Source organism: Mytilus trossulus, chromosome 8 (assembly GCF_036588685.1).
Source record: "Mytilus trossulus isolate FHL-02 chromosome 8, PNRI_Mtr1.1.1.hap1, whole genome shotgun sequence".
In the NCBI taxonomy this organism is placed as follows: Eukaryota; Metazoa; Mollusca; class Bivalvia; order Mytilida; family Mytilidae; genus Mytilus; species Mytilus trossulus.
Window position 1 is genome coordinate 66,505,946 of NC_086380.1, and position 51,043 is coordinate 66,556,988.

Here is a 51,043-nt window from a genome sequence, read left to right on the forward strand (position 1 = left end):
AGTTGAATAATTGATATTAAAATGGACATTTAATTTAGACGAAGAGATTTCATAGAGAGTTCATATCATATTATAATTGCGTTGTAATTCAATTTTAAATGAACGTTCGTAAAATCATGTTGCAATGACAAAGCATTTGAAACGAAATATTAAAATTTAATGGTAATTTTGATACTGAAATGAGTAGAAAATATAATATATTAGAAGAGAAGATCATGTGAGAGACTCGGATATTTTCATTTGATGATATTTGTGCGTTTGTCGATTCTGATGTTGCATGTGGTTATATATTCGTCTTTAACAGGAAAAGTTTTCTCGGACGAAATTTATTTATCAAAACGGGAACATCGAAAAAAATAAGTGTGAATAATTTCCTTTCATTAATTACACACTCAGATATATATATACAATTAGTCAAACTGAGGAAAAGTTTCAAGGATGTTTGAAAAAGTAATAATAAATGTAGGTGGACAAACGTTTGTAACTAAAAGGAGCACTCTTCAACGGTACCCGGACACCAAGTTGGCGAACATCTCTGAAACCTGCGAGCATTTTGATAAAACTACTGAAGTGTATTACTTTGATAGGAATCCATTGATATTCCAATCGGTACTAGACTATTATCGAACTGGAAAACTTCATTTTCTTTCTAACATCTGCGTCGAGCAAATCCGGGATGAGCTTGAATTTTGGGAAATATCAACCACTGATCTAGGCCCATGTTGTTGGAAATATTTCTATACCGTTGATAGTGACTTGAAAACCTGCGATGTTATTGACAAACATTTTTTTCAAAGACAGTGTTTTCGGTACAGTTCGAAAAGCTATCTTACAAATGTGAAAAGCAAAATATTGAATGTGCTAGAAAATCCAAGGTCATCAACATTTGCATTAGTAAGTATTTATTGGAGCATGGTTATATAGGAGTAGGGACATTAACATGATTAAAGCTTCGATTTGGCCCCAAAAAATAAATCTTTGATATCAATTATAAAATGGCACATAATTTTTAGAAATGAATAGGTTCAAGAAATCTAAAAGAAAAACATAGAGATTATTACCTGACGATGTCAAACTGACGTCATAATATGTACTATTTTTAACAAATGATGAAAAACATAGATTTATGCAGTTTTATATCTTTACTTTTGTTATGGAAAAATCCTGCGCAGGCAAGAAACAGCAAAATAATTTAAGAGAAGCTTTATTATTACTATTGACATGCTCACACCAAATATAAACTTGTTTCTTGGGTGCGCTCATACTTTTTCAATCTAAAATATACATAAAATATGGTGAAAAACAAGGAAAATCACGCAATTTTACCAAATATGCATGTTACACTTTTTGAATTTTGAAAGAAAAACAGGAACTGGAAACTTTATTAAATAATACATGTAATACTATTTGAAATTTTTCAAGTATTCATTCAGGATACCTTTATAAAGTGCTAATTTCTGCACCGGCCAAACGACAAACCAAAAGTCCGATTTTGTCTACACACATATTTTCAAAATATGTTCAGTTTTCATTGTACAATTAATAACACACGATACTGTGGGTCTTGGTGTTTTGCTATTATTCATTTTTCAGTCATTTTCTTTTCCGTAAATTTTAATTGAAAAAAAAGACGCTTTCGAATTTAGTTTTCCTAATTTTTTACTTAACATGTTTAATTTGAACAATGTTGATATAACTGTATTTAAACTCTAATATCATCAAGATATCAAAACAAATTCCCATTTTTCAATTCTTTGAGTAACACTTCATGTTCATATTCAAAAATATTAAAAACTGTTCATGCAGGTAACGTCAACAAATCTTGTTTAAAAATTAATTTAATAGAAATCTGAGCAAATATTAATTTGCAGGAAATATGTGCAAAAACACGAAAATTAACTATTATCAAGTTTATGATATTTCCATAAAAACATGACTTTAATGTCGAGTAAACCTTCCTTATTGGGTATATCCTATAATTAAAAAAAAGTAAAATCACAAAAATACTTAGCTCCGGGGAAAATTCAAAAACGGAAAGTCTCTAATCAAATGGAAAAATGTAAGGATGAAACACATCAAATGAAGGGACAACAAATGTCATATTTCTGACTTGGTACAGGCATTTTAAAATGGTGGATTGAACATGGTTTTATAGCGGGAAACCTCTCACTTTTATGACCCGATCCGTACATACTCGGTAAAATAGTCAAAATATGGTTACAATTGTCATCACTGTGTTACAATCTCTAGACAAGCAAGCATATTTCTGGTGAAATGATTTCAATTTGATAAGAAAACGGTTGTGAAATAAAAAAAAAAAAAAAAAAAAAAACACACACACACAAAACACACAAAACAACATAATGCAATGTTGCATACAAAAATAAATCATCATTAATTCAAATTTGTTTCATTTTGGTTTTTTTTACTTGCAAGTTGAGCTTTTATATCTCCACCAATGCTAAAAATTATGAGTTTCATATCGATCATGGTTTTAGAAAGAAATTGCTATAATGTCAAGTATTTGAAGTAATATTTGAAATGTATTTTTTTATTCTAATCATTTGTAATGTACGAAATTGTTGAAATATGCAATAAAGACGCTAAATTTGAAGACACCATATGAAAATTACATAATATGTCAATCACAGCACACCATTACGACGTTTTTTCTATGATTTAGATTACTTAATTTGAAAATGATTTTTTTAATTATTATTTCTTTTGATAACTGATAAACAACCACTATATTATTGCATATACATATGTTATACAACAGTATTAATAGTATATACAAATAGCAAAAATATTATCATTCAAACTTTTTAGCTCCATTGTAAATTCAACGATTAGAAACGTTTTTATCTAAATGTCATTAAATGCATGCAGGTCATTTAAAGTAAATAATTTAAAATTTTTATTTTTACTTGATATCTTTCATTTTTTTTTTTTTTTACTTGCAAGTTGAGCTTTTATATCTCCACCAATGCTAAACATTATGAGTTTCATATCGATCATGGTTTTAGAAAGAAATTGCTATAATGTCAAGTATTTGAAGTAATATTTGAAATGTATTTTTTTATTCTAATCATTTGTAATGTACGAAATTGTTGAAATATGCAATAAAGACGCTAAATTTGAAGACACCATATGAAAATTACATAATATGTCAATCACAGCACACCATTACGACGTTTTTCTATGATTTAGATTACTTAATTTGAAAATGATTTTTTTAATTATTATTTCTTTTGATAACTGATAAACAACCACTATATTATTGCATATACATATGTTATACAACAGTATTAATAGTATATACAAATAGCAAAAATATTATCATTCAAACTTTTTAGCTCCATTGTTAATTCAACGATTAGAAACGTTTTTATCTAAATGTCATTAAATGCATGCAGGTCATTTAAAGTAAATAATTTAAAATTTTTATTTTTACTTGATATCTTCAGTACACATTTATTTGAAATTGAAAAAAAAAACAACATTTAAGATTGTTTCAATGGTTGTGTATTTGTCTACTAAATGACTTTACCCGATCGTCTTATTTTTTATTTTATAATTTCTATCAGTATAAAGGCAACAGTAGTATACCTCTGTCCAAAACTCATAAATCCATGGACAAAAAACAAAACCGGAGTAACAAACTAAAACTGAGTATAATTGACATTATGTTTTCAGGTATGGCAGCTATTTTACCTGAGTGTTGTGTGCCTAGCCATTATTGTGTCAGTAATACAATCGTTCGAACTTACCAGAGAAAACAAGAAGGAAATTAAAAACGTGACGTCAGAAGAAGATGCCAAAGAACGTCTTACTGATCACGATAATTGGATTGACGTTGTAACTCACGTATGCAACGTCATTTTCACATTAGAAACGTCGTTACGTTTTGTAACAAGTCCATGTAAATTCGATTTTTTCCGAAGTTTTTTAAACGTTGTGGATATTGTATCCGTAGTCGGATGTTTTGCACATTTTATAGTTGGTGCATTTCCTGATTCGAATGACGCATTATTCACTTTTACGTATGGTTTGGTCATTTTACAGGGATTCAGATTTTTCCGTTTGGAGCGTTTCATAGAAGGATTACGAATAATGCTCCTGTCAATAAAACAAAGTATAAAGATGCTTTGTTTGCTTATCTTGATTTTGCTTATTTCATCCATTATTTTTGGAATCACTATGCACATTCTAGAAATGAATGGAGATTTCACTGACCCAACTAGCAGTTTTTATTGGGCAATTATCACCATGACAACAATCGGCTACGGGGATGTTTACCCAAAAACAAAATGTGGACAGATTTTAGCTTCAGTGTGCGCAACCTTTGGCGTGTTCCTGTTGAGCATGCCCATAGCGGTGGTTGCCAATACTTTCACTGATTTACACAAAAGATATTGTGAACATCAATGTCATTTTCATCAACAGAAGACGAGAACCTTGTGTAAAAATGACAAAACAGACTTGATTCCGATCAAGTACTGAAGCAGAATATTGAAAATGTATTTCAGATTCAACTTCTTGCTTGTTTAAATTTAGAAATTGTTTTGTTGTTATATAAAATTTATAAAATCAGCCAAATATCAACTATTTTTCTAATTTTTCAATCTCATGAAATAAAACATATAAAATACACTTAGATTTTCTTGATAAGATTTATAAAGGGGATTACTGCGGGTTTATTAAGTTAAGCTTGTTTCATTGTAGATGATCAATATTATGAAAGTAAAGAAATTCTAACAACGAAATGCTGTCAGTGCATACGTTGCTTTGTTTAGGAAAATGAAAGATGATATACTATGTAAGGGTTTTAACAGAAATTTATTGATTTTTATTCCAAGCAACCCAACTTGTCAATTTTTTTATAATGCTCAGTATTTTATTTTTATATCTGTTTGATTTCCTCATAATTCGTTCTCGAGCGTTGCGAATGAAAAAACAAAAAAAGCAAAAACAGTAGTATTGTGCTGTTCAATAGTTGTCAGTCGATTAAGCAAAAACAGATCATAGTTACAAACTATATCCAAGAGAAACACATCCCCTAAAAGAAGAAAACAACGGAACAACAGAAACACTGAACGGCATGAAAAAACGAATGCCATCATTCATATAAACGGACAATATGATCACAACTTCATATTCCTGACTCGATACAGAGCAGTTTAAAAAAAATGGTTGGTTGAACCTTTTATTATGGTTAGAAAAACCTCCTGCCTATACGGAAATGTTTGTGACGAAAAGTTCCGTTTATACAACTAAACTTAAGTGTGTATCCGTGTGTTTATGTTGTGTTGTTGGTTGTTTAATTTTCAATTCGTGTCTTTCACTCGTACACGGACGACAAAAGCCAAGTATACTCTTTAACAGGGTTACCCTAGAAGTCTACTGGAAGCGTGATTAAGGGAATCCTGGTCACATGAATTAATAAATGGATTCTGGTGTAGCCTGAAAGAAGTCTTGCGAGTGAACATAAACACAAAAACGATTAACAGTTCAATACTTTATTATTCAAATTCCAAAGTAACAGTTACACAATTTACAACATCTAAGGCTAAAAAATACGGTAGCATTATCTTAAATCTCTTACGTACACATCTCTTGTACCAATAACGTATCTATCTACAGATATTTCTCCCTTTTATGCCACTCAAACAACCTGATTACAATATGGTTAAATGGATCCAAACAAACAAAAAATAATCAACTGGAGCTGAATTACAGGAATTCGGAGCACGGATCATGGAGCAAATGTCAGCCGGAACTGAGGTCAACTGGGGCACCTGTATAAACATAGCAACGGGGCACCAGCTGAATAATATGGCATTGATTGATTTGACATTTATAATTAACCAGTACAATCTTATTGAAGAGGATAACAATATATTGTAATGAATTATCACTGAACTGTAAATAAGAATAAGAAATCTGATTATACAATGATAATAAAACCCACTGGTGCATGTAATGAATGCCAAATGCTACACGTTAAATGTTAAAAATTACGTGACAGAAATGAAGTAAAGACAGACAAGAATATTTTCAGAAAAATTCATAAATAATAACATTTATGATTATTGATATGGTATGAGTGGAACAGTAAGATTATTGTCCCCAAAGGTGCATGTATTGCCTTGATGCGTAGCCGAGGGCAGTTGTAGTTTGAGAGGGGACAAGAGGTTTAATATTTAAGTAATATTTAGTCAGTGAGTGTTTAATCATACCAAAAGAGACTCAAGACAATACATGTCGGGGCGAAATCAGCTATCGTAACACAAAAAGCGGAACACAACCATAATATTTAACGATTACTTCATATACTAGTATATTCTAGATTTTAAGGTAACGTTTTGCACTGACGTCAACCCTTAATACAATAGGTAAAAGTTGACGCCTTATCTCACGCTGTGTTTTCAATATCTTTCAATCCCGTAGATGCATTTAACACTTCACGATGTATGACGACGCTTGCGGTCAAATAGTTTCATTGAGGTCCAATAGTAGGAAATTATTGACCGGTTGAATATTTCAACGCGTGCAATTTGAAAAATAGTAAATATTGTGTTCTTTTTTTATTTAGAAAATGATAACTGAGGTATCATAAAAATAGAATCTACATCACAACATGTAAAGCACAGAATAACAACGTATACCTCCCATGAATTTACGACAGCCCACCTGATTATTTCATAACTTTTTATTTTTAACTTTTTATTTCAGTATTTTTGACATATAGCTCTTCAACGGTGTCGGTACTTATACATCTTCGGATTTCAAATATTTGGCTTTGAACGTTCTTGATGAAGGTAAATTCAGAAAAGCGCTTCGGACGCAATAAATTATTAAATTGGTTTTTTTTTAATGTTAACATTGTCAGATGTAAATGCAGGAAACCGAAGAAAAAGTCTGCCAAAAATATAAAAAAAGGGACATTTGAGTCCCAACTAGACATGCAAAATTCACACTTTACGAAGAACCTTCCTTTAACAATAATTTGCACTAAAAAAGTTGTTTAATAAAAGAATCGCAATTTTTCTTCCCAGCATGGTGAACTTTTTCAAGGTATTGAAACAGTACATCCCCGTAATGTTTTTTGTTCGTTGTTTATGTATTTTTTGTGTTTTTGGAAGATTTGTGATATGCATACTGTTGTCAGGTCATTAAGGATTACATTAATATCGATTCACTCATGTCTTTGCATCGGAAATAAACATATTTATTCTTAAACCAGTTGTTGGCCTGATACGGGTTATGTTCCATATTAATTTTAAGGTATTATACTAAACCACAAACGGAAGGGATTGTATTTTCATATGATGATGACCTACTGATTCAATCAATCTAATTGAGGGTTGGAACTGGCATGTCAGTAACTGCTAGTAGTCATTGGTTAATTTATGTATCATTGTCGTTTTGATTAGTTTCTTTTGTTACCTATTTTGACATCTGAGTTTTACTGTGCGTATTGCGTATCCTACATTGGCTAGAAGTAGAATAAGACGGTTGATATCTAACAAAGCATGTTTAACCCCGCCGGTTTTTGCGCCTGACCATAGTCAAGAGCGCCTGGGCTTTGTAAGTCTGGTATTTTTCTAATTTAAGTTAATTCATATGTGTTGGAGTTTAGTGTGACGTCGATTTTAACTGAACTAGTACACAATTTTATTTAAGGGCCAGCTAAAGACCTCCTTTGGATGCGGAATTTTCTCGCTGTGTTGAAGACCCATTGGTACCCTGGTTTGTGTCTGCTCTTTATTCGAGTTGTTGTCTTTTTGACATATTCCCGATTTCCATTCTCAATTTAAAACTATTATTTTTTTCTTACACAGCATGTTTAACCCCGCCGGATTTTTGCGCCCGTCCATAGTCAAAAGCGCCTGGGCTTAGTAAGTCTGGTATTTTTTTTAAAATAAAGTTAATTCATATGTGTTGGAGTTTATTGTGACGTCCATTTTAACTGAACTAGTACACAATTTTATTTAGGGGCCAGCTAAAGACCTCCTCTGGATGCGGAATTTTGTCGCTGTGTTGAAGACCCATTGGTACCCTGGTTTGTGTCTGCTCTTTATTCGAGTTGTTGTCTTTTTGACATATTCCCCATTTCCATTCTCAAATTAATACTATTATTTTTTTCTAACAACGATTTCAAATTAAAACATGATTAAAAAATACAATTATATTAAACTTTTTTTCTCAATAAAATCTTCGTGATCTTTGATGAATTTTCTTCAAATCGATTTACATGAACCAATATATTATATTAGTACTATTGGATCAATTGGCAAACTCTTTATTTTCCATTGTATATTTAGGTTTCAAGTATTGCCAGTATTGTCAATATTTTGGCCCTCGAATACCACGGGTTTTAATGATATCTTATAACAAACATTGTTGCGCTTTAAGAATGAGTAAAAGATATATTAAACAAAACGAAATACAGCGTTTGAGATCTTTTATGTGTTATATATATCCAAGAAATAAAATGGACCAGATCAGCAGTTCACGTAATACGTGTCATTTGCAATGTTAATATGTTAATTGGGTTTTCTGTAAATCATTATATTGGAACCTTCAAAATGTTAAGAAACTGGAAATGATGATATATTTTATCAAACTCGTGTAAACGGACATGCTTGATTTATAACGAAAACGAAAAAGTTTAAACTTTTAAGGCAAAAAATTCGAACCCTTAATGTTTTATATTCAATGCAACGATAGCAAATATATCATCAGTAAGCCTAGTTATTATAAACAATGTATACTTATTGACTGGGTATGAGTGGAATAGTAGGTTTATTGTCACGAGGCGTAGCCGAGGGCAATAGTTGTATCAGAGGAACAATAGACTTACTATTCCAGGAATATCCAGTCAATAAGAGTTTTTATTATATATTGAAAAGACAACAGACAATAAATTGCGGTGATAAAATAATCAACAATCGTAATATTAAAGAGAAGAAACCAAACAATAACGTTTACTTCATAGATATGTTCAAATGCTTAGGCTACGTCTTGCACATACGTCAACCATATACTAGATGCAATAGGTAAAACACGACGTCGTTATTCCCGCGTTAGTTTCAAAATCCCCCAATCGCGTAGCTGCATTTAAAATTCCGCGAAACATAATGACGCTTGCGGTCAAATAGTTTTACCCAGGTCCAAAAGTTGGGAATTTTTGACCGGTCCAATAGTTCAAAGCTTGTAATTTGAAAAATAGTGAAAATATTGTGTACTTATTTTCTATAGAAAATGATAACTGAGGTTTAATAATGTCAAATATAATATGTCTCATTGGCACTCATACCACATCTTCCTATATCTATGTAACCATATAATCGTTCATGTAGAAAATTAGCTCTAAATAATTCACTAAGTTAATGCGTTCATCGTGCAAATAGACATTGTTCATTTAAACCCTCATTGGAAGAAGATATTATTAAATTGGTAAAATATACTTTTGAGAAGAGTGTTAAATGAACCGAAAAAAAATCGAAAAAAAATTTGTTCAATATTTCAAGAATCAGTTTATCATCATGATCATTTCAAATATACAAAGTTTATTTTTCTTTTTTATATTGAACATTGAATCCTCCATCCTTATCGAGACATTGAAAAAAATACTCTTGACAAAAATAAATTGGTTCTAACATATGACGTTTATTTAAGCTAATAAAGTTAAAGCTCTTTGATGCATAAGTGAATGCTTCAGTTGTTATGACACACTGTGAATATGTAAATAACACATTGATTCAAATAGAACAATGAACTAATACAATGCTTTTTCAGAATTATAAAAGAAGGTTTGTCGAGGATTGAGTACTTTACAATAATTTGATTTCTATGAATAAAAACAGTGCAAACGAAAAAAATATATGTTTTATTTTACTTGTCATCTTAATCAGAAAATAAAATATAAAAAAACGTGTTTGAGATATTAAAATTGTTTCGATCGGGTTAATTTGAGCCGTGATAATTAAAAAAAAAAAGAAAGAAAGTGAAAAAACCAGCGCCGTGTACATTTGAACATATAATTGAGCTTTCCAGTACTCTAATTAATGTCCTGTTCTCAGTTACCTAAACTCGGTGTTGTGTTAGAAAAAGTCACCCTTTACCTACACACAGTTACGTTCCTATTGATGATACTCCATGTTTTCATGTAGTTTAAATCAGGTTTTGTCTACACAAAGTCGATAATCAATGTAGGCCTTGTTTATTGTACACAAAAGTAGGTATTTAGAACATGAATTTTACATTATGTTAAAATCATTTTTATTTTTTTTGTTTAAACTTGATATATTGCTTAGTTATAAAAATAGTAAACTCATAGCTAGTATCTTAGTTCCGGTTAAATGCACAATTAGAAAGACATGTCAATATTATAAATATCTCGTAATATTTCGTTTGTAACTTGTATTTTTTCCATGGAACCTTTATTGACAGAGGCTAACTAATTCTTAGTCTTGTAAAGAATTGATCATTTATATTGTCAGTATACTTGATATTTTATCTGCTTTGAATACTATTATTTGTCTCTTATTACTTTCTCAAGAAACACATATAAATGCGTAAATAGAAAATCAAAAGATAACAAATATAAAACGAATTATAATAATTGTGCACTAAATCTATTTGGCAGTGTTAACTGTAATATAACTGTAACGGTTTTCATCCTTCTCTAGGTGTAATACCACCATTGATTTTTCCCTATAAGTCTTTTTTTAATTACACAGTATTTACCTTTATTTCAACCTAAGAAATACTTTGCATGTATAAGGTTTAATCCTTTCCAGTGATACAGTGAAAATTTCACACTACATTTCATTGCATATAAGAAAGTACGTACCAACACCGGAAGTAAACAACCCAATTTTTACACTGTTATTTGCTGGTTACCTGCTTTGGTAACTTTGTAACCTTAACGTTCCAAAATATTTTATAAGACCATCAAATAAAAAAAGAATGATGCTTTCAGACTTCCAACATACATATTTACGACTCAGAAAAATTTAACTGCAATGAAATGCAGGGTTCATTTTCTACAGCTGTCAAATTCAAGGAAATATTTTTTTAGACCTACTTTCGTATGCAACCGGATGCAACGTACCATGATTTGGTGGTATTACACCTCTATGGGGGTACACATTGAAATTTGGAAAGAACGCAGTTCCATTATTTTGCTTTTGTCAAATTTAAGTTATATTTTAAAACTACACTTTGAAAATTGTTTTAACTCTTTAACTTTTATATAGATATAGGAAGATGTGGTGTGAGTGCCAATGAGACAACTCTCCATCCAAATAACAATTTAAAAAGTAAACCATTATAGGTTAAAGTACGGCCTTCAACACGGAGCCTTGGCTCACACCGAACAACAAGCTATAAAGGGCCCCAAAATTACTAGTGTAAAACCATTCAAACGGGAAAACCAACGGTCTAATCTATATAAACAAAACGAGAAACGAGAAACACGTATATATTACATAAACAAACGACAACTACTGTACATCAGATTGCTGACTTAGGACAGGTGCAAACATTTGCAGCGGGATTAAACGTTTTAATGGATTCCAACCTTCTCCCTTTTTCTGAAACAATAGCATAACATCACAACATAGAAAAACATACGATAAAATATCAATTGGCAGACTTAACTCAATAAAAAAAACGTATGATTAAACATTGAACGAATAAATTTGATCTGCGATATCTGAATACAAATGCACAGTTAACTAAATATTAGAGACAAACATTCATGACCAAAAAGCTGACAAACAAATTCAAACACACTGAGAAATATTTAACCAATCAATGTTCACTTTAGAAAAAAACGGTTTTTTATAATCTTGAAGTTCATACAAATGTTGTAAGAATAAGTGAAAAATTTCTATTAAAACTTATTTTACATAAAATGTCCATATCAATTAAAAGATTGATTTTTCGTTTTTTTTTTATACAATATATTCACGTATGCAGGGAATATGATTTATATGTTTAGATTGGTTTTAAGTAACACTTTATAATCATGGTAATATAAGACATAAATAGCTATATAGGTGTAGAATAAAAACATGTATTGATAAAAGATTGATTTTTCGTTTTTTTTATATAATATATTCAAGAATGCAGGGAAGATGAATTTTAGGTTTAGATTCGTTTTATTATTCACTTTATAATCACGGTAATGTAAGACATAAATAGATGAAGAATACAAATTGTATTGATACTTGTAACACAGTTTGAATTCGGTGCTGTATTATTGGATTTAGAATTTCGATTGAAGTTTTAACGACACAGTATATATAATCGAACGTAACGTAGCTGGAAAGGTATTTTTTCTAATTTAACTCGATTTATTTTTTTCAAGACGAGTGTGTGATGATTTTTATTAAATCAATGTTTGGTTTGTTTGAAATCGGTTTTCCATTGGTCAAAATTCGATTAGGATTTCTAATATCTTGCTTTCCTCTTGATGACGTCATACAAAAAGTGACTGTTTATAGTAACTTTTGATTTTGTTAGTTGATTAAAGTTAAATGGTATTTGTTTTACTCTACCGGACAATGATGAACTACTGAGTGTAGCACCATATAGACAGTGAATCAAAGTAAGACCACTGCTTATCTGGACTTACTGATTTTTTCAACAGTTAAAGAACAGACTGTGTCTTGCAGTAGAATGTTTCATGTTCCTCTGCAGCTGTTTTAAGTTGATGTATTTTAGTATTTTTTTAGTGTTATGTATACAGTTGTCTTTTTTCGTTACTTCTGCTTTAAACCATGTTTTGATAAGCCTAAATTCGAATTTGGATTAATTAACCTGTATTTCCCGCCTCCATTTTCTAAATAATGAGATATTTAGATGACAATGCTGAAATTGTTTCGTGTCTTAGAATATTTGACTTTGCTTTATGTCGTTTGGGGGTTCAACAGCACTTCAACAATTATAAGTTTTGGTAATTTGCTCATTGTTTAAGGTCATACGCATGAACCAGTGATCTCTCAGTGATATGTCTCTCTCTCTCTCTCTCTCTCTCTCTCTATTTTAAAAGATAAATCAGCTATTGATATAAACATATCTGATGTTAATCTTCCAGGTAAATATGACTATGTCAATATTTACCAAATAACACTTGTTCTTTTCCTTTTATTAATTTCTTTTTTTAATTAATTTCAAAACAGCATGCGTAAAATATACATGTTATAGCATTTTGTCACGAGGAAATTCCCAGAAAAATTAAAATTTATTGGAATTTTCAGCAGTTTTACGTCAGATATTGATATAGAGTTATAAAAATGAAATACAAACTTTCAATCAAAAAATGATTGAACAGATTTTTCGGATTTCTAAATGTGTTTCATTTGATAATCGGCAGGATGTGATATATTGTTGGATGTTGCTAATGGGAATATATAACGGACAATTGATTAGTTTTACAAGACTGTCAAGTAGGGATGTGCTGGATTACCATATATAACATTTAGTCTTTAGAGATAGCATTAAAACACAATATTTAATATAAAAATGGAAATGTAGATTTTGATAAGGCGATAAGACACGTTGAAATATTAAATAATTGCTTTTGAACCGACATTTATTTATATTCTTGTTTGTTACTAACAACATGGAATACACAGCTATTTAAATTGATTTGAATTTTAATATTGAAATGTAGAGAGAATATAACTTCTGCAGACTGTATGACCAATAGACAAACCATATGTATTGCACTTTGCACAAACATTGAGTAAAACATTGTTTATGTAAGTTCGAAGTCGCATGTGGTTAAAAAAAAATGCTTAAAAAAACCTGGTTACACTGATTTTATAACTTTAAATTTTTCGGGCATCGGAAAAAAAGATTTTAAAGAAAGTCTGATAGTGTTTGATTAGGAATTTCATTTTCAACATTCATAAACCGATAGCAAGGAAAGAGACATGTTTGAAAAAGTAATAATTGATATCGGTGGACAAACGTTTGTTACTAAACGGAGTACTCTCCAACGTTATCCAGACACCAAGTTGGCGAACATTTCAGAAACATGCGAACATTTTGATAAAACTACTGAAGTGTACTACTTTGATAGGAATCCATTGATATTCCAATCGGTACTAGACTATTACCGAACTGGAAAACTGCATTTTCTGTCCAACATGTGCGCAGAACAAATTCGTGATGAGCTTCAATTTTGGGAAATATCTACTGCTGATCTCGGCCCATGCTGCTGGAAATATTTCTATGCAGTTGATAGCGATTTGAAGACCTGTAAAGTTATCGACACACACTTCTTCCATAGAAACTGTGTGATATACAGTTCCACAAGCTCTTTATCAAAAGTCAAGAGCAGAATATGGAATTTACTGGAAAGTCCCGGTTCATCAAAAATTGCATTCGTAAGTTTTAAGCTATAAAATACAACAGTTGAAATATTTCTGTATTATTTTTAGTCTGATAAGATTTGTTCAATATCATATGAAACTTATTAAAGTTGCCAGCGATTAAAATACAAATCAGATAATTATTTATTTTGTTTTTTATTTCTATTAAGCAATACGAAATGTAAATTGAAAGTAGTATACGTTCTTCTTGTTTCGAACCTGAAAAAATAAACATAAACACTAGTACTTTATCTAGGTCTTTATTGAGAAATTTGTTTTACTATAAACGCACAATATTAACAAAAATGAACTCATTACACAAATACTGCTGCATTGCAGTTTTGAAAGGAAATAGTTACATCGTCTCTATATGCTCTATCGCTAAATAACTTTAAAAAAACCGGAACCATTAAATGGTTGACAGATAAGTTGTGTCAGTGTTTCACCTTATTACAGTCACATTTCTTCGGTCCTGAAGTTTTTTTATTCCAATATAGTTGTCTTATCTTTACTGAGTTTTGATTGTGCATGGCGAAGTTTACGTTTTTTTCTAATGTTGAGCTGTGAAACCCCTGTGCTAGGTTAATTGGATAGTTTAGACCTCGTGTATATGTTTAACCCCGCAAAGTCCTTTATAAGTTGTCCCTTGTAAAACCTTTTATTCATAAGTTATCGTTAGTTGCTGTATGTCTTTTGTCGGTGATTGTTAGCTTCGGCGTTTGAATTGTATCTCATTTTTTCATGTTCAAGTTTCTGAACCGTCAACCTTCTTATATTCATACCATAACAAACGTTTTTATTTAAATGTCATTCTTTCACTAATAAGGATAGTTCACCTCATATCATAACTGTACATAGAAGTTAGTGTTCGGCGATCTCTTTTTTACAAGAGAAATGATTCAAATTTGGACAGGTAACATATGCATTCTTATACAAAGCAATATATCATACGCAATTGCATTTAATATAAATTTCTCTCAATAAATAAAAATATTTCAGAGCTTACATTTGCTATCATAATGTCTTTGATATCTGGTTTCTTCTGATTAGAAAATTATTGAAGAAAAGGTTTCTAGAGGTACAGATAAAACTGTTCTTTTCACAGATTTGTGACCGTTATGATTTAGTTCACCGTCATGAAATATCAGATGTATATGTATATGTTCAAATTTTCGTTCCCATAATAACGCCCTTTTGTCCGCCATTGTAAGATCAACTCATTAATTCTACATGTTGTCAAATATTTACTAAACATGATTTACAGGAAGGCTGCAACATATTTAACAGGATTTACTAACACTTCCATGAAACCTGAGATCTATCGGTTTCCTGGTGAGAGTCGTATTGCTTATTTTTTTTATTGTCTATGCAGACCCGTTAGTGGCCTTCAGCTGTTGTCTGCTTTTTGTTGGGTTGTTGTCTCTTTGACATATTCACCATTTCCATTCTCAATTTTATTTTAATGACTATTATTTGCACTTTTAAGTCTTTGCTTTGTTCATGTTTTTTTCATTTATTGAAAGGAATGGTGTTGCTGGCCTCTGACTTTTGAAATTTTATTGTCCCTTTGGCTTCCTAAACATTGTTGTCCACCTTTCTCATCCTTTTATTTTTATCTAATTATTTTTTTCAGGTATGGCAGATATTTTACCTGTGTGTTGTGTGCATAGCCATATTTTTATCAATAATCCAATCCTTTGAGTTGTCAAGAACGGAGATCAGGGGAGATTATAACGAGACATCAGATGAAGGTATAAACAAACGTCTTTGTAACCACGGTAACTGGATTGGCATCGTTTCTAATGTTTGCATCATTATTTTTACTTTAGAAACATCGTTACGTTTAGCATCTTGTCCGTGTAAATCAGCTTTTTTTCGAAGTTTTTTAAATATTGTAGATATCGTATCCGTAGTCGGATGTTTTGCACACTTTATAGTTGGCGCATTTCCTGATTCGAATGAAGCATTATTTACTTTTACGTATGCTTTGGTAATTTTACAAGGATTCAGATTTTTCCGTTTAGAGCGTTTCATAGAAGGATTGAGAATAATGCTCCTGTCGATAAAACAAAGTATAAAGATGCTTTGTTTGCTTATTTTAATTTTACTAATTTCGTCCATTATTTTTGGAATGACAATGCATATTGTGGAAATGAATGGCGATTTCGCAGATGCAATCAGTAGTTTTTATTGGGCTATAATCACTATGACAACCATAGGTTACGGCGATATTTACCCAAAAACAAAATGCGGACAAATAATAGCATCTGTTTGTGCCACTTTCGGCTTGTTCCTGTTGAGCATGCCTATAGCGGTCGTTGCCAACAATTTCACCGACTTATACAAAAGATATTGTGAACATCAGTGTCATCTTCATCAGCAGAAAACGAGAAACTTGTGTAAAAATGACAAAACAGAGTTAATTCCGATCAAATACTAATTCAGAAGTCGGATTGAAGGTTATACTTCTTACTTATTCTTTTACAACTTACTTTGTTAGATAAAACATTTATATCAGTAAAGTTTCCAATATTTAGAAGTTATCTATACTACCAAAGGAAAAGACCGATTTCATTTCGCCGCAACTCATCTGAAACCATGCAAAATCAGAAATATTTGTGATATGACGTATAAATGTAGTGTTTTGTACGTCTTCACTTTGTCTTTGAAACAATCTAATTTGCACACTTTATAGTTAATGCATTTCCCGATTCAAATGACGTTTTTTCATTTTTGCGTATTCGTTAGTCATTTTACAAGGATTCAGATTTTTACTTTTGGAGCGTTTCATAGAAGGATTGCGAATAATTCTCCTATCGATAAAAAAAATAGTATATAGATGCTTCGTTTGCTTATTTTAATTTTGCTTAGTTCGTCCATTATTTTTGGGATGACCATACATATTGTGGAAATGCAATCAGTAGCTTTTATCGGGCTATTATCACTATGAAAAAAAAAGGTTATGGCGATATCTACCACAAAACAAAATGTGGGCAAATTATAGCATCTGTTTGCTCGACTCTCGGCCTGTTTTTGTTAATCGTGCCAATAGCAGTTATTGCCAACAATTTTTACTGACGTATACAAGAGACATTGTGAACACCAATGTCATCTCCGTCGACAGAAGATCCGCAGCTTGTGTAGAAATTATAAAACATGGTTTGTTTCTGATAAAAAAAGATGATGCAAAAGTCTGACTGTAGGTTATACTTGCTTATTCTCTAAACATTGCTTTGTGGTTACAAAACAAAATCTTAATCAGGAAATTATAAAAATTTAGAAATATTGTTTTTGAGATAACTTTGCAAACATCGAAATATTCAAAAAGACAGTCAACTCATATAGATTCCACAAGTAAATCATAGTCATTACTGTTTCGTCTGAAAATCAAAAAATAGAAAATGTATCGCCTTTTAAATGGGCAAATAAATAAAATCCTGTCTTTTTATTTTGTACTGATATACAGATATGGAATCAGTGCAAGCTGTCTAAATATTTTGTCTTTCGGTCTTTGTTCTTAGAAGCTAATCCTGAAGATGTGGTATGATTGCAAATGAGACAAGTGTCCCCAAGAGATCAAAATGACACATTCATTAACAACTAGAGGTCACCGTACGGCTGTCAACAATGAGCAAAACGCATACAATTTCTAAATGATTTCCACTGTTTGATCTTATGCTGTGCTGTTACACCACTGTTGCAAGTTAGTTGTTAGATTTAGCATTTACAAAATGTTTAACCCACAACTTATCTGCAATTGCCTATCTTAAGTGAAATACACACAAAACTTTTGACGTTATTAGCGCCGCCTACATTTCAAAAGACAAGATATATTTTCTGTTCGTACTGACATATTTGATATGTTGTCTAGGAGGAATGTGTTTTAACAGTGTAAGGCTAATGATACAGATAAAAAATAATCGGAAAAAATTCATTAGCGCTTAAATTGGTGTCGCATCAGAGCCGGACCTGTCCGCCATTGGTTCGAGGATAGTATTTGAATTATTTTTTATGTGTAATTATTTATGAACTGATGTTTGCTGTTTCAGCTTTTTAACTTTAGTAATACGTTTTTTTTTATATTCAGAAGTTTTGAATTCAAAGGTATGGAACCGCTATTTCGGAAAGGAAATACAACAAAAAAGTCCATATTTTAAACAAAACAGTATCTTTTTCAATAGATGATATATTTGAGTAGTTTTGGTATCAAATGAAAGTTTGTTCACTTGATATCACTGTAGAACCCTTATTAAAAGATGCTTTTGAATATTAAAAAAACTTTATACAATTATGAGGGCACATTTGCGTATCAGATCAGAAGTACATGTTTTTGTACTACTAAACTTCCAGGAACCAGTTCGCTCTAGTATGCATAGCACAAGTCAGGGTAATATATAGTGATGATGTGAAATGACGACCACTTTATTTGACCGTAGGACAAATTAGCCATCTCTGAATTTCTTTGTAGAAACACGTGACGTCCTTACTTTAATTGATATACTGTAAAAGTTTTAATTTTTAAATCTTTGTTGTTTTTGCTTATTTATCGATTACGTTTTATTCGCATTTTAAAAAAATGATGCATTTGAAATGCAAAAATAATTTAAAAAAAATCTAAACCGAAACCATAACCACAATTGAGATCACCCTTAGTTTTTGGTGGGGTTCGTGTTGTTTATTCATTAGTTTTCTATGTTGTGTCGTACATGTACTATTGTTTTTCTGTTTGTCCTTTTCATTTTTAGCCATGGCGTTGTCAGTTTATTTTCGATTTATGAGTTTGACTTCCCCTCTGGTATCCTTCGTCCCTCTTTTACAATAATAATCAGTACAACACATAAGATCTATCTTTACATTAGAAACAAATCCATATCCACTCAGTCAAATTACAGACAGGCCTATGTTCTAAATTTTATTTTCATGTAATCTTAAATTAATATCGTTATAAACGTGCAAATTATAGATTAAACCTTTGTTCTGTTTCCAACGATGCTTTGTTTAAAGGATGATTACCATTACCTTACCATTTCTAGCTGTGTTTGATTAAAAACGTATTGATGACAAAGAATGCAGACTTACAGAATAGCCAAGTTTTTTATATCCCGCAATTCATTTGAAAGGAGTGTTGACATCCGTTCATCGATAGATAAATCAAAGTTTTCCGACATCTACATTGGTATATTGTTACATAACCATTTCCTTTCAGCATGCTTAAAACGATTTGGATATTTGCTACTCATACCATCGTGCGTATTGTCTAAGACATAATTGTTGACAATCGTAGATGTATAGCATAATCACTTTCCAGATTTGTAATACTTTTACTATTTCTATTTACCAATACTTTGAATGAGGATCTATCAAATATCTGACATTAATATTTGGCATTTTGAGTTTCGCTGTGCTAAAACTCGATCACTAGATAGTCCAAAAAAAGTAAAAACAAAACAAAAAGATTTATAGAAATTCTCTTTTCAAATTATAATATCGAAGGTTCAAAAACATCATACAAAAGGAAAACAATATTTCTGACTTAATGAAGGCATTTCCTTATGTAGACAATGTTATATGAAACTTAGTTAAATAGATAGCTAAACCTCTCCACCAAATGGTTGTCTGATGATATGTCGCCAAAGCTCACTAAAGATGATTACCGAATTTTGATATTTTTAATAAATGTATCAAGTAGTCATAACAAATTACATTCAACAAAGGGTTCTTAAGACTTGTAACTATACTTAGTAGTCCGTCGAAGATTCATACATTTATTGTAAAATGTATCCCTCCCATAATCGTAATTTATAAGATTGTCATCATAGGTAATCATTCCACATATCCGATAGTACAGAGTAAGACAAGTTATACTTACAAATCTGTAAAGATAAAAATGAATTAAACAAAGGTGTTTTAGCAGGTGTTATACGACGGACATAACTAGTGTAGCAATATCTACTAACAAATCCGACACACTTCGGGTCATTCAGAGGATGTTTGTCCTGGTCTTGTGGTAACTCTCAAAAATCTTTCAAAAGGCAAAATAAAGTACGAGGTTAAAGAGCATAAAGACCCCAAACTCTTAAAGGTTCACAAACACACTACGATAATCTATTACTATGGGGTCGAAAATCTGAAACGTCGAGCAGTTAAGTTTATTCATATGCGGATAAACTACGCCCATATTTTTTTTTGAATTATCGAATATTTGGTGGTAACAGGACTAGTAAGAGTGTTTTCAATAAACAAATCATGATATATGAAACTGGACCGTCAACTTGCACACATTTCAAACAGAGCTAGACTGACTATATAATTTTGACATTGTCGCAAAGCTTGACGTTTGGTCAGTCATAAAATCAGGTTCAACCCACCATTTGTTTCTTGAAATGTCCTGTTCTAAATTAGGCATATGTCAGTTGCTATCAAATAGTTTGTTTTTGATGCACTTAGTGTCTCTATTTTTATTTTGGTTTAGTTCCCTCTATTTGAGTTTTAAAGCCGGATTTGTTTTCTCTCAAGCGATTTATGACTGTTGAACACTGGTATACTACTGTTGCCTTTATGTATGTTGTGTCGCCTTATATGAATGTATAGCCAGTCATGCAAATATCTTTTATCAAATCAATGGAGGAATATACGTCATGGCATCACAACAGGAAAAAGGAAACACTCGGTTTAATTTACACATCAAACAATTATAACGTGATTTACAGATCTGAGACCGCGTAAATATGCAGCATGTAAGATAATACACATGCACATTGTATTTACCCGCGAATTTGTAGCACGATTATGTAAACATAATGATTTGTAATGTTTATCTTATTCTTAAGAAGTTGCTTGCCCTTTTTCTATCATCGTTTGTAGAACAAAATACTTTTATCTTTAGTGACTTCGTTTTATAGACGCGTGAGTATTTTATGTCTTTTGTGGTTTAGGATTTTAATATTGCTGATTGATTTTAAATTCTTCAAAGAAGTTATAGAAAAAAAAAAGAACACCGGGGATTTCAAAAAATTCATATCCATTTAATTTCTTTATTTATAGTAAATTTGTGAACATAAATTCTTTGATCTTCGCTTTTAATGTTCAAATCAATTCTACAAACAAACAAAAACTTTATTTATCAACAGAGAACAGAATTTACGTTATGTGTTTAAACGTCAGCACATCCGTACGTCATTTGCAACTGCACATGATAAAACTTATTGCTTCCCTAGACAAACAAATTTCTCAATATTAGATATAAAAATGAAATATAGACAATCTAAAGTTGATAATCTATTTATGTTCAAGTTTTTGAAAGTGTTGAGAAACGAATAAGAATAGCAAAGATAACAATATAAGTTTAACCGGAGTAAAAGAAATCATAAACCCTTTGTCCAATGTAAGTCAGATATATATTGCTGAAACTTGAACCTTGAACCTAGATATTAAAGATCACACGGAATACGGGTCAATACTAAAAACATTCTTAGTTTAAACTTATTTTAATTGCTGAATTAAATCAAAATGGATTAGAAACAAGTAAATCACAATTTATAAAATTACAATTATAATAGTATAATATAATGGACATGCATATAACATGTATAACGCACCCAGTTTCTAGAATAAAATACTAGTAATCATATGTATAAAGAAGAGATTGGGGAAAAAAGAAAGTTTGAAAAGTCATATAATTATGTGACGATGACGTGTATGTTGATGATGATGAGTGATCGTAGAGATATGGAGATTGTATATCTTAGACCTCGAGAATACATTACTTTTTTAATATATTAAATCAGTTCAATTAATTAATAAAGAAAAGTATGATCATAGCAGAACTCGATTTATCGGCGATTTTGTTACTTTTTATGTATACGTATTTCCTGTTATAAATAGGCGAACAGATCTCAATTGTCATTTGTCATTTTCTATGCTTATAAATGGCCTCTTTAAATGTATAAAGTCTGGAATATGCATTTCATATTTGCCACTGGAAATATAGCAAGCATTAATCAACCAATTATCATATATTTTTATCAAGTATAATGAGTGGTAGTAATTTCCAAAACCTTGATATGTAGCTATTAAATGCATAGTATACCTACACAAACTTTTGCAGTTTATATTACATATTATTGCAAAACATCTAGTACTCCCGATAAAAAGAGGCACATTCAAACACATAGATCGAAAATAAACTGACAACGCCGTGGCTAAAATAGAAAAATAAAACAGACAAATAGTAGTACAAGACACAAGACACAACATAGATGAATAAAGAGTGTGCAACACGAACACCACCAACAACTGGTCGTAATCTCAGGTGCTCCGAAAGGGTAAGCATATCCTGCTCCAGATGTTTATAACATACCCACATAAAGCTATGCAGAATGAAATATTATGGCAAAAAAGTATTCAGGACAAAATCTGAGTTGTAGGAACATTGAAATATAAGGCATGTTTAATACAATAGTACTCATAGCAATAATTATTGATTGTTCTATTTGCATTTTCTCTTTAATTTTTTCATAAAAGTGAGCTCGACAATCTCGGTTTTAAACACCATTACTGGTTGCTGCTTAATTGCATAATTTGAATGATTAAATGTTCAATTATACATTATAATGATGCGATAAAAAATTGAAACAATGCATTATAAATTTGAGGCGACTGAAGCGCTTTTCTCGAATAATAATCATCAAAATGCTTTTTCTAGTGTGACTGGGAATAGTTATTTTGATCAATGAAATACTGATTAGTCATTACTAATATGTTTGTCTAAACCAAATTTTAAAAAAAAAATCTTCTTGTTAACGAAATGAAATTAAAGCGATAGGGCAAGATGCAGTAGACCCTTTTTATTGGTTTTGTTCACGCATCATTGTTAACTTCATGGAATTTGATACGACTGTCATACAATGAGAGGTAACGCAAGCTTTAAATCCAGAAAAAGAAAATGAATAAACCAAGTCAGGAAAATGACAGTTGATATCCATTCGTTTGATGTGTTTGAGCTTTTGCTTTTGCCATTTGATTATGAAATTTCCGTTGCGAATTTTCCTCGGAGCTCAGTATTATTGTGATTTTACTCTTTTTTTTACAATATAACACCGGTATCATGGTCATGCGGGTCTTTCAAAACTTTGTTTTGAATTTCCAAGCATAAATAATAAATATAAATAATTGATCAGGAACACGAAAAAAAAATATATCAAGAAATATTTATTACGGGTTGATATTTTTGTCAGCAAAGGAGTACGTTCAGTAAGACCCCTTTTTGGCCCCAAAATATAGCAGTTTTACAAAATCGTGAAAATGTAATCTTTTAGCTATTTCCTGGAAAGAAGAATGCTTCTGATACATGAATATGGGTTGTTTCGGCAATAAAATGCACATATATCGGGTACTAGCATCATTAAGTGATGCAAAATTACTGAAATCTTCACAATTTAGCATTTAAGTTAAATTTCAGACGGTTTCCGTCTTAAATTAAAGTGGCCGCATTCGTGTTCATTAATAGCATTGAAATGGAAGTTGTATTTCATGATAATACATAACATATATTTAGGTTTAGGATGAACACGGATGCGGCCATATTCAGTTTTGTCAAAAACCATCTGAAAATAGACGTTGTTTTGGCATATTTGATAGATTTTTCATATTTAAGCTTGAATCGGAGCGTTTTTGATTACTACATCAATTAAATCTATCATACACACTAATTGAATCAATTGCAATAGACACTTAAGTGTTTAAAAAGTGTCAAAATCTTTCGTAAGATGAACCTAAAATTTGAGGCCAAAATCGGCCCTTACCAGACCTACTCCTTTACTGCATAAAGAGACAGTGTTAAAAAGTCAAAACTAAGTTTGAGTGTCGGATGTCCGCCGGAAAAACATACTTCGTGTAAATTTACAGTGTCACAAGCATCGGCTGGTTGTTATTCAACTGACGAATTATTCTATATGGCAATTTTAGGAGCTTTGTTGCTTGTAATTTTTATTACTTTGAATACTATTGATATCGGTTTAAGCGTGAATTGGCATTCATTTGGAAGTAAAAAGTATATGTTTATTGAACACAAGTTAAATTGGTTTGATGCGCAGACTGTGTGTCAGACAATGGGAGGTAGATTGGCACATGTTATGAGTGCAAATGAAAACAGTTTCTTAATCTCTATTACAAACAGTAAGTAAGTTTTCTAGATAACGTACATACGTTACAATATAAAAGTTTGAAAAAAGATGTAGCTATATTCTTTTACAACATAAATCGAATTTTCTACTGTAACAATACGTTATACATGTTATTTCCATAACGTTTATGCATACATGTACTTTTCAATGAGTTGATATTCGAAATAAAAAATTCATACAGGCTGTAGCCGATTAAAAATGTGTTTCACTCGATCCTATAAAAAATAAGATGTGGTATGATTACCAACAAGGTCTATGAAGCATGTGGTAACAGTTAGCATGCCATTTTCAATTCCTTTTGATTAATGCAAGTTACGTACCATTTGTATATAACTAGGTTTTTCAACTTTTCTGAGAAAAATATATTGGTGTTTTTTTGTCATGCTATGTGTATAATTTTGTGTTTTGGTATAAAATATCATACAGTCTATAAGATTTTGAAACTGACCCTGTTTAACCGAACACTTTTCTGTGTAAGAGTTTTCTCCCCGAACACTGTTTTCTTGTTATAAGACCTGATTCGCTACTGTAAAAAAGCAACAAATTTATTTTTCCAAAATATCTATTATATCGAAAGGAAGTTACTTTTTTTTTTACCGCAGCTATCCAGAGACTCCATATGAGAGTTATTTCCCCTTCTGTATTTAAAAAATCAGTGAAATATAATGATTAAATGCATGGGCTGTTTTCTGTATGACAGTCTAAATTTTCATATCCAAACCTAGCATTTGTCCGGCATTATTGTATAGTATTTCCCCCAAATTTTACGAAAAAGGAGGCCAAAGACACCCATTCTTTATTTCATCATGTGGTAAATTCATCATGTTAATTGCAATGGTTTCAGGAAAGGTATCATTCAAAGGCATTAAATTTCTAGTTTGACAAAATTTTGGGGGAATAAGTGACATTTTAACCCCCTTTTTCAAAATTTTATGGTAAATAAATGCAGAAATTTGCCATGGATACACACAAAAGGACTTAAATTTCAGCATATTGAAGTTTGAAAATCAAATCTATGGAATATACCGACGACATACATATGCACATGTATGACACAAACAGTTTGCTTAATGTACAAGAAAACCAGGAATAGCAGATGATTAAACATTTAGTGGTTCAATTTCAATTTCATTTTCTAACTGTGGAGTGCTATTTTAGGCGGTATAGGCGACAACTGTACGTCATTCTGTTTTTGTGGTTAGGTACTGTTGAAATGATACAAGTTTATTTGTACACGAAAAAAACGACGAAATGGGTTTTTGCTTTTTGTTACACAAATTGGGGCAAATTATCTTTGTATAGGTACGCTTTTAATATCTTCCTTATAAATATTCCAATTATTTCTCTGCTAGAAACAACTGCATGGATCGGAGGTGCAGATATTCACCAAGAAGGTGACTGGAGATGGTACAGTCCTTTAACAGAAATGGATTTCACATACTGGCGAAGCAACCAACCCAACCAGGGAAGTAGTGCTAATTGTATGTGTTACTACAAATTTTCAACAGTTTTCAAGTGGGCAGATGAACCATGTACCAATGCCTATTATTTTGTGTGCGAAAAGTAAGTCATTCGAATATGCTGAATCTTTTTTTCAAATGCAAACAGGAAAATGATGTGGTACTTTTCTACATTATTATATGATATAAAAAATAAATAACACTTTATAATGGCACATGCGTAGCGCTTGCTTTGTTAAGAGCTCTCAATCCATATATCAATGACAATGGTTAAGTACTTGAATAAGTATATATATATATATAAGACTCAGATCGACTTCCGGTCTCTACTTGACGTCCGTTGCTGAAATCGACGTCCACATATGACGTCACAATAAGTTATTTTTTCACATTGACAGCAAATTGTATGACTATCTAATCGACGTCAATTTCTTTTGCTTCTCTAATCGACGTCCAATTTTTAGCTTTTCTAATCAACGTCCGTTTTGGACACAGAATACAAAATTAACAAGAGCCGACCGCAGCTGAAACTTTTCGACCTTCATTCATTTTATGTACATGTGTGACAAATAGGATATATTTAAAAAAAAAAAAAGATTTTAAAAAGATTTATTACATACTAGACTAAATATGTAAATATGTTGTGATATAAAGTTTTAAATTTAAGAGACTACATAAAAATAAGGAGATGTGGTATGACATATATAATGTAAACAATTCAAATTATAAAGTAATCGGTGTTTTTCATAAAAAAAATAAAAAATCCGACAAAACAAATATGACAGACATTAACCATCTAAAACCACTGCACGACAGGCCAATGGAATAAAGCATATGTCGGGGCTAAACATGTGAGCACTTAAACTATAACAGTTGTGCACAACATAAAACATAATGACAATTGCTTGCGTATATGTTTCAGTCCAGGTGTAAAACTCAGAAATTTGTTGAAAAATATCTCACATATTCCGAAGTATAATACTATGCATGTGGAAATAATTGGCTGTACTTCTTTATTTTGGCTATTGTTGAAAATTGAATAATGCCCTCAAGATGTCGTTTGGTTTTTTTTTGCCGTTAGGTTGTTTTCTACTTGACACACCCTCACCAGCATGTCATTTGTCTATATGGAAAGTATGTATAATGTTTAAACCCTACAAAACATGTATATGTGTAAATAATTAAATTCAGTAATTTATTATATATTGATATTGAACACCGATTAAGGACGACTTAAATCGATCGGACGTAGTTTTGGCAATACATGACTTCATATTGGACGTCAATTAGAGTTTCAAAATATTGGACGTCGATTTGAGAATGTGACGTCAGATTTGGACGTCAATTTCAGAAACGGACGTCGATTTGAGGAACGGACGTCTATTTGATGAACGGACGTCGATTTGAGGCCGAGGCGTTGATCTGAGTCTAACATATATATATGAGTCTAGATTGAAAACAACGTTCAAACCTATCATTCGGTTGGATAAGAAAAAACGCAATATTTATGCGTGTGCATGCAAAACTTTTGAGTTAGAGTGGTCTAAAATATATATATATATATATATTTAAATGCAAATATTATTACAAACGGAAATGTATTTTTACCTCCTTAAAATTATGCTTAAACATAGCAACCAGATATAATGCTGAATATTTTGCGTGAAATAAGTTAAGTAGCAATACACAGTTAGAAGTTTAGTTTCCCATTTTGGCCCCTGTGGATTTTTCAAATAGGATAGTTATTGTGTAATAAAATTAATTTTTAGACAGCTGAGTGCTAATTTAGCCTTCAAAGATGGTTTATAAGAGCATCAAAAATTTGTATGGGCTGTTTTCTGTTTGACAATCCATATTTTTATAGCTAGACCGGCAATCGCTCCAGAAATTAATGTAATGTTTACTAAAAAACATTTTTTCTACACGAAGTTTTTGACACAATTTTACCAAAAAATGAAAGACATTTATTTTTATTCAATTTGCTGAATGATATATGTACACAGTTTCAGAAAAGGTATTACTTCAAGCGATTGAAATTCGACTTATAGTAAAATTTTAGAGAAATATTTGACATCTTTTCCCCCTTTTTGCAACATTTTATGACAAATAAATGCAGATTGTTGCCATGGATACACCCCAAAAGTAATCATATTTACCATTTTATATACTGGATATAAAATCTATGGAAGCGTCTGATTACATACATATGCCCATATATGACACAAACAGTAAGCTTGATATTGCAAGAAAGCAATAAAAAGTAGATGGTAAAATTTATAAACGCAAATTTTAATATTTTTTTCTAACTGTTTATTGCTACCTTAGGGTTTTAGGTGTCAAACCACCAATTACTCCCTCAAATTTAGAACGTATGTGAAAGTAGGCTTACTTGGACAAAAAATGGTGCATTTGATGTCATTGTTCACCTAAACTAACCAAGAATTTTTCAGAAATGAAACTTTTGTTGTAAGAGAAATATATCAAGACCATTTTGAGCCAAATTGTATCTGTCTAGGAGTTTGCATTTAAAATTGAGGATTAATACACTCCATGGTATACTAATTTAAGATTTTCAGAAAACTTTTTTTAGTTGTACCTATTTTCGGAAGCTCTCTTCTTTCTAATATGATTTAGAATGTATATTGAAAATTGGCATGCAGAAAGGTGACACCTGTACAATTCAGGATATACCTAGTTTCTTTGAAGTTAAACAATTTGGAAATTAGTATGGCGTTCGTTATCACTGAACTAGTATATATTTGTTTAGGGGCCAGCAGAAGGACGCCTCCGGGTGCGGTAATTTCTCGCTACATTGAAGACCTGTTGGTGACCTTCTGCTGTTGTTTTTTTATTTGGTCGGGTTGTTGTCTCTTTGACACATTCCCCATTTCCATTCTCAATTTCAAACTTAAGGTAAAATATTTAGAAAGCTGTGAAAATTGCAAAGTTTGGTTGAACAGATAGGAACTTTAAATTGGTGGTATGACACCTTTTAGATTATGAAATAATTAAAAAAGTTGATTTTATTTTGGAGCTTTTCAAAAATCTTCTACAAAACTCGTGAGTGTTTTTTTTTTCTAGAATACTCATAAAGTATTTACGTAAGAAATGCTTTTAATCATAATTATGTCTGAAGTGTTAAATATTTATACATATGTAACTATAAACGTTTTATCGTATATTTCAGTAATAAAAATCAATTTAGTTTTGTGTTACTCATTTTAAGCTTTAGGTTGAGTCCTCTACTGTTACGGTATATTAGAAATGATATGTTCTTATTGTATAAATGTCATTTTGTTGGGCATAAGCCAAGGTCTTTTTATCAGAAAAGATAAGTACTCTTCAAACGTTTTCCGAATTTTAAGGAGAACATCCGCTTCACTTATATAATTGATATAAGTGCAACTAAACATTTTATTTGATCTGAAACACTTTTATTTGACGAAAAAAGTATTTTTGTTTTCGTACTTTAAATATGAACTGATTATCGTACTTGATTTCAATAATGATACTGGTAAAATATTGCAGGGTAAAAGAAGACCAAGGGCACGACAATAGATTTTCAACAAGTGGAGACAACTGCATGAAAATTTGCTTACAGAATAGCAAAGAGGAAGCTCGAAACTGCATGAACATTTGCCTTTGAAATAAAGCAATTATCCAATGAATGATTGATTGATTGCCAGAAGGTTGTCTCTCCTAGCTGTATAATATTCGTTAAATATAGAAGCAGATTATTTGTTTTAATCAGAAACAAACATAACGATATGTTTCATAACTCTTAACTCTTTAAAACTGATGACACCAAATAAATTTAGAATTTGGTAAACATATATTTTTGAATAAAGTAAATTTTATAAAAAGACATTATTTTAAAAAAAAAATGTTTTGCTTTTTGAAACTATTGTGAACTTTATAAATGTGTTATTTTTGTGTGGCAAATTTTTTAAATCACCTTTTTTTCTGTTTAATTCATTGTAAAAACTGCAGGACTGGCATAAATGCAGGAAAACATACTCTTGGTTTACATTTGCAAAGAATAGTTTGCTCAACTCAGGTGTTTAATACTTATTTTTCTGAGTTGTATTTTTTAAACTGTGGTTTTTCTGGTGACTGTATTTTTTAAAGTTATGGCGTTGTTGTCAGTTTATTTTTGACTTATAAGTTTTAGTTTCCCTTTGACATATTTCAAGTATCTCTTATACAAGGAAACAAGAATGCATATCTTTACGCCCTTTTAATTGATAAACATTTCCAAAATAAGTATTTCCTTACTGAATTCAATTATAAGTCGGATTCTTTGACCGGTTTGGCTTCCGTTTTTTTTTTCATAAGCTCTTCGTCTTATATATCAGGACGTGGGCTTTAATATTTTTCCGCCCCCTCAGAATCGAAGAGACATTCATTGTAATGTTATTGTTCAGTAATGGTGACGATTGATCTAAAAAAAAAAAAGCAGTGAACACATTGTGTTACAGATATCTTTCAATGCGTTTGTATTTTCTGTACATGATATATTTAGAGATATGAGCAGCGCGTCAGTCATTGCACAATCAAAGAATCAAATTGTGACGATTTGTGTTTATATTATCTGATTTGATGCATCAATGTAGAAATTAGGGAGGCAGTGAGCAAAATAAGTTCTATAATTGTTTGCACCTGTCCTAAGTCAGGAATTTGATTTTGAGTACTTGCCGTTTGTTAATGTGGTACATACGTGTTTCTTGTCTCTCGTTTTTATATAGATTAGACCATAGTTTTTCCGTTTATAATAAAAGATTTTTGCGAACACACAAAATTCAAGGTAATGCTTCCGGAGACAAACAAATTTTTCAACATAAGATATAAAGATGAAATATAGACATTTTAAAGCTTACATATATTTAAGTTCAACCTTTGAAAAGTGTTGATAAACATATACGAACAGCAAATATAGCCATATTAGTATTACCGGATTGAAAGAAAATCATAAACCCTTTGCTCAATGAAAGTAAAATATATAATTCTGTATTGCTAGACCTTGAACCTAGATATTAAAGATCACACGAAAAACGGGTCAATACTAAAAACATTCTTCTTCTACTGATCGTAGAGACTATTTTATATATTGAATCATTTCAATTCAATAATTTGTATTTTTAAAATATAAAATATTACCATTATATCAGAACTGAGTTTATTGGCGATGTTATTACTTACATCTATTTCTTCATATAGATAGGCGAACTGATCTAAAATGGCATTTCTCATTTCTCATTTGCTGTAACTTAAACATATTTATAAATGACCCTATCATAGCTTTGTCATCCTGACCATGCATGAAATATTTGCCACTGGACGTCCATAAAGGCAACAGTAGTGTACCGCTGTTCAAAAGTCATTAATCGATTATGAAGCAAGCATAAATTTACCATATTTATTTTTAAATATAAAGAGTGTTTAATAGTTCTCATAAACGAATTTATTGCTTTGACTTGAGAAAAACAATTTTAGTAAGCATTCGATGTCACGAAATAAAGACTGTTCTATTTTCTCTTTCTCCTTAATATTGATTTTGACATCTGAACGTAGAACTCATAAAAGTGAGCTAAACAATATCGGTTTCAACCATCATTACTGGTTGCTGCTTAATTGCATAAGTTTAACTATATTAATTGGATGTTCAATATATTATACAGTATAACAATGTGATAAAACTTTCAAACCATGCATTATGAAGATGCGACCGAAGTGTTTTTCTCGACTAGTAATCATCATTAGAGATTACGCGAACCACGGCTCGTTAAGCAAAACGACAGTGTTGTATACTCCAGGACGTAATTGTTTTGCATGTGTGGCTTTCCATGCATATCCAGTTTCATAAGTTTTGCTCACATAAGATCATTGTATTCTGGTGGACGTTTCGTACCCAAGGGTATCACCAGCCCCAGTATTCAACACTTTGGTGTTGACATGAATATCAATAGTGTGGTCATTTTTATAAATTTCCTGTTTACAAAAATTTTAATATTTAGAAAAACTAAGGATTTTCTTATCCCAGGCATAAGTTACTTTAGCCGTATTTGGCACATTGTTTTGGAATTTTGGATCCTCAATGCTTTTCAACTTTGTACTTCAAATATTTTGATTTATAGCCTCACTGATGAGTCTTATATATGTAGACGAAACGCGCGTCTGGCGTACTTTATTATAATCCTGGTACCTTAAATAACTATTCATATGTTTATATCTTAATCAATCAAATTTGAAAATGGGTAATGTGTCAAAGAGATAACAACCCTACCAAGGAGCAGAAAACAGCCTTAGGCCACACATCGAACAAAATCCTGCACACAGAGGGGGCTTCAGCTGGCCTCTATGAGCGTCACTTATTAGTCTTACGTAGCTACACGAAACGCGCATCTGGCGTACTAAATTATAATCCTGGTACATTTGATATCCTCTACACAAAAAATGTGTAATATTTTTGTCATAATGGATGTCTTACTTAACTCTAACATATAAAAATAAACTAATATTAAAAACCATATAAGACTTACAAAGGCCAGAGGCGGGATACCAAATGATTTGCAAGCTCTCAATCTTCCACTATTCCTCTTACCAATGTAGAAAAAAAAACACACAGCAATACTCACAGTAAAAACAGTTTAAAAGAATTCCGAGTCCGAGGTCATGATATGAAATGCCTAATGATTAAACATGTGTACTGTGTGGTGAACAAGTGATTTGTAATCAGTTTTCATCGAGAACATTATACATTGAAATGCTTAAAGAGGCACTATCTACGAGATTTTAAAAGAAAAAAAACATAGAATATGATTTTGTGTGATTTAATCACTATTATAAGTGAAATGATGAAATAATAATTCGTTTTTAGCAAATAAATTAGTTCTATTTTATCAAAATAGGCGAAGAAACATTGCTGATGATTTTTTTATTTGCAAATGAACAATTCGTTTTATTGTATTTGTGACCTTATTTGAACCCAATAGCTAAAGATTGGTTTTTCATGTATAAATCGTGCTCAGACATTAAAGGAAAAGAATGTCAATATTAAAAGCGAAACAAAACAAAAATCATTCTTCTACAGGTCAAAACGTTATTTAATTTATTTAATATAAAGCATAATATCAAACAGACCTACAATGTTTATGAGATGGCACAAAGACTAAAATACTCACAAAATTATGATATATATTATCGAGTACATGCATTATTAACTGGTTTTTTTTCAGACTCATTGTAATTTGAATGTAAGTTTTCATGAATGTCGTTTGGTGTATCGAGAGGAATGATCATTACAGAATACTTAACATATATCTCCCAATTGATATGATATTCCCGTGTTTGCATTTCATATCATGATTTTCTTGATCTTGATAGAGGGCTGCTGCTACAAAATTTCCAAATGGTGAAGTTGAAACCATCCCTTTGTAAATTTTCCGGACGCCATCACGAGTTTGTTTACCGTAAAGTAATAACCGATTCACAAATGATATCGGATATGTTCTTTACGTCGTAACTACAATCCCCTTCCCTTTCATGAATGAGACCTAAAAAATTAGAGTATTTACCGGATTTGTTATCACATAAGCAACACGACTGGTGCCACATGTGGAGCAGGATCTATTTACCTTTCCGGAGCACCTGCGATTACCACTAGTTTTTGGTGGGGTTCGTGTTCCTTATTCTTCAGTTTTATATGTTGTGGCATGTATTTTTGTTGTTTGTCTGTTTGTCTGTTTGTCTTCTTTCTATTTTAGGCAGGTGTTGTCAGTCTGTTTTCGATTTATGAGTTTGAAAGTCCCTCTTGTATCTTTCGTCCCTTTTTTTTAACTGTGGTCAAGCATTGCAATTTGATCGTGAAATACATTGTATAGGATTGTGAATGTAATTAAAAGTAAATCAAAGGCTGGGATATCAGTATTTACGCTGACAGTGTTTGAATTAATTTGAAATTAGGTGTCCTGATGAATGACGAAATCATTATTTTGAAAAGTTACCTTAAAAAATGTGTTTGTGTAATTGTCATTTGTTCTTTTGTTGTATTTTTTTTTTCAATTAAAACAAAAATTGTGTGAATGGATGAAATGTTGAGAACTGATCACCTCTTTAATTGTTGTAAGAAAGAGGGGGCTATTTATAACAGTACTATGCAGCCTCCTGGTGCGGGTATTTCTCGGCGCATTGAAGACCTGTTGGTGACCTTCTGCTGTTGTCTGTTCTATGGTCGGGTTGTTGTATCTTTGACACATTCCCCATTTTCATTCTCAATTTTTGTTTAAGGTGACATTATGCTACATTCCTTTTGAAAAAATTGTTATTCGTTGGACATATAATTTCATGGTTCCCCTGTATCAACGAAATCCACGAGAATTAGATACAACGAATATAAACGAATCTCCAGTAACTGAAATTAATAACAGGTACAACATTTTTTAAGTTTGACTGTTTTACCTTTTTTGCATGATTAAAATCTGAATGTATGGAAAACGTCAGTGAGAAAGAACACAAACGACACAAAAAAAGTATCTACAGACTAACAAACCGTATTTTACAATGAAAAACGGAGGTTTCTTTAAATTTACAGATTAAGACAAAAACTAAATCGAACCAAACGAACGGTAAAACCCTGTAATATTCCTATCTCGTCACATGAATATCCTAATGTTGACAATGTTGGATAAAACCATGTTTTAATGCTAGCTATTTTTCTGTAGAAAGTTCCAATACAGCATTTGAATCATATCGTTTTACTGTATTAGCGTACTTTCCTGCGTCTCATGAAAGTCTAAAAAAACCAACGTCATAAATGGCACATTTTTTCCAGTTAGAAAAAAAAAAAATACTTTTGTTTAAAAAAAAACCGATTAAATTACGTTCCAGCAATTCACGATACTGTGATTTGACGGTAAGAGTAAATATAAAAATTTTATCAATTTAAAGAGAAAGGTTTTGATTGAATTTTCAAAAACTGGTTGGATTTATGAATGAAATAGTCATAAACACCTGAATAGAAAAATGTCTACCAGTAAAGCCAAACTTTGTATATATAACTTTTCTGTTTGTTTCTTAAAAACGTAGAAGTTTGATCAAAGAGAGTACGTATAAACATGTTCAAATATATGAAATTTCATGACAAAAAATAAAGAAAATTTCACTTTTTTGTTTCAGTCCTTGTTTTGTCTTTCAATTTATCGTACTTAATCGTATCATATTTATATTTTTACTTTTAAACTTCGAATATTGGTTTGCGTGTTGAAAGTGTTAATCACTGGTCTACTCTAATGTGGTCCAGTCGAAATGTGAAACAATTGCTCAGAAGGTGGTAAAAGCATCAAACTGTGCAGAGTGTTAGTTGGGGTCATAACTAACATTTATTGCTATGGACCCAATTCAGAAAATCAAAATGGCGGCTCTGGGCGGCCATTATGAAATCATGTCCAAAAAGTCAATAAAAATTATTAGAAAAAATATGAAAAATATGTTACTCAACTAATTTTGATAAACTTTCGTATTTCTTATGACAAAGAATATAAACTGAGGACTATTGAAGTATTTAGTGGCCATCTTGAATGGTGGCCATTTTGGAAATGTAAATTTGCAATATATTATTATTCGCTATCCTAAATTGTTTTTTGAATTAATACTAAGTTTTATATGCATTTGCAACTAGTTTTGCTAATCATTTATTAATGACTGTTGCTTTTCATATAAGATATATTCACCACGTGCTCAAATAAGGTATGCTTATGTTAAGAAATAAATGTATTTAAAGAAATACATAAATTCTTTTATTGCAGTTTAGTATGTAGGGCTTAGGTAATTTTATACCATTAAAAAAATCCGTATGTAAAATATGAGCACTGTATGTTGAACAGGAAAAATACGTAGGTATCAAAATCACTAGAGTTGAACAAATCTAATAAATAAATAAAGAATTCCGCAACGGGAAGTGAGGACACGTGATGATTTACAATGCCAAGCAAATACAAAAAGAGCAGACATAGACATTTAAGCTGGTAATCAGTCATTTTTTGTAAGCATACAACTGTTCAACGTTGATGAAGGCCATACAATGGGAGAATCACACGGCAAAAGGTACTAATCATGTCAAAGCAAATCCTAGTATATATAGTCAGGAAAAACAAAATGAGTCACGGATTGAAAAACCCAGTAGAATAACCAGTCACAGTTGTGATGAATCAACAAAAACAATGATTGCAGATATTTCTTTATTTCTTTGTGATGAGGTATCTGACTATCATCATGAAGCATCAGCAATTGTGATTGACAATAGAGTATGTGACTGTCACTTGAACTACTAACCATTGTTCTTTTAGCCAGATACAGTGCTGAAGATTAATATTTCAGGAGCCGATCTCATGCTAAATGTGTGTTAAAACTGCATAACAAGTCAATAAGACAGAATTCGAGACACAGAAAAAAAGTAAAAAATCTGTTATCCATTGCAATGGGGCTTGCCAAAATAATAGAAAACAGTGACGGCTCACAGTCTGGAACAGATATTGTTTGAATATTTGAAATTGATGATCTGGAAAAATGGTACAGTAAACGTCCTTAGTAAATATTAGTTGTCCTGGAAGGAATGATTAATACAACATTTATGAAAAATTGAATACTAGCTACCATAGATGATATGCATGCACACATGAAAGGTTGCGTCTTTCTCTGGATTCTCAATGAATATGTTGGGGAAGTTCTGAAACAGGCCATGTCTTTTACAAAATGGTTAAGTCGTGATGGGGAATGCCTCTTCATAGTCAAAGTAACTAGAATAGTTTGAAGGGTTAGGCTTGCTACTATAGAAAGGTTTACAGGGACATTCATTGTAGGCTTTAAAAATAAATCCGTTCCACAATCTTTGAAACATCTTACTCTCTATCGGAGGACTGATCAGTTGCAGTTGCATCCCTTCGATGACGAGTTGCACAGTTGAACTATTATAGCTGAGAAATGGTGAGTATTGTCTTCCACTCATCGATATTACTGGATTGTGTCTCGATGGTTGGCCATCCTGTATCATTCATACTAAGGAACCTTGTATGCTTGCAGATATCCTTTTTAGTTACATTCCTATTTTGTTAGATGCGTTGCATCAGTCCTTCCTTCTATGATAACTACAAGTTGTTCCAGGCGTTTATTGTACAAGTCAGCCTGATCTGCAAGCGTGGAGATTGGTACAATACCTCTGCCAGACCGTGTGTCATTAATCTATTTTATTATTTTGAAAAGGATAACTCCAAGGATAAAAGATTCTTGGCCCTCTTTCTATGTCTTTTATTCTGCCTATTTGCTATGCCAAGTTTCATCAATCACTAAGCAGGATACTTGTGATTTGACATCTCCAGCTCTTACTTTGGCTAAGGAAATATGTCTTGTAGTACAGGTGCATAGTCATGTCCCATTTTTGTCGATTTTTAAATTTCAAAGTATCATGGAGATCTTCAGATACATCACCACAGAAAAAATACATTGCAGTGATTGTTTGTGTTGATTTAGTATCACTTAACAGTGTCTAGTTACTTCTTGTTTTCTTTCGACTGGCAATTTATCTTTAACATCAGAAGTATGTTTTCCCTTTTACTGATGAAATATTTTGAGTTCTGAAAATTTGTTTGACAAGATTTGTGCTGTCTGGAGTGCTTCTGCATTTCCATAACCCTCATTCAACTGTTTTAAATTGAGCGAAAGAAAAACAAATTCAAGACCCAACATTGTTGTATGCCTGCATCAAAAAGAGTGATTGCCAGCTCAAATGTCTATGTCTGTTCTGTTTGGATCTGTTTGCCATTACATGCAAACCCTCACATGTCCTCTCTTGCCGTTTCACACATTCCTTCTAGTCTAAACGCTCATTATTTTCTTTTGATATCTAGCTCCAGTGTTTTGAAAATCTACAATTTTTATATTTTCCAACATCAACGTTCAGTCATAAATTATATTATATTCGTAATTTCTGATTTACAAAGTTACTTAGGCAAACGTGTAAGTAACAGTTAGAAATTCTTATACTGATATCTTTATTTTGTAAACAAGTGCATGCCTTATCTGACCATTTTATAAATATCTAATGCATATTAGTAAAAAAAAAGTGTGAATGCAAACAGTGAATAAATAAGATTAGCGAATAATGTTATATTGGAAATTCATGTTTTCAAAATGGCCATCATTCAAAATGGCTACCAAAAAATCAATACATATGAAGTCCTCAGATGACAGTCCTTGTCATCTGGGATGAATATACCATATGACTTTATAATAACTTCCTGCAGCAAGCGCTTAACTGATAAGTCAAAGTGAACACGGTTACTAAGGAAATGCAAATGTGTAAAGGCAGTATTACGTATGTAAATGTGGAGGACAATGTGATAGAACATGATAGACAGAGTGAGGTTTGACAAATCATGTACATTTCATTTTTGTTAACGATAATTGAGAACATTTGAGCAGTTGGTCTTCCTATAACATTAATTACTTGTATGATATGAAATTCATTATGTCTGCAATCAAGGTTTTTGAAATTTGTTTCAAATGAACAATATCAACAAAACGAATTTCCTGTAATCAGCCAACTATTATAAATGACAGTTATAAAAATATTTTCTTGCTTTATTTATAATTGTAAAATAAAATTCTCCTGTTATTCTATGTTGAACAAGCGGTGGCAGGAATATTACTTTTAGAGTAATAGTTCATTTCATGATCTTCTTCGTGGTAGCGTTTTAACTATGTCGATTACTTTTGAACATTAGAGACATGTACATTGTCGGAAAATATAAAGTAATTTGTACCCTCTACGAAACAGTCGAAAAACTCAGGGAGGGGGGTTCATAGGCTCGCTTTTCGTCCTGTTTATATAGCTCAAACAAATACATTTGTATATCTTCGACATTGTTTTTTTTTTTTAATTTTCATCGAATAATGACTACCTTTTTTGGCTTAAAAAACAAAGATTTTTCAAGATGGCCGCCATTCAATATGGGTAATATTTCCAAAAACATTGTTCAACAAGACAATTGGAATCAGCACTGTTATTATATTACCCAGGTTTCATGTCAATATCTTCTCTAATATTTTTTTTAGAATTTTTTTTATTAATCTATAGAGATCAAACGGCCGCCATTTTAAAATGGACGCCTCTTCCGCAAATTTTGACTTTGAGAGTGGGTACATAGCTTAAAATGTTGTCCATGACATATACTACCACTATTCCAAATTTCATGCTTTAACCACAATCTGAGCAATTTTGTCAAAAATCTGCACAAATCGACTGGACTATAGTAATGATACTCAGACTTAACAAAGAAGACTTATGAAAAAAAGAAAAATCACAAAAATACCTAATAACCCTCTCACTTTGATGACAGTCTCATCAAATCTGTTATATTATTATATCATTATTGAATACGCAGCATGTCCGATCAATCTGATGCATCTTGTAGGGAAGTGTCACGCTCTCTAAAAGCTGAACAACCTTGCAACAACTCACTGCCGAACCGTATATTACCTTTTGTAAATGTCTGACTAACCATGAACTGTGCCAGTTGAACATCCTTTTCAATTCGTTCGATCATCTTTGCAGAACCTACTATGATGATTTGTTTACTTGATGAAATATTTGTCCCTGGACGTAAAGAAAGTTGAATAACTATCCATTAAACAATCAATCGTTTTAGTCACTGTCAAATGATAAATGTTTGGAATCGAGGAAAATGCTACGTCTTTTATGTTAGCATATTTGATGTATGTGTCGATATAAAAGTATTTGATTTCGTTGTCATTGCTAAGGCTTAAATACTTATAACATACACATTTCTTTTCTTAGTGTTCATAATAATGCAGTGTGGATAAATAATTGATTGTTTATTTGAGTTTACTTTCTACAGTGACAGTATCAATCGGTTTTTTTTGTGAGTCAGTCCTCTTTTACTATACAAAATAAAGACAAATAATGAGACAGAAAGTACACAACAAATTTGTTTTAGTATAGATCCCGTCATAGAGTTTCAAATGAAAGCCAAGATTCCAAACAAATGAAGCAATATGTGAAAATTTAAATTACCCGATTGTTTGTATGTGGGTATAAATAAAGCAAAACGAGGATAAACTGGTATTGAGACGGCAACCCAACAACATCAAATACAAAATATATTCAGAGGTCAACATACATTCTTCTATATAAGACAGGTTTGTATGCAATATTTCAAATCTCAAATCGCTCACTTTGACATAAATAGTGAATAAATCAAATAGAAATATCAGAAAAATACCATTAAGGTGGTATGGGTGTCTTCCTCAATCTTGGATTTAAAAAAACAGTGAACCAAAGTTCCATATTTTCTATCAAGTTAGCAAAAAATGATATAGGAACGCAGATATTTAATATGAATTTTCATTTAAAAGAACCGATTTATAAGAATATAACTTATAAATAATATTTTTGCAAAAATTTATTATTATTTTTTTTTTTTAATTTATTTTTTAAATTGTAATTTTTGAGGGGAGGTAACTCTAAAATAGTGCATTTTCTGAAGGATTCTACATGGAATTTTTCTATTTAGTATTTTAGCCGGAAAAAACTCACGGTGATCCTATCTTTTCTTTTGAAATTCTCAAAGCATTGTCTGAAAGCTATCTTTTCCTTAATTATTTAACAATTCTATCATTTTGTTTAGTTTCTAACCACAAAATGGTGTTTTTTCCTGTATAATCCTTACTAAATGTGCCATTTTGTTGCGTCGTCTAGTTTGAGAAAATCCGCGGTGACCTATCATTTTTATTATATATTTCAACATATATCAATAGATTCTACGTTTTGGCAAAGTATGAACAAATTCTATCATTTTTATTTTAGACTCCATTACCACCTTAACAGCTGATATCCAACTAAGTTACACATCAAGCGACTTTTGTGACGTATACTAGCCGCTATTTTGTATTATATTGCCCCATATCAAATGCATAGGTGCTTTTATAAAGTTCAATTTTCTCATTAACCTTACCCGCTTTCTAACTTTGCAAATCGATGCTTGGTAATCAAACTTCTTTCTTCTGTACCAAGTCAGGAATATGACAGTTGTTATCCATTCGTTTGATGTGTTTGAACTTTTGATTTTGCCATTTGCTTTGGGACTTTTCTTTTTGAATTTTCCTCGGAGTTCAGTATTTTTGTGTTTTTACTTTTTCTATCTAACAATGTTAGTTCTGACAGTTTTATTTTTGATTAAATTCTGTCACTGGCGAATCATAAAAACATTTCTCCGTTGATTTAATGCTAAATTACCAATACCCATGTCTACTTGTACAACAAATAAAGAAATTCCGTAAATAAAAAATCTAACTTCGCAATACGATTAAGAATATTTAAACATATATCTGCCTAAGAATACTACTTAAAAACATTTTAATTCCAGGGCAAATTCTGTCAAATATCGATTTAAAAAAGTGAAATTTCGGGATTTTTCAAAATGGCGGATGATGTCTATGGAAATGTTGCATCAAATTAAGTATTTGTATAGTAAGACTTTCCTTGATTAAATTATTTTTTTCATGCAGAATCTCTAATGTTTCTCTTATTTTCTTTAGTGATATTTCGATATGTTGGTTATATTTCAATATGATTGATTTCAAAATTTCTTGATAAAAAATATTATTTTAAGTGCGACACTGACACATTTATTTTGAAAGATATTTTAGATATACTGTTACCAGAAAATAGTTAACAATAACATTTATAATTAAAACATTTCTTCTTTTTTTAAAGGTGTTTTTCCTGTTCTATGTATTATTTATCTTTCTTTAGAAATATATTGATATATATCTTTTAGAACAAAAAATGTTTTTGTCCAAAGAGAAAAAAAAACAATGCCAACAATTATTATGGATAAAAGAGGGACGAAAGATACCAAAGGGACAGTCAATATTCTATACCTGAACAGGTGAAATCTTACTGGGGTTATAATGTTCCATAACAATATATTGGCAGGTACACGTGCAAACCAAAAGCAACCAGGTGACATTAAACATCCTGTGTATACATGTATTTCCAGAGTTTAAATTTTGTGATATACAAAAGTTTTCATAAATGTACAAATAAATATCTTTTCTTCCCGTGTCAAATCAGAAGAAGTATATGTATCATGATAAGGTAGAAAATATGAATATTATGAAAAAAAAAGTCCAGGTTTATAAAGATCGGCAGTAATAAAACCATTTGTTTGAATTTCTCATGCTCAACCTATTTAATCTAAATCAGTTCTAAATAACATATCCGAGTGTGTTTGTAAAAAAAACATATGACAAACAATTAAGAGAAGTAAATTTTATTTCATCTTAATATTTCATGGCTTCTCTATCTTTCTTTATCTTTAGGATTCAAATCTGCAAGAAAAAGAAATAAAGTATATGTTTTGTGTTCTTAAATATTATTTTGTTTCATTCAAACAGAAACTACCCATTTTTAAACAAATTGAATGATTAATGAAAAGTGTTCATCAATGTTTGATTACGATTTTACGATTTGTGGTGTTTTAACGCCACTTTTAACCGCATTTAGGCTATTTTGTGGCGGTGAGTTTTTATTGGTGGAGGAAGCCGGAGTGCCCGGAAAAAAACACCGACCTTCGATAGGAAAACTGACAATCCTAGTCAGTTAAGATTGGAGTCGAGTGCACCCGTACGAGCGGGGTTCGAACTCACAACCTCAGTGTAGTGATTACTGTAGTAACTAATTAGACCACTCGGTCATCGAGGTCCCTCGTCAATGTTTTAAGAAGCGTTGTTTTTTTAACATCTGGTATTGCTATTACCATATCTACATAGAACACCGTTTCCACTTGTGGAAAATAATACACACAAAAAAACAATATTGATTGATGTGGATTTTGCTATTTACAAATATTTCACAAGCAAATAAAGACAAACGTGGGATATGCTTGCATTCTTTGTAGCTAATATCTGTCATGAAATATGAGAAGAACTTACAAGTAATTCCAAAAGACTTTTAACAGCTGTCAAAGCAATCTTTGATATCCTTTTCCTTTCCAGGATCTGCAATGTTAAAAACAGAGTACAGATCATGCTTTAAATTAAAACACATTAAAACTGTTTATGTTGCAGAACATTATCGCTCTCATAATTATTAAAAGAAATTAACTCTTTGCTTATATTATCATTTCTAAAGATTCATATGTTTAAACTTTTCTTAGTTGGTTGATTGTTGGTAGCTTGCCTGTTTCGGAGTGACGTTATTTGAGCTCAAAAACTTGTTTGATTAAAACTTCCGTATCAATAAACTTTCATATCAGTTTCTGTCAATGATCGACTTGTTATGCACTCACCTTCATTTTCCACACAGTAACGCTGACACCCACCAGCTTAAATATAAAAGTAAAGGATTATGTTAGACGGTGAAGCAATTTTGATCTGATGATGTACTAATACAAGACTACAGTTTGGATGGTCTTCTTTGGCTTTTGTGAAAAAAAGCAAGACATATTTTATATCAATAACTTTGAATAGGTATAATATGCTATGTCAACTTGATTCCTTGTTTCAACAATGAACGATGAAAAATATATAAATGAGAATAACATAAACAAAATCGAATCATAATGATACACATATTTCAAACACCAACCTTCTCTTTTTTACTGTTAACATTGAAAGCCGCCATAAAGAATGCTTGTCTGTTTAAGGAAGTCAACGAAAATTGCCATACGCTATTTCAAATTGGTGCAATGTGCCAAATTGACGTTGTAAATTAGTTTTGTTGTTAATTAACATGAAAAATAAAAAATAAAATTTCGTGCAAACATGTTATAATTATTTAAGGTATAAAAAAAGTCTAATTCACTTACGAGAGCAACCGCCAATGCACATGGACAATTCACGCCCTTCAAAAGAAAAATAGATTGTACAAATATAGTCATTTTCAAAATATCGCTATGAATTTATGAATAAAGAGAGTAATATATATATATTATGAATCTTGTTTTTATTTTTTTTCACATGTTTTTTAAATATTTTTGAACTAGTTGTGTGTCGCCATTAACAAAACATTTAAAAGCAATAACATTTACCTGAATAGTTTTCCCTGCATTCTTTAACACACTCTGGCATAGGATCTGCATATATAAAATATTTCATTGCTATAATATGTGTTAGGGTTTATTAATCCATATCATGCCGCTTTATGTAATCGGCGTCGCAATATTTTAGTGGGGATTGCATCTGACAACAGTCATTCTTTCGTACTATCTCTGGACGTTCGTTTTCAATGTGTATTGCATTGAACTTAATGTACTAGTTCCTGCTTAGATGAAAATTTGAACGGGGATTCAAGTATTTCCCTTATTACTTCAATTTAATTTTATCATAATTGAGGGACAAATGTTCTTTTCCCTATATTATACTGAAACATGTCAACTACTTTTGGTTCCTTGGAGAATTATTATAAAGTCAAGACTAGCATTTAAGATAACGATACTGTTTTTAATATTAAACAGGTTATTGTATTTACTCTAAAATCGAAAATATAATTTGGATCATTTACTCAGACAATCATCCATAATATACATTTCAGAATCACTTAATACTTAACAGAAATTAAAAGTTTAATTAAAACCCTTAAGGTATACTTCAAATTTAATAAAATTGAGAATTAAACATCTTAACATATTTTTCATATACGATCCCATTTAAAAGCTGGTAGATTTAGGGTCTTCAATCGTAGGTACTGGACTGGTATCCATTACTACGCTCCAAGCTATTTCAACTGAATGTCACGGTATAGCCAGCTGAAGTACTTCTCCGGGTACGGGAATTTCTCGCTGCATTGAAGACCTGTTAGTGACCTTCTGCTGTTGTTTTTTATATGGTCGGGTTGTTGTCTCTTTGACACATTCCCCATTTTCGTTTCTCAATTAAAAAATCTTTAGATTAAAATAAAGCCGCGATATAGCCTTTTTGTGCTAATACTGCGTGAAGCAACCAACAATCAATCAATCAATCAATTAAAATAATCATCAAGCTTACCTGGATGGCCATGGACTTGCCAAGTACATGCCAACAAGAATAATATCGAAAAGGTTACAAACATTTTCATGACGTCTCAAGCGCTGAATAGTTGAACAGATTATATTGAAACTGAAGTTCAACACAGTGTGAATGATTGTTTCTGAACAGCCGATCGTGTTTCTTTTATAATTCGTTTCGTCTGCAACATCTTGTGTTTTTAATACAACATTTTTTGACCTCACTAACAATGAGGAAAACATTTAGCTCATTAAATCTTTTAAAATTCTTACAGTTCTGCAACATCTTGAGTTTTAAAAAAAAACAAATCTACAAAAAACAATATCACCTACGCTTAAAATACATATTTTCTCTGAGTTCACTGCGTTTTCAAAAAACAATTCTAATAATAACAAAATCACCTACATTTACATTGAATACGATTATTTTACAGCACTCACCATGAACTATCTTTCGTTTCACCTCAGAAAATATTTGGCCCATAGTACTCTCCTACATATCTTGACATAGCCAAAAAAATTAATTGTCAACAAAGAATTTTCCAGTGATTAAATCAATCTAAAATATGCAACCTGTTGCAAGCTATGTTATACATTGTGTTAAAGCTCACTTGTAAGACGGCTTGTAATTATGATAATCTATTGAAGAACAATTTTAAAGGCAAGATTTGTTTTTATATGTATAACTTTCACTTGTTTAAGATACATCTATGTGGTTTCAGCCCAACTGGGTGTATTCAATTTACACCAAGATAGAATTGTCAATGTAGAATGTAGAATGATAGAATGTAAATGTTATTTCCGCTTTTCAATATATTTGATAACGTTGATTTTTTTACAAAATATTGATCGATTGATAGATGGTTGGTTTACGGCTCATCAGCAGAAAAAAGCTATATCGCGGCGAGAATTATTTTAAATATTATGGAGCAGTTAATATTTAAAAAATGTGTCAGAGTAAAAATAGAGTACTACTATGATATTCGAAATCGATATGTCACTTTGATTTCCGCTTTTTAAATTTGATTCTGTTAATATTTAGCAACAAATGAGTTCGAATAAAAACAAGTGAAACTTCCAAAAAAAAAGACAATTGAGCATTACAACTAGCATTTCATATGAGGAAATTATTGATCAAAAGTTAATACTTAATCTTGTTACACAAAAGCATCTTTTTTTAAAACATAAGAGATCAGAAAAGCTTTCGAGTGTTTTGACAACTGTATGATTTTCAATGTATAAAGTGTCAAATTCAAATAAAGGTCACGTATTTTTCCAGTTAAATTTTTGTGTCAATGAAAATCAGAAAACATAGATAATTGCAAATTTATTCCGTTAGGAAACTTGTTAGATAAACCCTGAAAATGACCGAATATTTACAGTTGCTGAAATAGGTAATCTTATATAAAGAGGAATTTTGACAATGAAATCAGAATTGGGGGTTTAATTGATGAACGTAACAGCTGATTAGACCAAAAGTTCCCTAAACTTTTTTTCACAATAAAGATTGATTGACACTCATCCCTTATTCAATAATGCTTGATGTTCATCATTGGTACAATGAAACATGCATATGTTGAACAGTACAATCAGTGTCATTTTCTCTATTGACTTTGCCACAAAGACAAGTAGTACATACATTATAAAACTTTGTTACTAGGTTCAACACACCATTTTTTTCCTTTAAAATGTCATATACAAAGTCAAGAATATGGCCATTGTTATACTATAGTTCGTTTCTGTATGTGTTTGATTTTAACGTTGTGTTTCCGTTGTGTCGTTTGGTTTCTCTTATTATTGAGTGTGAGTTCACATTACTATAAGATGTGTCACGGAACTTATCTATCCCAAATTCATGTATTTTGTTTTGATGTTATATTTGTTATCTCATAGGATTTTGTCTTATGCTTAGTCCGTTTCTGTGTGTGTCACATTTAATGTTGTGTCGTTGTTCTACTCTTATATTTTAAATGCGTTTCCCTGAGTTTCAGTTTGTTACCCCGATTTTTTTTTTGTCCATGGATTAATGAGTTTTCAACAGCGGTATACTACTGTTGTCTTTATTTACTCAATAATCAATTTATGTTCTCTATTTCAGTCCATATATGAGAGGATATCTGAACAATCGTTTGAAGAAGTAAACTACAACGACCAGCTATACAATAAAATAATAACATTAACCAGGAAGTCAAGTCCTTAAACGTGACGTTCGATAAAAAAAAATTGTATTAAATTTGTTTCATTGCTTCCTTATTTTCTAATTTAAGGAAACACAATTTACACTTGCAACGAAGAGACAAGAAATTAAAATTCATGGTTATTCAGACAGTTTAAATGAATCGATATCAGCTGAATATACCTTCGCTGGTTCCTGAACGTTTTGATCCTGCTCTTTATAGTATGTGCCGTTATTAATTTGCATGTTTAAGTAAGTGGGAATCCTGTTGGTGTCTAGAATGAAGATTTTGTTATATCTTGTGTTTTACTTTTAGACATATGGTCTAGATAGGCACAAACTGGCGTTATTACGTCAGCTATATATATCTGATCATTTGTTATTTGTTGTTTCCGATGGTGGGTATTTTCAGTTCTGTTTTTTTTTTTTCATTTCTGATAATTCCTAACATTGTTGTGTTAACTTTTAGAGCAGAAATAATAAGAGTAAAATCAGATGATAAAGAAAAGTCAAATCATTCTGATTACACCACAAATCTGAATTCGTGTGTTCATAGGGTTTCTATTCACTTGATCGGAGGTTTAAAGGAAGCAGTATCCTTCAACTGTAATGTAACAATAACTAATGTTGATAATATATAATATTGAATAATTTTGTTTTTGAAGACAATTTTTGTCCATATTTTAATAATAACGTTATATCTTTATGTCTATTTTTTGCCTCAAACGATTAATTTCTATTTAAGATATAAGATATTAGCAAAAACACGACATTACAGCTTTTCTATCAAAGCATGCAAAGCAAACGATCAACTTGTTCATGCTATGTTTGTTTAGATGTTCCATCAACAGGTAGGCAGTCTGTTTCAGTCTGTTTACTGTATACTGGAATTTGATTGGGCAATAAACAATAACTTCATTTCCATGATAAGTTCCACAATGTATGTCAATTTTTATTGTCCAATCAAATTCAACTCTCTACCATGGACCACATGACTTAGAATTTAACAATTACAGGTCATCGTACGGCCTTCAACAAAACCCATAGCCTTCAACAAAACCCATACCGCATAGTGTTCTTTAAAAGACGCCGAAATGAAAAATGAAAAGCAATTCAAACGAGAAAACTTAAGGCTTGATTTATGTACACCTCCAGGTGCGAGATTTTCTCGCTGTGTTGAAGACCTATTGGTGGCCGTCAGCTGTTTTCTGCTGTTTGGTCGGGTTGTTGTCTCTTCTCACATTCCCCATTTCTATTCTCAATTTTACAAAAAGCAAATATGATAAACAAACCAAGCCTGGGACAGAGGCGTAACATTACAACACAAGAACAAACTTGTCCTTTGCAAAAATATGGGTATCAGCATATTGTAGGACCATGAATATTTATATGTACATAACAATAGTAGTAAGATAGGTTTAAATTTATCAATTACAAAATCAATATCGATAAAAAAAAATTATATTCAAGAATATACATAATATAATAGCACTGTTGAATTGGTAACCTTTTAGAATACGTCAGTTTAAACAATCAATAGTTTACTCGGATCGCATCTAAATTGCCGGGCTCGGTTAACACATTACCATTAAAATAAGTAGGGCTATCCCGTTTGTAATTAATTAGGTACAACCAAACTTACAAACCAAATTTATATATCTTTGACAGAATTTAATACAGGTTTTAAGTAATTCAAAGTAGTACAAATCCTTGATCTAATTATTTACCGTAATACATGAATACGTGGTGCATATGCATGTACAAATGTTAGGTGAACTTTAAGAGATCAAAAGAAGGATAGGATTTACTATAGAAACGTTAAGGAAACCATTATTGTGATGTTTTAATGGTTATACTTTAAAAGTAATAAGCGATGGAATTATGGGATCTCCATTTTAAGTAACTATGTGAATAACCAAAGGGTCATAACCTCAATGGTCAAAAGACTTTTACATTGGACCTTTCAATGCTATTTTTAAGAAATACAAAATTGTTACTCACTTAATGAAAATTGCTTTGAATTGAAAACGCAGTTCGTGACAAAATGAATCAAATAAACTACTTGAGGAGTCCCCTAGGGTTATCACCATCCCAACATTTGACAATATAAAGACATCTTAAAAATGTCTGGGATCACCACCTCTCTTTTCTTTTTTCTTATTTCTCGCGTCGAATGAATTGAATTAAAGAACGGCTGCGGGTTTGTATCCCCCTTTTTACTGAAAATAATCAAATATCGGGGTGGAGACACCAAGGTCCTAACCTTATCTTTTCTTTTTTAACATTTTGCGATGAACTGATGAATTATAGGAATATATCACGTGCGTCATATTCTTCACTGTCGACAATGTTCAAATATATTGGCAATGGTTGAAATACTACATGGAGATGATTTAAACAATGTATATGGTAAGTTCCTTGGGTGAATAAAATAAATCTTCAAATTTTGTTTGGGAAAATATGGTATCGGACAAATACAAAATCAACAATATTAGACAAGTTACATCGCTAATTATGCCAAACCACATCACACTTGTGCACTTTATGATGGAGAATGGTTGATTTTGATTGTGTGGCCAAATTGTAATAGTGTTTGCTTCATACAATATAGGCCACATTGATGGACAAGTACATTTCATCACTTTACATATTGATATTTTTAATAGTTGTCTTTTTTTCAGAAAGCATCAACCTTAAAATTGATTGATTTGAAAATCTTTCTTAAACATGTTTAAGCTTTTTGCGCAGTTTTTGATGTGCATGTACTGATTTCTTTTTACCTCACTAAAAATGAACTATCACTCGTTTTACTTCAGAAAACATTTCGCTCATTGAACTCTTTTAAAATTCTGTCAATTCTGCAACATCTTGAGTTGAAAAAAACAAATCTTCAAAAAAAACAATATCACCTACGTTTACAATACATATTTTCTCTGAGTTAACTGCGTTTTCAAAAAACAATTCTAATAATAACAAAATCACCTACATTTACATTGAATACAATTATTTTACAACACTGACCATGAACTATCTTTCGTTTCACTTCAGAAAATATTTGGCCCATAGTACTCTCCTTCATATCTTGACAAAGCCAAAAAATCAATTGTCAACACAAAATTTTCCAGGTATTAAATCAATCTAAAATATGCAACCTGTCGCGAGCTATACATTGTGTTAGAGCTCACTTGTAAGACGGCTTGTAATTATGCTAATCTATTGAAGAACAATTTTAAAGGCAAGATTTTTTATGAATAACTATCACTAATATTAGATACAACTATGTGGTGTCAGCCCGATTGGGGGTATTCAATTTACACCAAGATAGAATTGTCAATGTAAAACGATAATTTTCAATAAGTTCGGAGAGGTCTTTCATCGATTAGATCATATGGTTTTTTAAAAGACTGAAACATGCAGGGTATCCAATTACATTTAACGACATCATAGTGTAAGTGCAATTATATCATGAAGCTTGTTGGCATATAACAAGTGAACAAATAAAAATGTAAAACAAATGAAGTTATATCAGCAAAATCTAGCAATCTACAAATGTATGTTTATTTTCATTGAAGACATGTTGGTGACCTTCTGCTGTTGTTTGCTCTATTGTCGGGCTGTTGTCTCTTTGGCACATTTCTCATTTCCATTGTCAATTTGATTATGTAGATATATCAATAAAGTTGTCAGTAAAAAGAAACATGATAGTCGTTGGTATATGTTGTCACTTTAAATATCAAAATTTCTAAATAAATAACACATTTTTTTACTTTTC

The 51,043-nt window shown here is 31.3% G+C and overlaps 3 protein-coding genes across 3 annotated transcripts; all 3 read left to right on the plus strand.

Annotated features, from left to right (window-relative positions):
- Window positions 1-268: 268 nt before the first annotated feature.
- On the plus strand, window positions 269-4,605 carry LOC134682063 (potassium voltage-gated channel protein Shaw-like). The gene is made up of 2 exons (XM_063541664.1): window positions 269-894; window positions 3,697-4,605. Exons 1-2 carry the CDS (start codon window positions 439-441, stop codon window positions 4,501-4,503), a joined length of 1,263 nt encoding a protein of 420 aa, XP_063397734.1. The 5' UTR covers window positions 269-438; the 3' UTR covers window positions 4,504-4,605.
- Window positions 4,606-14,021: 9,416 nt separating this feature from the next.
- On the plus strand, window positions 14,022-18,450 carry LOC134727881 (potassium voltage-gated channel protein Shaw-like). The gene is made up of 3 exons (XM_063592275.1): window positions 14,022-14,408; window positions 16,027-16,252; window positions 18,443-18,450. Exons 1-3 carry the CDS (start codon window positions 14,169-14,171, stop codon window positions 18,448-18,450), a joined length of 474 nt encoding a protein of 157 aa, XP_063448345.1. The 5' UTR covers window positions 14,022-14,168.
- Window positions 18,451-24,293: 5,843 nt separating this feature from the next.
- Window positions 24,294-29,689, plus strand: LOC134682064 (perlucin-like protein). The gene is made up of 3 exons (XM_063541665.1): window positions 24,294-24,569; window positions 25,930-26,140; window positions 29,566-29,689. The coding sequence occupies exons 1-3, from the start codon at window positions 24,347-24,349 to the stop codon at window positions 29,681-29,683; spliced, it is 552 nt and encodes a 183-aa protein (XP_063397735.1). The 5' UTR covers window positions 24,294-24,346; the 3' UTR covers window positions 29,684-29,689.
- Window positions 29,690-51,043: the final 21,354 nt, after the last annotated feature.

What these genes read in the sequence shown, in the direction of transcription:
- LOC134682063 (XM_063541664.1), top strand. Translation starts at nt 439, where the DNA reads ATGTTTGAAAAAGTAATAATAAATGTAGGTGGACAAACGTTTGTAACT. An exon ending in GGTCATCAACATTTGCATTA is followed by an intron (nt 895 to 3,696) that starts GTAAGTATTTAT and finishes TTATGTTTTCAG; the next exon opens with GTATGGCAGCTATTTTACCT.
- LOC134727881 (XM_063592275.1), top strand. Translation starts at nt 14,169, where the DNA reads ATGTGCGCAGAACAAATTCGTGATGAGCTTCAATTTTGGGAAATATCT. An exon ending in GTTCATCAAAAATTGCATTC is followed by an intron (nt 14,409 to 16,026) that starts GTAAGTTTTAAG and finishes TATTTTTTTCAG; the next exon opens with GTATGGCAGATATTTTACCT.
- LOC134682064 (XM_063541665.1), top strand. Translation starts at nt 24,347, where the DNA reads ATGGCAATTTTAGGAGCTTTGTTGCTTGTAATTTTTATTACTTTGAAT. An exon ending in CTTAATCTCTATTACAAACA is followed by an intron (nt 24,570 to 25,929) that starts GTAAGTAAGTTT and finishes TTTCTCTGCTAG; the next exon opens with AAACAACTGCATGGATCGGA. An exon ending in TATTATTTTGTGTGCGAAAA is followed by an intron (nt 26,141 to 29,565) that starts GTAAGTCATTCG and finishes AAAATATTGCAG; the next exon opens with GGTAAAAGAAGACCAAGGGC.